This window comes from Musca domestica, unplaced genomic scaffold, assembly GCF_030504385.1.
Source record: "Musca domestica strain aabys unplaced genomic scaffold, Musca_domestica.polishedcontigs.V.1.1 535, whole genome shotgun sequence".
In the NCBI taxonomy this organism is placed as follows: Eukaryota; Metazoa; Arthropoda; class Insecta; order Diptera; family Muscidae; genus Musca; species Musca domestica.
In genome coordinates this window covers 60,222-132,310 of record NW_026712353.1, presented here as the reverse complement: position 1 = coordinate 132,310, position 72,089 = coordinate 60,222, and the positions used below count along the sequence as shown (strand labels likewise).

The window sequence follows — 72,089 nt, the reverse complement described above, 5'->3', positions numbered from 1 at the left end:
CAACCGATATTGCGCATTTCCGAGCTCGATCTTAGTTTGATAATAATATTATGATGTACCAAGTTTGGACCAAATCGGATACTCCCTTCGAGAGTTATCGTGCGCACCAGCCAGCAGATAGACAGATAGGGAGACGGACGGACGGTCATCACTAGATCGACTCCAAATGCCCCGAAACAGATTTAGTCCAAAGAGACCTAGGGTCGATGAGACACGTTTTGGCCGTATCAAATGATATATACCCTCTGTAGCCATATGACCGAGGGTATAAACGTACCTTCCAACAATCGCCGACAATATAGTTTCCGAAAGAATATCCTTTTTTTATGAGGGGTAAAAGACGTTTTTCGTTTTCTCTTCCTCCGGGACAAGAAAACCTTCATTGGAGCCTCTCTCCACTCATTCAAAAACCTAATGAGCCAATGTCCTCTGTTGAGTTTTCTTCTTCCAATTTTACTCTCGTCTATTTTTACGATTTTTCCAAAATATTTCAAATTCCTTCACCAATAATCCGAAATTTCCGGGATAAGAAAACCTTTATTGGGGCCTCTCTCCACTCATTCAAACACCTACTGACCCAATGTCCTCTGTTGGGGTTTCTTCTTCTAATTTTACTCTCGTCTATTTTTACAATTTTTCTAAAATATTTCAAATTCCTTGACCAATAATCCGATATTTCCGTATAAACATACCTTCCAACAATCGGCGACAATAATAGTTCCCGAAAGAATATACTTTTTGTTTGATGAGGGGTAAAAGACTTTTTTTCGTCCTCTCTTCCTCTGGGACAAGAAAACCTTTATTGGAACCTCTCTCCACTCATTCAAAAACTTACTGTTGCGGAGCAGCGAAAATGAAAAAAGGAAAATAAAACACAAATAATTAAAATTTTGAAATAATAAAAATTGGCGGTTTTATTGAATATTATATTAGTCGAAAAACTAATATAACTTTACCTTTTTACAATGGGTGTTGTTAAACGATGTTGATTGGACGAAGATCCGAAAAACAAGTAAGTTAAAAAGTAGCGAGCAAGCCTAGATGTCACAAGAGAGGCGCGAATTGATCATCTTTGCTCGTTACAATTTGTCATCACTAACTTTGAACGAAAGTTCAAAGTTGAATAAAATGGTATTTGACAAATTGAAGAAAAAGAGCAAAGGGTTGCATTTTTAAAGAAATTAAATTAAATTGAAGTTAAACATTACCGCCACCCTTGAAACATCTAGCGATGTTACAACAAAAAAATCTTAACTTACAATAAATAGGAAATACAATTATAATAAATAAGAGGCGTAACCGTCAATTTTGAGCATAAAAATTCATTTTATTTTTTTTTTTTTTCTTAATTTTTTCAAAAAACAATTGATGGTAGTAGAACCATCGAGACAATTGAAGATTGTCTCCAAAAATCAGCTTGACCATAGAGACAGATGTTGGCTGATCATCTCTGGCGATCCTACAGTGGACAAGGACCCGATATCACCCAACCAAAAATGGTTAATTGAGCCCAGGGGAACCCGGGACTCGAATAAGTCTGTGACTTTATTACCTTCGGGTACACATCAGGCCCAAGAATGAGCCCCACGTGAGCGGACTTATGGAATTCGGGATCTGCCAATTGCATCCCGGCATAATGGTCCTTGAAATAGTCGGGGGCTGATTGCGACGGCGTGACCACATGCCTCAAGGACATACTTCTGGCGGAAACGCGCAGAAGTTGGGACGAATCATGAAATGATTGCAAAGTAAGTTGGCAATAAAGCTCTTGGCCAACGGTTAGAGAATTGAGCTGAAGCTTACTAACCAGCGTGGAGCATATACGGCTATGTCCAGCACAGGGGTCCAACAGCGCTCTGACTGGTACTTTTCTATCCGGAAGGATAATATTAACCACCATTGTCGGCCCCAGCGTAACAATGGGCTGGATGGACTGTATAGTCGAAACAACAAAGCTCGACGGCTTGGACGAGACCGGACAAGGGGGAGCGGACAAACTAGGTTTAGAGGACTTCTTTGGAACGGACTTTTTCGAAGTGGGTATATGCGACGAGGTGGATGGACGAGACGTGGAATCTTTTTTACCCGAAGGTCGGACTTTTCCCTTGGATAGGGGCTTTTTGCTGAGGTGAAGAAGTGTATGGTGGTCGCCTTTACACTTCTGACATCGATGTGGACTCAAACATTTTCGGAGGGTATGTGACCTGCCTAAACAATTGGAGCAGAAATGCTCCTGAACCACAAATCGAATCCTTTTTTCGCAGGTCAATTTGATGAACTCGGGACATTCCCGAAGGACGTGCCTCTGTGTGCATAAAACACATTTAGGTCCCTGTTGTCGAATGGATCTTGCCACTGTGCATTTGCCTTGAGGAGTTTCGGCGGAAGTGGGAGTTTTAGTCTCCCGTAGAGGAGCAACCACTCCGCCTGTAGTAGCCACATCTGTCGATTGAGTTTCGTGTACGACGGATGCAAGCTCCCGTAGAGGAGACGCCGTACCGACGGTCCAGGCAGAGCCTTGTGGAGATGCAGACCTCGCTGGTGCAATCTCCCGTAGAGGAACAGCGGTGTCTGCACCTGCGGTCGAAAGACCACTGGTTGAGCCCAGGAGCACCTGAGGGGTATCTCCTGCCGTTTGGGACGAAGATCCCGGATTAGGTGTAAGCTCTGCGGTGCTATTCTCCCGTAGAGGAGACGCAGGAGCTTTTAGATCGGCCGTAGAGCCGTTTGATTTGGCTGGCAGTGCCGGTGCAGGTTCCCGTAGAGAAGCGGCAGCATTGCTGACCCCGCGTATGTCGGAGTCTTGGGAGCCCAGAGGAATAATGGCATCCTCGACACCTCTCTCTTCATCCGACATTGGGATGTCCTCATCGTAATAAGGAAGGGAAGCGGCCATCTGACTCAAATTTTCCATCTGTGAAAAAAGTGGAGATGGCATGGTAGAGAGGTGAACATTTTAATCGTCGTCGGTCAAAATGACCAGCTTAACTACAGGTCGTCTTACGATACCGTTTTCCGTTTTTATATCAGCGACGCGAACGTGACCGTCAATTCCCGGATAAACTTCGACAACGCGACCTAATTTCCACGCTGTGGGAGGTAAATGTTCCTGTCGAAGGACAACTAAATCATCCGGTTGAATATCGCGTTGCGGAAATTTCCACTTGTAACGATGGTGGAGGCTCTTTAAGTATTCTTCTTTCCACCGAAGGCAGAATTGTTGTGAGAGAGCTTTTAATTTTCTATATCGATTAACGATATCCAATGGAGGTTCATTTATTATGGGATCCGGAGGAGCGAGGATCGGAGATCCTATAAGGAAATGCCCAGGTGTAAGGGCTAGCGTAGTGTCAAGACTATCATTCATGGGACAGAGCGGACGAGAATTTAAGCATGCCTCAATTCTTGTTAACAATGTAGAAAACTCTTCAAACGTATATTTGAAATTTTTAGCCATTTTCCTAAAATGAGTTTTAAAGCTTTTAACCGCAGCTTCCCAAAGTCCACCCATATGTGGAGCTCCAGCTGGGTTAAATCTCCATGAAAGCTCTTGATAGGAAAACTTTGATCGGAGTTTATCGCGAATTTCATTTAATGCTTGCTTAAATTCCCGTTCTATCTCTCGAGATGCACCAACGAAGTTAGTGCCGTTGTCCGAGAAGATAGTCTTTGGACATCCACGACGAGATATAAATCTATTAAATGCAGCCAGGAAGGTAGTGGTAGATAAATCCGAGGCTAGCACTAAATGTATTGCTTTCGTAGAAAAGCACACGAAGACACAGACATACCCCTTTGTAATTTTACAACCTCTACCTGTAAAGGATTTAATGTCGAATGGGCCAGCGAAATCGATACCTGTAGAGGTGAAAGGCCTAACCAAAACCGTTCTTTCTGGAGGCAGAGATGCCATAATTTGGGTACAAGTACGCTTCTTTGCTAAAACGCACAATTTGCAATGGCTTATGGTTGACCTAATCAGTGAAGTAGCGCGAGGAATCCAGTACTCCATGCGAAGCATACGGAGCATTAATTGATTTCCTCCATGAAGCGAATCTACATGAATTTGTTCCAACAACAGTCTTGCGAATTTACTATGATAAGGTAAGAGAATAGGATGCCGTTCAGAATAGGAGAGAGTCGGAGACTGCGATAGGCGTCCATTCAATCTCATTACCCCTTCTTTGTCCAGAAATGGATTTAGAGATAAAATAGCACTTTTAGGATTAAGTGGTCGTTTATGAAGTAAGGCATAATATTCCTCTGAATAGTATGCCTTTTGAGCAAGCGTAGCAAGACGTAATTTTACTGCTAGGATCTCTGAATTGTTAGGAGCGGAACTCTTATAATGATGTTTACTTCTATGAAAAGAATGCGTATTGTGGAAAAATCGAAAGATATATGCAATGGCGCGAAATGCTCTATCTATTGAAGAAAATCTATTTAAAACATCATCATAGTCTTTGATAAAAGTGACATGACTTTTAACAGGACGAAGTTCGACCTCAGTGTCAACAGAAACATTTTGAATTTCCCAGTTAGAACTATTAAGGCTTAGCCAATGAGGACCGTGCCACCAAATTTGAGAAGAGGCCAACTCCAAAGGAGAAAGCCCCCTACTACCTAAATCAGCAGGATTGTCCTCAGATCGAACATGAAACCATTTATTTTGCCCAACATTCTCTTGAATGCGACATACCCTATTGGCAACGAAAGTAGACCATGTAGATGGCGTTTTTTTGAAGCCAGGAAAGGACGATCGTAGAATCGGTCCAACAAAAGATATTATTAAAAGATATGTCAATTTCACTCAAAATACCCTTGACAAGTTCTGATGCTAATACAGCACCGCATAATTCTAAACGAGGTAGGGAAATGGACTTAAGCGGAGCTACTTTTGTTTTGCAAGTCAGCAAATTTGTGAAAATTTTCCCATTTGAAGCAACGACACGAATGTACGCTACCCCCGCGTATGCCTTTTCCGAGGCATCGGAAAAGACATGAAGTTCGACATGACAAAGAGGTGAATATTGGACCCAACGAGGAATGGATATGGAATTAACACCCTGATAGGAAATCACAAATTTTTCCCATTCGCGTTCTGTCGAAGACGGAAGCGAATCGTCCCAACCAATTTTGTCTAGCCAAATACGCTGCATGATGATTTTTGCTACAACAATTACTGGTCCTAACCATCCTACTGGATCGAAGAGCCTGGCGATGGTTGACAAAACTTCCCGTTTAGTATATTTGGACCGGTGTTCCAGAGGGTTAACACTGATATAGAAATGGTCCAACTGTGCATTCCAGCGAATGCCCAGCGGTTTTGAACTACTAGCTTCCACGAAAGTGAGAAGCTTAGCATCATATAGGTGATCTAAGGGAAGACAATCTAAAATTTCTCGATTATTGGCTGTCCATTTACGAAGTTCAAACTTCGCGGAAGAAAGAGCACCAATGAGTTGGTATCTTGATTTTTGCGCTGTCTCCAAATCGTGATAACGAAGGATATGTGCAGCTAGCGGAAATTCATTTTCTGTATCATCGGCCAATTGAAGTAAAGTCCGAATCGCAAGATAAGGAGCACAGTTTACTCCGAAGGTTACCGTTTGAAGTTCAAAGTCTTGAACCGGTTTGTTGGGAGAATCCCGAAATAAAATTCGTTGGAGAGGCGTATGAGCAGAATCGACACGAATTTGCCTGTACATTTGCGTTATGTCGCAATTGAATACAAATTGGAAAAGTCTCCATCTTAGAATAAGAAGGACTAGGTCCAACTGAAGAGTTGGGCCGACATAGAGAATATCGTTAAGACTATTCCCGTTGGAAGTCTTGTTCGAGGCATTGAAAACCACTCGCAATTTTGTTGTTTGTTTATCCGGATTAATAACCGGATGGTGAGGAAGATAGCAAACTGTAGAGCTTGCTGACGAAGTTGAAACCCGTCTCATGTGGTCTAATTCTAAATATTCCCGGACCACCCCATCGTAAATTATTTTAATTTGCGGTTTTCTTAGGAGTGAAGCCTCATTTCGAAAGAATTGTCGTAAGCAATTGGTCCTAGAATGACCAAGCTGGCCTGCGAATTCAGGAATGATAGGAAGTGTGACAATATATCTGCCTTCTGAGTCCCGTCGAGTCGTCTTTTTGAAATTTTCCTCACAGAATTTGTCCGAAGGAGACAAGATAGCGCGTTTTGGAGGTTTTTCCAATTCCCAGAATCGAAGAAGAGTATTGTTAAGATCTTCTTCCGGAAAGTTGATAGTGGTTGTTAAAACCGTAATTGTAGAATTGGGAATGGGACCAGTAATGATCCAGCCGAAAACAGTTCTCTGTGCCATTAAAGAACCTAAGATGTTCGATTGAATTCCCTGTAAAAGGATTCTAGGATATAAATCAGCGCCTAGTAGAAGGTCAACTGGTCTAGAATCGCAGAAGTTTCTATCTGCCAAACGAATATTTGGCAAACGGGAAATTATGTCACCACCTATGGAAATGGAGGGTAAATTACCAGAAATAGCGGGAACCACTAGAGCTGGGATTTCAAAGAAAATTGATGAGTCGATAGGAGAACCTATGCATATTGAGCACAATTTTCTGGATGTAGTGGAAACACTTTGATTAACGCCAGAAATCGTAGCTTGGGTCGACGTAGTAGAAATACCAAGACGACGTTGCAAATTTTCAGTGATGAAAGACGCTTCAGAAGCTGGGTCGATTAGGGCACGAGCAGGGTATGTGATGCCTTGGTGAATTAGATTCACCATTGCGGTACCCAAAACAACATTTTTGTTTTGCGAAATATGATACACTTGCCTATTGACAGAGTGGGATATACCTGACGAAGTCGAGGGAATATTTGGATTCGCATTGATGGATTGGTTAGAAGTTGTTGGCGACGGAGTCGCTGCTGGTGTAGAATTTGCGTGATTTGACATCTCACGATGTAAAAGTGTGTGATGTCGCTTATTGCATTTCCCACAATTGTGTTTACTTACACATTTTTTAACTTCATGACCAACGGTCAGACAGTTCAGACAACAATTGAAGCGTTTGAGCACTGAAAAACGACCTTCTATGGATAATTTTTTGAACTCTGGACAAAAACGCAATGGATGAACCAATTTAGGACAGAGAACGCAAGATTTAAAGGAAGAAGCGCTAGAAGACACAGAAGGTACGGACTTTGTTAGGTGAGTCCGCACTTTTTTCTCAATCTTTTTTGATGAGTCAATACCTCGAATATCTCGGAGACAAGTAAGGGTCTGGATCCTTTCCGTAAGAAAACGATCCAAATCCTTCCAATCAGACAAAGCCGACTTGTCTTTGACCGTCTGCTCCCAAAGCAAGACCGTGTGCTTAGGCAATCTTTGAATGCATATGAAGACTAATATGGGATCCCAGTCGTTCGTAGAAACGTCATAGATCGCCATAGCCGAAATGCATCCATTGATTGCTCGTTGTAGATTTTTCAAACTTGCACTGGACTCATTATCGAGAACTGGAAGATCAAAGAGCAATTTCAATTGGTTGTTAACCAAGATTCGGACATTGTCATATGTCTCCTTTAAGGCCTGCCACGCTAAAGCGAAACTTTTGTGTGTCAGCGGAAACTTTGAAATTATGTCTTTGGCTTCCCCACTGGTTTTCTTAAGTAAATAACATAATTTTTCAATGTTACTAAGTCGACTGTTGTTGATGTATACTGCAGAAAACAGATCCCTAAAGGTAGGCCAGGAAAGGAAATCGCCATTGAAAACATCTATATCGCATGGCGGTAGATTCAGACTATGCATTACATTGTCATTTGAAGCGAAAACTTCAACTGACGGTTCCGTATGGCGCGAAACGCCAGACAGAGGCAAACTTTCTGAATGAGGAGGAGAAACAACTCTTGGAGTGCTAGTTACATGTGAAACATGTGAATCGAGCGATGAGACTGCTGGGTACTATTCAAACTTTGAATAAGGGAGGGGTTAGAATTATTTTGTATGGTACGTAATTGGTCCAATTTACGATTTATTGAAGCAATGACGTTTACATATGCCCTATACGCAACGTCATATTTACTTTCTGCAGATGTGATGTCTTCGCTTTCAGCATCTTCAGAAGTTTGGAGATATGTAAGACATTGGTCAAACATTTCCTTCACTTTACTCCACAATTCCCTTGCCTCAGCGGCCTGAACATCAAGGGAATATATGTCCAACTCTTCCTCTCGAAGAGAAGTAAAGTTGGCTTCAAATTTTACCAGAGCATCAGTTGCTCTGATAAAGAAATCAAGTGGAGATAGTGGCATTGTGAATTAGAAAGCTCTATGAATTTGGCCAAAGAGAACAAGAACTGAATTTAAAAATCGCAAATCTGAAAATATCAGTGTAAACAAACTTTAAATTGTTAAAACTCAACGAAAATTGAGTGAAATTGTTCAAATTTATATTGAAACAGCACGAAAATGCTTTTATCTGTTAGTGAATGCTAACAAATACAACACCCAACTAGATAAAGAAACTCTTTTTTTTTTTAATTTAAAAAGAAGTGATGAGAAAATGTAAATAAATTTTCTCGGTAATGAAAATCAAAAAGATTTTCACTGTGTATCGAATAATACACTCTTGTTTTTATGAGTATTTAAAAAAAATACCAAAAACTTGAAGAAGTATTTGCAAATTTGACAAACTTTGTTTCGTTAGGTGTAGAAAACTACACGATTTTTTTTTCTCAGTGTATCGAAAAATACAGAGAATTTGATTTGTGTATCGAAATATACACAACAAAATTATTTCCGAAAAGAAATAATTAAAAAACCAAAACAAATCGCCAAAAATTGCAAAAAATCAATAAAAAATAAATTTTGTTCAATATTTATTACTGAAGGTAGGGTGCACGGACTGTAAGATGCACGCTACAGTTCAAAATAATAAATATTTTTTTCCAAAAAGAGCAACAAAATTCAAAGAAATATTTAAAAAATTAAAAATATTAAATATATTTAATAATAATATATATAATAATAACGAAAATTATTATTAAATAACGAAACGACCGAATGTAGGGTGCACTCTATACGGACCCGAACAATTTCCAACAGAACCGTAGGATTCCAAAAAATTTAATTAAAATTTTGGCCCGAACAGACCTAATAAACAAATTTTCCAATTTTTGCCCGAACAGACCTATTACACCCTGTAGTTGGTTACTGATTACCTATTACAAATCAACCAACCACAGAGTACACAGCACTATTATGTGATTGTATTGTTGTTGTGATATCCAACAGTAATGTTGTTAGTGTTTATTTTGTTCTTCTTTATGCCAAAGATCACAAAATAAACAAACACAACCACAATAAAATCACTGATCACTGCTTATGTATTGCAATAAACACTTTTTGCTTATATTTTTTTTTTTCACGTATAACACAACAAAGAGCGGGTATTAAGAGTGTAATATTCTTGAAGAGAATTATTACACGAAATAAAAACCGGCACTGTTGGAAATGTATGAACAAACGAATTACCGACGGACGGACACTTGTAAAAACGACCGTAGTTAAGCACTTTGTTTTTTTGTTTTTGTAATTTAATTTTTATTTCAAAACGAAACACTCGCGGCTTATGCTCAATAAATGGACGGTACGTACCTTTTTAGTGATGTAGTGATTGTTTCAATAAAAATAAATGAAGAGATGGATGATTAGGCTGCAAGTGTGGGATTGTAGGCACTGGTAACTGCTGTTTTTTGACGAAGTCAAACCTTTTTCAAAAAGGGAAAGAAGAAGCAGATTAGTTTTTTTTTTGTTGCTGGAAGCACGTATCTCGGCTCGAAGAGACCAAAAATGTTGCGGAGCAGCGAAAATGAAAAAAGGAAAATAAAACACAAATAATTAAAATTTTGAAATAATAAAAATTGGCGGTTTTATTGAATATTATATTAGTCGAAAAACTAATATAACTTTACCTTTTTACAATGGGTGTTGTTAAACGATGTTGATTGGACGAAGATCCGAAAAACAAGTAAGTTAAAAAGTAGCGAGCAAGCCTAGATGTCACAAGAGAGGCCCGAATTGATCATCTTTGCTCGTTACAATTTGTCATCACTAACTTTGAACGAAAGTTCAAAGTTGAATAAAATGGTATTTGACAAATTGAAGAAAAAGAGCAAAGGGTTGCATTTTTAAAGAAATTAAATTAAATTGAAGTTAAACATTACCGCCACCCTTGAAACATCTAGCGATGTTACAACAAAAAAATCTTAACTTACAATAAATAGGAAATACAATTATAATAAATAAGAGGCGTAACCGTCAATTTTGAGCATAAAAATTCATTTTATTTTTTTTTTTTTTTCTTAATTTTTTCAAAAAACAATTGATGGTAGTAGAACCATCGAGACAATTGAAGATTGTCTCCAAAAATCAGCTTGACCATAGAGACAGATGTTGGCTGATCATCTCTGGCGATCCTACAGTGGACAAGGACCCGATATCACCCAACCAAAAATGGTTAATTGAGCCCAGGGGAACCCGGGACTCGAATAAGTCTGTGACTTTATTACCTTCGGGTACACATCAGGCCCAAGAATGAGCCCCACGTGAGCGGACTTATGGAATTCGGGATCTGCCAATTGCATCCCGGCATAATGGTCCTTGAAATAGTCGGGGGCTGATTGCGACGGCGTGACCACATGCCTCAAGGACATACTTCTGGCGGAAACGCGCAGAAGTTGGGACGAATCATGAAATGATTGCAAAGTAAGTTGGCAATAAAGCTCTTGGCCAACGGTTAGAGAATTGAGCTGAAGCTTACTAACCAGCGTGGAGCATATACGGCTATGTCCAGCACAGGGGTCCAACAACGCTCTAACTGGTACTTTTCTATCCGGAAGGATAATATTAACCACCATTGTCGGCCCCAGCGTAACAATGGGCTGGATGGACTGTATAGTCGGAACAACAAAGCTCGACGGCTTGGACGAGACCGGACAAGGGGGAGCGGACAAACTAGGTTTAGAGGACTTCTTTGGAACGGACTTTTTCGAAGTGGGTATATGCGACGAGGTGGATGGACGAGACGTGGAATCTTTTTTACCCGAAGGTCGGACTTTTCCCTTGGATAGGGGCTTTTTGCTGAGGTGAAGAAGTGTATGGTGGTCGCCTTTACACTTCTGACATCGATGTGGACTCAAACATTTTCGGAGGGTATGTGACCTGCCTAAACAATTGGAGCAGAAATGCTCCTGAACCACAAATCGAATCCTTTTTTCGCAGGTCAATTTGATGAACTCGGGACATTCCCGAAGGACGTGCCTCTGTGTGCATAAAACACATTTAGGTCCCTGTTGTCGAATGGATCTTGCCACTGTGCATTTGCCTTGAGGAGTTTCGGCGGAAGTGGGAGTTTTAGTCTCCCGTAGAGGAGCAACCACTCCGCCTGTAGTAGCCACATCTGTCGATTGAGTTTCGTGTACGACGGATGCAAGCTCCCGTAGAGGAGACGCCGTACCGACTGTCCAGGCAGAGCCTTGGGGAGATGCAGACCTCGCTGGTGCAATCTCCCGTAGAGGAACAGCGGTGTCTGCACCTGCGGTCGAAAGACCACTGGTTGAGCCCAGGAGCACCTGAGGGGTATCTCCTGCCGTTTGGGACGAAGATCCCGGATTAGGTGTAAGCTCTGCGGTGCTATTCTCCCGTAGAGGAGACGCAGGAGCTTTTAGATCGGCCGTAGAGCCGTTTGATTTGGCTGGCAGTGCCGGTGCAGGTTCCCGTAGAGAAGCGGCAGCATTGCTGACCCCGCGTATGTCGGAGTCTTGGGAGCCCAGAGGAATAATGGCATCCTCGACACCTCTCTCTTCATCCGACATTGGGATGTCCTCATCGTAATAAGGAAGGGAAGCGGCCATCTGACTCAAATTTTCCATCTGTGAAAAAAGTGGTGATGGCATGGTAGAGAGGTGAACATTTTAATCGTCGTCGGTCAAAATGACCAGCTTAACTACAGGTCGTCTTACGATACCGTTTTCCGTTTTTATATCAGCGACGCGAACGTGACCGTCAATTCCCGGATAAACTTCGACAACGCGACCTAATTTCCACGCTGTGGGAGGTAAATGTTCCTGTCGAAGGACAACTAAATCATCCGGTTGAATATCGCGTTGCGGAAATTTCCACTTGTAACGATGGTGGAGGCTCTTTAAGTATTCTTCTTTCCACCGAAGGCAGAATTGTTGTGAGAGAGCTTTTAATTTTCTATATCGATTAACGATATCCAATGGAGGTTCATTTATTATGGGATCCGGAGGAGCGAGGATCGGAGATCCTATAAGGAAATGCCCAGGTGTAAGGGCTAGCGTAGTGTCAAGACTATCATTCATGGGACAGAGCGGACGAGAATTTAAGCATGCCTCAATTCTTGTTAACAATGTAGAAAACTCTTCAAACGTATATTTGAAATTTTTAGCCATTTTCCTAAAATGAGTTTTAAAGCTTTTAACCGCAGCTTCCCAAAGTCCACCCATATGTGGAGCTCCAGCTGGGTTAAATCTCCATGAAAGCTCTTGATAGGAAAACTTTGATCGGAGTTTATCGCGAATTTCATTTAATGCTTGCTTAAATTCCCGTTCTATCTCTCGAGATGCACCAACGAAGTTAGTGCCGTTGTCCGAGAAGATAGTCTTTGGACATCCACGACGAGATATAAATCTATTAAATGCAGCCAGGAAGGTAGTGGTAGATAAATCCGAGGCTAGCACTAAATGTATTGCTTTCGTAGAAAAGCACACGAAGACACAGACATACCCCTTTGTAATTTTACAACCTCTACCTGTAAAGGATTTAATGTCGAATGGGCCAGCGAAATCGATACCTGTAGAGGTGAAAGGCCTAACCAAAACCGTTCTTTCTGGAGGCAGAGATGCCATAATTTGGGTACAAGTACGCTTCTTTGCTAAAACGCACAATTTGCAATGGCTTATGGTTGACCTAATCAGTGAAGTAGCGCGAGGAATCCAGTACTCCATGCGAAGCATACGGAGCATTAATTGATTTCCTCCATGAAGCGAATCTACATGAATTTGTTCCAACAACAGTCTTGCGAATTTACTATGATAAGGTAAGAGAATAGGATGCCGTTCAGAATAGGAGAGAGTCGGAGACTGCGATAGGCGTCCATTCAATCTCATTACCCCTTCTTTGTCCAGAAATGGATTTAGAGATAAAATAGCACTTTTAGGATTAAGTGGTCGTTTATGAAGTAAGGCATAATATTCCTCTGAATAGTATGCCTTTTGAGCAAGCGTAGCAAGACGTAATTTTACTGCTAGGATCTCTGAATTGTTAGGAGCGGAACTCTTATAATGATGTTTACTTCTATGAAAAGAATGCGTATTGTGGAAAAATCGAAAGATATATGCAATGGCGCGAAATGCTCTATCTATTGAAGAAAATCTATTTAAAACATCATCATAGTCTTTGATAAAAGTGACATGACTTTTAACAGGACGAAGTTCGACCTCAGTGTCAACAGAAACATTTTGAATTTCCCAGTTAGAACTATTAAGGCTTAGCCAATGAGGACCGTGCCACCAAATTTGAGAAGAGGCCAACTCCAAAGGAGAAAGCCCCCTACTACCTAAATCAGCAGGATTGTCCTCAGATCGAACATGAAACCATTTATTTTGCCCAACATTCTCTTGAATGCGACATACCCTATTGGCAACGAAAGTAGACCATGTAGATGGCGTTTTTTTGAAGCCAGGAAAGGACGATCGTAGAATCGGTCCAACAAAAGATATTATTAAAAGATATGTCAATTTCACTCAAAATACCCTTGACAAGTTCTGATGCTAATACAGCACCGCATAATTCTAAACGAGGTAGGGAAATGGACTTAAGCGGAGCTACTTTTGTTTTGCAAGTCAGCAAATTTGTGAAAATTTTCCCATTTGAAGCAACGACACGAATGTACGCTACCCCCGCGTATGCCTTTTCCGAGGCATCGGAAAAGACATGAAGTTCGACATGACAAAGAGGTGAATATTGGACCCAACGAGGAATGGATATGGAATTAACACCCTGATAGGAAATCACAAATTTTTCCCATTCGCGTTCTGTCGAAGACGGAAGCGAATCGTCCCAACCAATTTTGTCTAGCCAAATACGCTGCATGATGATTTTTGCTACAACAATTACTGGTCCTAACCATCCTACTGGATCGAAGAGCCTGGCGATGGTTGACAAAACTTCCCGTTTAGTATATTTGGACCGGTGTTCCAGAGGGTTAACACTGATATAGAAATGGTCCAACTGTGCATTCCAGCGAATGCCCAGCGGTTTTGAACTACTAGCTTCCACGAAAGTGAGAAGCTTAGCATCATATAGGTGATCTAAGGGAAGACAATCTAAAATTTCTCGATTATTGGCTGTCCATTTACGAAGTTCAAACTTCGCGGAAGAAAGAGCACCAATGAGTTGGTCTCTTGATTTTTGCGCTGTCTCCAAATCGTGATAACGAAGGATATGTGCAGCTAGCGGAAATTCATTTTCTGTATCATCGGCCAATTGAAGTAAAGTCCGAATCGCAAGATAAGGAGCACAGTTTACTCCGAAGGTTACCGTTTGAAGTTCAAAGTCTTGAACCGGTTTGTTGGGAGAATCCCGAAATAAAATTCGTTGGAGAGGCGTATGAGCAGAATCGACACGAATTTGCCTGTACATTTGCGTTATGTCGCAATTGAATACAAATTGGAAAAGTCTCCATCTTAGAATAAGAAGGACTAGGTCCAACTGAAGAGTTGGGCCGACATAGAGAATATCGTTAAGACTATTCCCGTTGGAAGTCTTGTTCGAGGCATTGAAAACCACTCGCAATTTTGTTGTTTGTTTATCCGGATTAATAACCGGATGGTGAGGAAGATAGCAAACTGTAGAGCTTGCTGACGAAGTTGAAACCCGTCTCATGTGGTCTAATTCTAAATATTCCCGGACCACCCCATCGTAAATTATTTTAATTTGCGGTTTTCTTAGGAGTGAAGCCTCATTTCGAAAGAATTGTCGTAAGCAATTGGTCCTAGAATGACCAAGCTGGCCTGCGAATTCAGGAATGATAGGAAGTGTGACAATATATCTGCCTTCTGAGTCCCGTCGAGTCGTCTTTTTGAAATTTTCCTCACAGAATTTGTCCGAAGGAGACAAGATAGCGCGTTTTGGAGGTTCTTCCAATTCCCAGAATCGAAGAAGAGTATTGTTAAGATCTTCTTCCGGAAAGTTGATAGTGGTTGTTAAAACCGTAATTGTAGAATTGGGAATGGGACCAGTAATGATCCAGCCGAAAACAGTTCTCTGTGCCATTAAAGAACCTAAGATGTTCGATTGAATTCCCTGTAAAAGGATTCTAGGATATAAATCAGCGCCTAGTAGAAGGTCAACTGGTCTAGAATCGCAGAAGTTTCTATCTGCCAAACGAATATTTGGCAAACGGGAAATTATGTCACCACCTATGGAAATGGAGGGTAAATTACCAGAAATAGCGGGAACCACTAGAGCTGGGATTTCAAAGAAAATTGATGAGTCGATAGGAGAACCTATGCATATTGAGCACAATTTTCTGGATGTAGTGGAAACACTTTGATTAACGCCAGAAATCGTAGCTTGGGTCGACGTAGTAGAAATACCAAGACGACGTTGCAAATTTTCAGTGATGAAAGACGCTTCAGAAGCTGGGTCGATTAGGGCACGAGCAGGGTATGTGATGCCTTGGTGAATTAGATTCACCATTGCGGTACCCAAAACAACATTTTTGTTTTGCGAAATATGATACACTTGCCTATTGACAGAGTGGGATATACCTGACGAAGTCGAGGGAATATTTGGATTCGCATTGATGGATTGGTTAGAAGTTGTTGGCGACGGAGTCGCTGCTGGTGTAGAATTTGCGTGATTTGACATCTCACGATGTAAAAGTGTGTGATGTCGCTTATTGCATTTCCCACAATTGTGTTTACTTACACATTTTTTAACTTCATGACCAACGGTCAGACAGTTCAGACAACAATTGAAGCGTTTGAGCACTGAAAAACGACCTTCTATGGATAATTTTTTGAACTCTGGACAAAAACGCAATGGATGAACCAATTTAGGACAGAGAACGCAAGATTTAAAGGAAGAAGCGCTAGAAGACACAGAAGGTACGGACTTTGTTAGGTGAGTCCGCACTTTTTTCTCAATCTTTTTTGATGAGTCAATACCTCGAATATCTCGGAGACAAGTAAGGGTCTGGATCCTTTCCGTAAGAAAACGATCCAAATCCTTCCAATCAGACAAAGCCGACTTGTCTTTGACCGTCTGCTCCCAAAGCGAGACCGTGTGCTTAGGCAATCTTTGAATGCATATGAAGACTAATATGGGATCCCAGTCGTTCGTAGAAACGTCATAGATCGCCATAGCCGAAATGCATCCATTGATTGCTCGTTGTAGATTTTTCAAACTTGCACTGGACTCATTATCGAGAACTGGAAGATCAAAGAGCAATTTCAATTGGTTGTTAACCAAGATTCGGACATTGTCATATGTCTCCTTTAAGGCCTGCCACGCTAAAGCGAAACTTTTGTGTGTCAGCGGAAACTTTGAAATTATGTCTTTGGCTTCCCCACTGGTTTTCTTAAGTAAATAACATAATTTTTCAATGTTACTAAGTCGACTGTTGTTGATGTATACTGCAGAAAACAGATCCCTAAAGGTAGGCCAGGAAAGGAAATCGCCATTGAAAACATCTATATCGCATGGCGGTAGATTCAGACTATGCATTACATTGTCATTTGAAGCGAAAACTTCAACTGACGGTTCCGTATGGCGCGAAACGCCAGACAGAGGCAAACTTTCTGAATGAGGAGGAGAAACAACTCTTGGAGTGCTAGTTACATGTGAAACATGTGAATCGAGCGATGAGACTGCTGGGTACTATTCAAACTTTGAATAAGGGAGGGGTTAGAATTATTTTGTATGGTACGTAATTGGTCCAATTTACGATTTATTGAAGCAATGACGTTTACATATGCCCTATACGCAACGTCATATTTACTTTCTGCAGATGTGATGTCTTCGCTTTCAGCATCTTCAGAAGTTTGGAGATATGTAAGACATTGGTCAAACATTTCCTTCACTTTACTCCACAATTCCCTTGCCTCAGCGGCCTGAACATCAAGGGAATATATGTCCAACTCTTCCTCTCGAAGAGAAGTAAAGTTGGCTTCAAATTTTACCAGAGCATCAGTTGCTCTGATAAAGAAATCAAGTGGAGATAGTGGCATTGTGAATTAGAAAGCTCTATGAATTTGGCCAAAGAGAACAAGAACTGAATTTAAAAATCGCAAATCTGAAAATATCAGTGTAAACAAACTTTAAATTGTTAAAACTCAACGAAAATTGAGTGAAATTGTTCAAATTTATATTGAAACAGCACGAAAATGCTTTTATCTGTTAGTGAATGCTAACAAATACAACACCCAACTAGATAAAGAAACTCTTTTTTTTTTTAATTTAAAAAGAAGTGATGAGAAAATGTAAATAAATTTTCTCGGTAATGAAAATCAAAAAGATTTTCACTGTGTATCGAATAATACACTCTTGTTTTTATGAGTATTTAAAAAAAATACCAAAAACTTGAAGAAGTATTTGCAAATTTGACAAACTTTGTTTCGTTAGGTGTAGAAAACTACACGATTTTTTTTTCTCAGTGTATCGAAAAATACAGAGAATTTGATTTGTGTATCGAAATATACACAACAAAATTATTTCCGAAAAGAAATAATTAAAAAACCAAAACAAATCGCCAAAAATTGCAAAAAATCAATAAAAAATAAATTTTGTTCAATATTTATTACTGAAGGTAGGGTGCACGGACTGTAAGATGCACGCTACAGTTCAAAATAATAAATATTTTTTTCCAAAAAGAGCAACAAAATTCAAAGAAATATTTAAAAAATTAAAAATATTAAATATATTTAATAATAATATATATAATAATAACGAAAATTATTATTAAATAACGAAACGACCGAATGTAGGGTGCACTCTATACGGACCCGAACAATTTCCAACAGAACCGTAGGATTCCAAAAAATTTAATTAAAATTTTGGCCCGAACAGACCTAATAAACAAATTTTCCAATTTTTGCCCGAACAGACCTATTACACCCTGTAGTTGGTTACTGATTACCTATTACAAATCAACCAACCACAGAGTACACAGCACTATTATGTGATTGTATTGTTGTTGTGATATCCAACAGTAATGTTGTTAGTGTTTATTTTGTTCTTCTTTATGCCAAAGATCACAAAATAAACAAACACAACCACAATAAAATCACTGATCACTGCTTATGTATTGCAATAAACACTTTTTGCTTATATTTTTTTTTTTCACGTATAACACAACAAAGAGCGGGTATTAAGAGTGTAATATTCTTGAAGAGAATTATTACACGAAATAAAAACCGGCACTGTTGGAAATGTATGAACAAACGAATTACCGACGGACGGACACTTGTAAAAACGACCGTAGTTAAGCACTTTGTTTTTTTGTTTTTGTAATTTAATTTTTATTTCAAAACGAAACACTCGCGGCTTATGCTCACTAAATGGACGGTACGTACCTTTTTAGTGATGTAGTGATTGTTTCAATAAAAATAAATGAAGAGATGGATGATTAGGCTGCAAGTGTGGGATTGTAGGCACTGGTAACTGCTGTTTTTTGACGAAGTCAAACCTTTTTCAAAAAGGGAAAGAAGAAGCAGATTAGTTTTTTTTTTTTGTTGCTGGAAGCACGTATCTCGGCTCGAAGAGACCAAAAATGTTGCGGAGCAGCGAAAATGAAAAAAGGAAAATAAAACACAAATAATTAAAATTTTGAAATAATAAAAATTGGCGGTTTTATTGAATATTATATTAGTCGAAAAACTAATATAACTTTACCTTTTTACAATGGGTGTTGTTAAACGATGTTGATTGGACGAAGATCCGAAAAACAAGTAAGTTAAAAAGTAGCGAGCAAGCCTAGATGTCACAAGAGAGGCGCGAATTGATCATCTTTGCTCGTTACAATTTGTCATCACTAACTTTGAACGAAAGTTCAAAGTTGAATAAAATGGTATTTGACAAATTGAAGAAAAAGAGCAAAGGGTTGCATTTTTAAAGAAATTAAATTAAATTGAAGTTAAACACTTACTGACCCAATGTCCTCTGTTGAGTTTTCTTCTTCCAATTTTACTCTCGTCTATTTTTACGAGTTTTCCAAAATATTTCAAATGCCTTGACCAATAATCCCAAATTTCGGTATAAACATACCTTCCAACAATCTGCGACAATAATAGTTCCCAATTTTACTCTCGTCTATTTTTACGATTTTTCCAAAATATTTCAAATTTCTTGACCAATAATCCGAAATTTCCGTATAAACATACCTTCCAACAATCTGCGACAATAATAGTTCCCGAAAGAATATCCTTTTTTTTTGATGAGGGGTAAAATACTTTTTTTCGTCCTCTCTTCCTCCGGTACAAGAAAAGATTTATTGGAGCCCCTCTCCACTCATTCAAAAACCTGCTGACCCAATGTCCTCTGTTGATTTTTCTTCTTCCAATTTTACTCTCGTCTATTTCTACATTTTTTCCAAAATATTTCAAATTCCTTGACCAATAATCCGAAATTTCCGTATAAATATACCTTCCAACATTAAAAATGGTTATCTCTCTCAAAGGAAGGACGAATGCCACAAGTTTCTTATAATTTATTAAAAAAAACCATCCACCAATGGCATAACGGAATGACAGGGGCGTTGCCAGTTTATTTTGCTCTCTCTTTACAAAATACGTAAAGTAGCAAAAAAGTCGTCCTTGTAACAAAAATCCAAAACCGTAACGTAACGTAAAATCCAAAACCACTAAAAGCTACATGATTTCCTTTCCCATTATCCTCAATTTTTTTCCTGAGCATGCGCATTATAACACAACACAAAGCATCCAAGGGAGTTACGGCCATCGAAAACTGTAACATTTTGTCAAGTGAGTTTCCGTTCAATTCAGTTACGTGTTAACTTTAAAACCGTTACAAACGTTTTCCGGGGACGAAACATTTTCAAAATTTACGCAAAAATGGAAAAGACCATTGATTTCGATATGTCGGCCAGCATTTCTAGTTCTACATCGTTGGCGGCAGAAAATGTTACAGAAATTGAGACATCATCATCATCACCACCAGCAGCTGTGGTTGGAACCGCGACGGTCATGAGTAAAAAATCACGCAAATCTTTGAAATCATTGTTGGCGGATGGCGGCAGTGGCCCATTTAAAGTGGCGGCTGGTGTCAGTGCCAGCAATCGTGTACCCAAATGTGCTCGCTGTCGTAACCATGGCTGGATTTCGGAATTACGCGGCCACAAGAAACATTGCACCTATAAAAATTGCCGTTGTGCCAAATGTGTTTTGATATTCGAACGACAGCGTATTATGGCGGCTCAGGTGAGTTGCGCGAGATTTATATAACATAAATTGTGGAGTAAATGTCGGAAGTGTTCAATATTTCACATTTCAAAAAAATTATGGAGAATCAAAATTAAAGGTGAGAATACATAAAACTCTTTTTTGGCTGGCTTAAGTCATCGGCTGGCTTTTATGGAAAAGAGAAAGAAGCATAGGGCCAAAATCGAACTAAGTCAACCTAATGCTCTTTTGTTCTTTTACGAAGAAGGCAGCCGATGGGTTAAGGCAATCATAAAAGCGTTTATGTATTCTCACCTTACGATACGTAAAATGAAGCAATATGCTGCTTATGGGTCCTTTCTGAGAATAAAAGTTCGGAGGGTGATGATACGATATTAGGTTGCAAGTCATGGCTAGGCATATTAATGTCAAATTAGAGTGGAAAACGATGGCAGGATTTTAGTGCGGCTCTGGATTCACTTTATGAAATGTCACAAAATATGCCTAGCCATGACTTCAAGCTTCTTATGTACTTTCACCCTTAGGTCCCACCAATTGAAATTTCAGTACGGGAAAAGGCTGTTTTCTCTAAAACACTAGACTTTCAGGAGAAACAAAAAATTCTGAAAGAAAAACTTTGGAAGGCGGGAAGCCGGTGTTGGAGATAAGGTGAGAATACATAAAATGATTTTCTGACTAGCTTAAGTCATCGACTGACTTCTTCGGAAAAGTACAAAAGAGCCTAGGGCAGAAATCGAACTAAGTCGACCTAAAACTTCTTTGTTTCTCTACGAAAAAGCCAGCTAGTCAAAAAAATCGTTTATGTACTCTCCCATACTCAGGGGAGAAATTATCAAGCCTCGGCCGAAACTACTTCCGACGTCCATAAAATGCAATAAATAATTAAACTCATGGTGGGTATAGCCCTCCTCCGAAAAATATAACTTGTATTTTAATGGGTCTTATATAAACATACCTTACAACAATCAGAGACTATAATATTTCCCGGAGGAACCAATTTTTTTTATTTCTCCCCTTCTTTCTTTCACCGGAATAAAAAAACATTCATTGTAGCCTCCCCACTCATCCAAAGACCTACTGACTCTCAACCAGCCTTCTCAAGACTCGGCTGAAACCGAGTCCATAAAATGCAAGGAGTGAGAGTCCACAAAATACAATGAATGATAGCCCTTATGCCGGTTCATGTGAAAAGCAGCGTTGCCATTTAGAATTTTATCTGGAGAGCAAAATACAACCCTGGAGTAGAGAGTGGTAGGGATATGTAAATGAGCGTAAAGAGTACGGAAAGATACTAAACGAATTATCAAATTTAGAAAATCTTTGGTTCGCGTAGCCGGTGTTGGAGATATTCTGAGGAGAATTTTTCAAGACTCGGTCGAAACAGCTTCCGATGTCCATAAAATGAAATGAATGATTCCCCTTATGGGTGATATAGCCCACCTCCGACAAATATTATTACTTGTATTTTAATGGGTCTTATAAAAACATACCTTCCAACAATCTGAGACTATAATTGTTCCCGGAGGAATATATTTTTTATTTTTCTCCTCTTCTCTTTCACCGGGACAATAAAACATTCATTGAAGCCTCTCTCCACTCATCCAAAAACCTACTGATTCTCTACCAGCATTCTCAAGCCTCGGCCGAAACACCTTTTGACGTCCCTAAAATGCAATAAATAATTAAACTTATAGTGGGTATAGCTCTCCTCCGACAAATATTTTAATAGGTCTTATAAAAACATATCTTCCAACAATCTGAGACTATAATAGTTTCCGGAGGAATATATTTTTCAAACCCTCCATTATACATAGTATTTTGCATTTTGCACCGATCTGTCTTTTGTCCACAGGCAGGTCAAATTCGAAGATGGGCTAAATCGGTCTACGATATCGTATATCGACATTCGACATTTTGATGATTTTAGCCACATTTTTTAATGGAATTATCTGAAATTCAAATTTTGTATTTGAAGTTCGCAATGGGTACTAAAACCTGTGACGCAAAATTGTCTATGCAGGTCCACGTCTTAGTTTAGTCTCCATACAACGGTACCTCCCTTTATTCGGTATTTTGATGATATTAGCGACATTATTCACCGGAATTGTGTCGAACTTCGTATTTGAAGTTCTGAATCGTTACTACAGCCTATCACAAAAAAATGCTTATGCAGCACCACGTCTTCGTATAGCCCTCATATAAAAATTTTCATTTGAGCGGTATTTTCCGAACTGAGCTGCTTTTTTACTTGTTTATTTCTCTTCTCCTCTCTTTCACCGTAATATTAAACATTTATTGGATCCTCTCTCCACTCATCCAAAAACCTACTGGCCCTCTATTCAATGTCCTCTAATGAATTTTCTTCTTCCAATTTTACTCTCGTCTATTTCCACAATTTTTCCTATGCCACCTAGTTTCACTGTGTCCTGGAACAAACTGAAAACAACCACTTTCCTGCAGAAGTTGTTCCAGTCCGTTCTAGATTGTGCTCCAATAATATTGGTGGTTTTCATTATGTCATTTGTAGGTAAATTACAGCACCAATAAAAATGTGAACGTCAATATTTGGTAGAACGACAAGTGAGAACGGTCCAGGAAGATGTCTTTCCTTATGGACTGGCTGAAGGTACTCCCTCCAGCTCTTTTATGGTCCTTTAAATAACCTTGGGTACATAAAAAAAAAACAAGTTAAAAAGTATCGATCGGTTTTACAGACAGATATACGGGTGAGATGAAAAAAACTGCAATCAACTTCAGACTGCTGTCATTTCTAAGCCACTCGCCCGACCGCTGTTAAAATTATTCCAGTGATAGCTCATTATATTGTTTACAAGCGTACAATAGCATTTTGTTGAGAATTTTCCAGAAAAAAAGTTATTCGTGATGGAATTCAAGCGTGATAGTGTGACTTCTTTATATTTTTGGCTGGAAAACCACTAGTGGCTATCGTTAGAGAACTCCAGCATTTAAATGTGAATAAATATTTTGTGTCTCTGGTAGCGTAGCCCGACGTCAAGGAAGTGGACGGAAGAAAACAGCAACATCAGCAGAAATGGTTTGAAAAGTAAAGAAGCGACTTGATCGAAACTCGTGTCGCAGTGAAAATGGCGAAAAATGGCTCGTGAGCCGAACATATCTCATTATTCGGCAAACATTGAGAAATGAGCTCTGGGTAAAGCCATTGAAATTCCAAAAAGTGTAAGAACTTACACCGCAACAGAGAGTCTCAAAAGAGCTAAAGAGTTGCTTCACTTGACCGAAGGTTGTGAACTGCCGAATTTGGTTTTCTCCGATGAGAAAACATTCGTTGTCCAGCAGTTTGTAAAAAAAACAAAATGATGTGCACCTTCGGTTGGCCACCAGATAAAAAAGAACTCAAGCGCCGGCCATGGTGATGGTGTGGGCCGCCATAACAGCCGATGGTCGCTCTCCGCTCGTATTAATAGACTGTGACATCAGAATAAAAGCCGAATATTATCACGAAAAAATTCTGGTGGGTGTTTCAAAAGCCTTGGGCACGCAAACATTTTGGCCGCAGACCTAGGATATTCCAACAGGACTCTGCACTATCGCACTCAGCACACGCGCCACCCAAGAATGGTTACAAAATGCGGTACCTCGCATCATTTCCAGCGCACAATGGCCACCACCAAATCTCCGGATACCAAACCGTTGGACTATTGTGTCTGGAGTACTTTGGAAAGCAAGGTTGGCACTTAAAAATACCAAAGTGTCAATCACCTCAACAAAGCACTTCGCCGGGAATGGGCCAAAATACCGCAGAGCACCATTTGGGCAGCTTGTGACAGTTTCATCCATCCGTTTGAAGGCCATAATTCGTGCCAAACATGACCAATTCGACCAAATCTAAACTTATTCTAAAATTTGATGGTATTTCCGACACTTTTGGATTTCATTCAATAAAATTTAAAAAAAATATATATAAAAACTAGCTGGCCCGGTCCGCGTTGCCGGCCCGTAGTTTTTGTCTATTATGCATATTTGTCAAAGCATAATTATTCAAAGATATGAATGTTATAAATGTTCACGTACTGGTCGATTAGTTTTTAATTTTTAGTCAAATGAGCAGTAATTTGGAATTTACTGTACTTTGTACACCTCATAATTGAGGGCTAATTGATTTAAGAATAGGCAAAGTTTATTACTTTTTTAAACCCATTAGCACCTCAGATTGTGCACTCATAAGTCCCCCTAACCATGTCGGTCTGTTTGTCCGCCAAAAGGTGGACTTGAGGGGGTACTATTACATGGAGAAAATTCTAAAATTTGTAGATATGTTGAAATTTTTGTGTAAGACTTTCACCCCCAAAAACACATTTTTAGCCAAATCCTTTGAAATATGGTAAAATGCGAAACATCGACCTACATTGAAAACTTTCTTTACCCCTTACAATCCAAGACGACAAATAGAGGCCAAATCGAAAATATAGCAGAACAACATAGCATGTCAAAGTGAAAAAAATCACATGATTTAAATAAGTAAAAATAGTTTTATCCACCTCATAATTGAGGTCAGACTGATTCAGAATAGTAAAATATAAATACTATTTTACACCCATTACCGTAATAAGGGAACTAATTTTATTTGTCATTTAAATTGTAAGTTGGAGACCCCATAAAGTCCATATTTTTCATCATAGTATAATTTAATGACGATTCGACAAAAATTCGGTCCCGTCCTACTTTCTTATATTTGTAATTTATTCATGTTTTCACAATTTATTTCATATAGATGTATATCCCAAATCTACTTTCCCAACCAATATTCTCTTGGGGGTTACAAATTCAATAGAATACACATTTTTCTTTTCTGACCACACATTAGATGTGAAAGTGGACTTGGGGATACTCCAATGTGGGGACTTTACATGAATAAATTTCTATGTGGCAATTATCTGTACGATGGTTCCTTACCCCAGGGTAGGATAAATACAATTTTTTAGTGGTCAAGACCAATATGGGCCTTACTCCGAAAATTTTATGCGAAGAGGTTCTCTAAACCCTTAGAAACAAAGATGCCAAATAAGGGCCAAAAATAGAAGAAAGTGGCCAAGACTCCAAAAATGGCTTAAATCATACGATGGTTATTTATGATCGATATCATGACCTGCAAAAGCAATTTAAGGTATCTTAAATGTTCAGGAAGAATTTCTGGAAGGATAGAAATCCTTTTCTTAGTAAAAGTCCCATTCGCTCTACTATTTTGCACCCTTTATATTTGGTATTTTACTGATTGCACTCCCAAAAATTTTTGCATTTTGGGCTCTCATTGGACGGATTATTGTCACATGAAAGAAGTAGGGCCACACTTTGAAATAAGACCCATTAGTCTTTTTCGGTCATTTTTGTTTGTTTAAATGTCTTCGCATCTTCAAGATGAAGCACGATGTAGGCCCTGGAGTTGAAAGGTAGATGTCAGTTACCATCGTATTTCGCAATTATTTCATTTTTTTGGTGAAAAATTTTATATACTGAAAAATTATTATTTATTTTGTTCACAAAAAATCCACTGAATTCAATATGATAATACAAATTAAAAAAAAAATGACAAAAGAAGAATAACAAATTGAAAATATCTTCAACTTGTTCGCTGATTTTTTACAGCAAATGTTTAAAGATCCTTACAAAGTTTGTCTATAGAATGTACTATTATTTTAAAATTCGATTCCATTAACATTTTTTTATCGATTTTTTCCGATTTGAGAATTTTTGCAATGAGATCTCTTTTTTCGTGATTTTTTTAAAGATTTTGGAAAAGTAATTATCTTTTAACTTTGGTGTGACAGTTTTAAATTATTTCGATATCATCTATTCCGTTTCGCCACCCATAATTCGGTAATACACTTTCATGTAACCCGACACCAATTTCAGTTCTCAAGAAATCAAGTCAATTAAATAAATTGGTATTAATATTCGAATTCAAAAACAAAATATAAAAAACACTACAAATGTACATTCGAAAAAAGTAAGTCAAAATGAAAAAAAAAATCATGAAAAATAAAACATTACTATTGTACACAAAAAGTCAAAATGAAAATATCACATTTTTACGCGATTTTTTTGGATATTATCCTTTTCGGATAAGAGACAATTCCGAATTTGTATGAATCATTAAAATCAGTTCAGCGGTTCTTAAGTTATAAGCGTAGTAACTAACACAACTTTCATTTATATATATAGATGTATAGATAGATTATAAAGTATGCGTGGTCAGTTCCTCAGCCCCCAAACAAATACTTAGGGTTGGAGGGAAAGTCAACAGTTTCTCGTGTAATAATTTTTAAACTAATATCTTGTTTATTTGGGAAATATAAGGATTTTAGATAAATCGAAATAGTGGGCGTCAAAGGAGGCGTGGTCAATATTTTTTTCTTTAAAAACCTAAATCAGAGTATGACAAACGTTTGTACAAAAAATTATGCAAATCGGTCCAGTCGTTTTCAACTGATTCCGTTACCAACAAACAACAATTGATTTTTATATATATAGATTATGGGGTTTGACTTTGTTGCAGTTTTTATACCCTCCACCATAGTAAGTTTGTCATTCCGTTTGTAACACCTCGAAATACACATTTTAGACCCCACAAAGTATATATATTCTTGATCAGCGTAAAATTCTAAGTGGATTTAGCGATGTCCGTCCGTCTGTTCGTCTGTAGAAATCACTCTAGCTTCCGAACGAAATGAAGTAGGTTGATAAAATTGTACTCAAATGTGTATTATGTCTGCAGGACTTTTGGTATTGAAAATGGACCATGTAGGTCCACGTTTTGGTATAGTCCCCATATAAAGGCGCCTCCCGATATTCGATATTTTGATGATTTTAGCGACATTATTTACCGGAATTGTTTCAAAATTAATATTTAAAGTTCATAATAAACACTACGGCTTAAGACAGAAAATGGGCCATGTAGGTCCACGTCTTCGTATAGCCCCCATATGACGATACCTCCCGATATGCGGTATTTTGATGATTTTAGCGACATTATTTACCGGAATTGTTCCAAATTTCGCATTTGAAGTTCGTAATGGATACTACAGCCTATGAAAGAAAATTGTCTGTGCAGGTCCGTATAGCCCTTATATAACGGAAGCCCCGATATTTGGTATTTTGATGATTTTAGCGACATTATTTACCGGAATTGTTTCAATTTTGGTATTTGAAGTTCGTAATGGATACTATATCCTAAGACAGAAAATGGGCCATGTAGGTCCACGTCTTTGTATAGCCCTCATATAATGGTACCTCCCGATATTGGGTGTTTAGATGATTTTAGAGACATTATTCCCCGGAATTGTTTCAAATTACTTAATTAGAGTTCGTAACTGGAATTACAGTCTGTGACAGAAAATTGTCTATGCAGGTCCAGAACTTCGTTTAGGCCCCATATATCAGTACCTCCCTATATTCAGTATTTTGATGATTTTAGAGTCATTATTCACCGGAATTGTTTTAAAATTTGGTATTTGAAGTTCGAAATGGATGCTACAGCCTGTGACAGAAACTTGTCTATGCTGGTCCAGGTCTTCGCACAGCTCCGAACAGTACCTCCCTATATACGATATATACGACATTTTGATGATTTTAGTTATATTATTCACCGTTTATTTCAAGTTTCGAATTTGAATATGGAAATGACTCAAGACAAACAATGCCTATGTATGTTGGGGTCCACGTCGTATAGACCCCAATATAACGGCTACATTCGGTATTTTTAAATTTTAACAAAATTTTTTAAGGATTTTATTTTTTGAAAATTTCCAAATTCGTTGCAAAAGGTGGAGGGTATTCAAAGTTCGGCCAGGCCTAACTTACAGTTTTTATACTTGTTTTTGCTTTCATTTAATAAAATTTAAAAAAAATGTAAAAATTATGGCGTTTGACTTTGTTGCAGTTTTTTTCTCACCCTGTACATATGTAAAACCCACATCGTCTGATATGATATCCATATCTTATTTGCAATGAGGTTAACTCCCGGAATCTACTCTAGAACATAAAATTACAAATACCCCTCTACATATTAATTTCAATTACCTTTACAAATGAGAAGAAAACAAAGAACACATCCTTCATCATGGGTTGATGTTAATTTTATCAGTTTTTTTTCCAAAAAAGAAAAAAAATACTAGTAGTCGACTTTCTTTGACTTCTGTTTCGAAATGCAGCGAACGTAATTGATTAAGTAAATATACCCCAAGGGGAAAAGACACAAAATTTCCTTTTCCTTTGGCAAGATATCTTATCAAGTTTATGTGAGGAAATGTCGAAAACTTCTTGAAAATGGAGGTGAGTGTCAGGCATTTTACCCCTCTCCAGATTTTCCTAATATGAATTGATGATATTAAATCAAAACAAATGTAAATATAAATGTTTCATCATGTTGGAGAGATGAGTTCATGTCAATCTATATCTCTCTGTGGGTGGAGAGAGGGAAATGAAGAAGAAGTAGAAAAAGTTGACACCATAACCGGCGGCATTATGTTTCCCAAAAACAAAATGCATTGGAACCAACAAGTTTTTCACCACAACAACAATAGCAACAGCAACACAAACAAAAGTGCAAACAACATTTCTGAGCAACAAACTTAACAAATAAACCATAGTTTCTAGTTCACCCCCTCTCCCACCGTTTTTGTCGTCTCCACTGACGCTGTTTGCACAAGTGTTCTTTGGGGAATGCAAGGATTTTTTTTGACGAAAGGTCACGTTACAAATACAACAAAACTACACTATATTTTTATTTGTCTCCCCCCCGCCCCCAACACAGCCTTGAGGATAATCATTTGAATTAAAGGCAATGTTGTGGTGGATTAGGGTATTTAGGCGGGGGTTGGGGGTAAGGGGAAGGAGTGGAGATATTATGTTTTAACACCCGGTTAAAGATAAACTCCTCATGTTTGGCATATTAATTTCAATTGTCTCCAGTGATTGTTTAAATACGGGTCGGGGGATAAACACAGGGGGCTAGTAGTGTGTAATTGATTGGATTTGGCAGCTTTGCGTTTACACGGAAACCACATATCTTGACAGATGTTTTTCTACTATTTATGGAACTCTTTTTTTGAAGGATTTTTTTAAAAAAAGGATTTTTTTCCAAAAAAAAGATTTTTTTTTCAAAAAAAAGGTTTTTTTTAATTTTTCAAAGAAAGAATTGAAAAATTTAATTTATAATGCCTTTCTGTTTAAAAAAAAATATTTTAATATAAAAATATATATTTTTTTCAAAAGAAAAAGATTTTTTTTTTAAATTTTTAAAAAAAGGAATTTTTTTTCAAAAAAAGTTTTTTTTTTTAATTTTTCAAAAAAAAAACGATGGTAAGAATCGGAAATTTAATTTTTAATACCTTCCAGTTTAAAAAAACTACATTTATATAAAAATATATTTATGTTTTTTTTTTCCAAAAAAAAAAAGATTTTTTTTTTAATTTTTAAAAGATTCTTTTTTAAATATTATTAAAATGTCCTTGCCAAGAGTCGGGAATTTAATTTTTAATAACTTCCTGACCGATTTATTTTTAATTTTTCAAAAAAATGATTTTATTTTAATTTTTCAAAAAAAGATTTTTTAAATATTTTTGTAATTTCCTTGCGAATTATCGGATTTTTTTAATTTAAGAAAAGAATTTGAAATTTAATTTTCAATTCCTTCCTGTTTAAAAAAATTATTTTATTGCATTTTTTTAAGAAATTCCGGGAAGAAACCGTAGGGTGTTAAATATTTTTTTTTTTCACAAAAATTGTGAAATTGAAATTGAAAAATTGAGAAAAATCTTGTAAGGAATCCTGGCAAAAAATTTACGAATTTTTAGTTTTTTTTTTGTATAGAAAATCCTGGCGAAAATTTGTGAACAGTTTCAAAATATATTTTCAAAATTTTCTAGGAAAAAATTGTATATATTTTAAAATTATATTCAAGAAATTCCTAGCCAAGAATAAAGGATTATTTAATAGCTTCCTGGCCAAAAATCTAGGATCTTTTATAAAACTTCCATGGCCAGAATAATGAAATTTTTAAAAATAATTTCTAATCCAAGAATCGTGAGTTTTCTCTAAGATTTACCTGTTAAATAGTCGCGGATTTAAAAAGTTTTCAAGGACTTCCAGAAAATTAATATTTCCTAAATACATTTCAACTACTTCCTGCTCAAGAATAATGAGCAATATTTTTCAATATATTTTTGACCAAAAGACGTGGATTTTAAAATAATATTTTCCGAATCGTGTTGGCTTTGTTTGTTCGGGATACCATAGTATTTTGTTGTTGCAAAATGGTCAGGCTTAATCCCTTTATTGTTGTTTTTATAAAAACAACGTTTGTTTATTAGTGGAGAACGATGGTAATGTTTACCAGGGGGTAATGCATTCCAAAATACTCCACGTCTCGATTTTTTTTTCAAGAACTTCCTGGAAAACTGGATTTTTAAAGATATGCATTTCCTTGGTTAGGAATTGTTGATTTTATAAAAAATATGTTTCAAGAAGTCCTCGAATCGTGGTATTTTGAAAAACTTCTGACCAAGAATTATGGATTTTTGTACCCTCAGCCACATGGCTAGAGAGATTATATACAGAGTGTGATAAATAAACTGCAACAAAGTCAAACGCCATAATTTTTACATTTTTTTTTCAATTTTATTCATTGAAAGCAAAAAAAGTCGCAAATTGCATCAAATTTTAGAATAAGTTTAGATTTGTTCGAATTGGTCATTTTTGGCATGAATTACGGCCTGCAAACGGCCAATGAAACCGTCAGAAGCTGCCCGAATGTTGCTCTGTGGTCTTGGCCCTGTGATCTTGGCCCATACTCGGCGAAGCACTTGCTTGAAGTGATCGACACTTTGATATTTTTAGTGCCAACCTTGCTTTCCAAAATTCTCCAGACACAATAGTCCAACGGATTGGTATCCGGAGATTTTGATGGCCATTGTGCGGTGGAAATGTAGCGAGGAAACTCTTTTTGTAACCATTCTGAAATGGTGCTGAGCCCTGTTGAAATGTCCAAAGTCTTCGGCCAAAATGTTTGCGTGCCCAAGGCTTTAATACACCCTTCAGAATATTTTCGAGATAATATTTGGAATTTATTCTGATGCCACGGTCGATTAATAGGAGCGGAGAGCGACCATCGGCTGTTATGGCTGCCCACACCATCACCATGGCCGGCGCTTGAATTCTGGTGGCCAACCGAAGGTGCACATTTTCAGCTGACCTCTTTGGCAAGTAAAACTGCTGGACAACGAATATTTTCTCATCGGAGAAAACCAAATTCGGCAGTTCACCACTTTCGGCCAAGCGAAGCAACTCTTTAGCTCTTTGAGTCTCTTTTCTTTCCATTCACATAAGATCTGTTATTAAGATGTTAGAGATTGGATCATTTGTTCTGGTACCTCCTCCACAAAGGGTCAAAATCTTGAATAATCGAAACAATCATAAAATCCGAAATAAGCATACGGTTCTCTTCAAATTACACACATCACAATAGTTTTACTAACTCAAGGTCTGGTGTGAAAATTGAATATATCGGTCCACTCCTTCCGGTACCTCCCCCACAAATGATCAAAAATTTTGAATATTCATGAAGCTTTTAAAACACGAAATTAACATCCGATTCCATTTAGACTTGGCGTATCTGAATATTTCCATCAACACAAGATCTACATCTTATACAGATGGTAGATATCGGACCATTCCCAACCCCCCACAAAGGGTCCAAATTTTGGATAACTAAAACGATTTTAAAATCCGAAATAAGCAATCGGTTTACTTCATATTTCATACATCCCATTTTTTCTACTAGCACAAGTTCTGCTGCGAAGAGGGGATATATCGGTCCACTCATTCTGGTACCTCCCCCACAAAGGGTTAAAATTTTGAATGTCCATGAAGCTTATAAAACACGAAATTAACATCCGATTCCATTCAGACTTGGTACAACTCAATATTTCCATCATCACAAGATCTGTTATAAAGATAGTAGAGATCGGACCATTACTTCTGGTACCTCCCCCGCATAGGGTCAGAGTTTTGAATAACCAAAACGATCATAAAATTCGAAATGAGCATACGGTTTTCTGCAAAATTTTGCACATCCCATTATTTCTACTAAGGCAAGATCTGCTGTGAAGATGGGATATATCGGCGCACTCCTTCTGGTACCTCCCCCACATATGGTTCAAGATTTTAAAAAACAAAACGCTCAAAGAAAGCGAAATAAGCATCTGAACTCTCTACAAATTTTACATATCCAAATATTTTTGGTAACGCAAGATCTGTTGTGAAGATGATACACATTTGCCAACCCCTTCTGATACCTCACCCACAAAGGATGACAATTTTCAATACTTTTATCTACCGGAAGACTTTGAAAACAATTCTGAAAATACCCACATTTCTTGGTTGAAAATCCTTGAATAATCCGCTTGTCTGAAAATCCTTTTTCACATGTAAATCCTTGAAAATCCACGATATTTTATTAGGAAATCTCATCATAGTAGATTTCAAAAATCTTTTTCTTAGAACTTATATAATTTATTCAATATCCTGAAGAAGGCATTACTTCGAAGAATTTATAAAACTAACTCACATTTCTTTGTCTTCAACATGTCCTGTGTTATGAATTCCTGATTGAACAGGTTGCCCTGAAGCGTCAGCAAGCTGTCGAAGATGCCATTGCTTTGCGGTTGGTAGCAACAAAGACCGGACAACAATTGGATGCATTGCCTCCGGGTAGTATTTTTGGTCTGAACGGTGAACAACAAAAAACAAGCGACCTAAACTCAACTCTGGAAACTTCAACAGTCGAAGATTTAAGTTTGCCAAATAAACAACAACAACAACAAACCGAAGAAGTGGAAGAAATAACAAAACCGCCAAATGGCCTAAAACCAAAATCAGATAATTCTACAATAAAAACAACAAAAACCAATATTATTTTGACCGCCATGGACAATGCCAACAAACCAAGAGAGGATAATACAACCCCCATTGCTATGGCCAGTGAAGGCCAACACCAGGTCTCACAAAATGCCATTGAAATGTTGATGCAAATATTTCCCCAAAGAAAACGTTCGGTGTTGGAATTAATTCTCAAACGTTGCGATTCGGATTTGATTAAGGCAATTGAAAATATTTCCAGTAATTTTCGTGAACATAAGGATATAAGGGAGATGGATGCGGGACTGCTGAATCGCAGTGAGCCGGGCATGAAGAGTGCCTTTAAGCCGGTTTATTCGTCGGCGGGAAATGTGGTAAGTTTAAGACTGGATTATCATTCGATTTTAAGATCTAATTTAAATTTTTTGCAGCACTACCAGCCCCCTTTGAATTTATCCAATAATCTTTGTGGCACTGCCACATCGCCGCCAACTGCCTATCCGAAGTGGTTTGTTCCTCTCACCTTTCCCATAACATTTCAGGGTCATTTGGCCCCAGCTCTACCACCACCAACGCTACCATCTGTGGGTACCCGTTGTACCCTACCTAATTGTTCCTGCTTGGACATGGGCTATCAGTTTAGTTGTTCTTAAGATGTTTGTATGTTTTTTTTTGTTGTAATAATAAATATATTAAAATAAATTATTTAAAAAATTATTTGAGTATTTTTTTTTTGTTTTGTTTTGGAAGTATAAATTTCTAATTGGGGCTAGAGGTTCGGCCTTAGAATGAACTATAGTAGGAAGTAATTAGGTTTTTCTTCTTAAAACCAGTAAAGAAAGTCTTAAAGTCGGGCGGGGCCGACTTTATGATACCTACACCAATTTGCTAATTTAGTAGAGCTCCACATAACAATTAAGAGTTTTTATGGGAAAATTCCATCATACACTCTATGATTATAATTATAATTTAAAGTTCAAAGGACTAAATATGCCGAAGCATTTGTATCTTTTAAATTCGGACTTGTATTGCCCACAATTAAAATCGGATAAAGATATATATGGGAGCTATATCCAAATCGGAACCGATCTCGATAAAATTTGGCAAAGATATTTCTGAGCTGTATTTGATATATTTCCCCGAATATCGTTGTTACGGAGTGCATGTTACGGCTGTGGGTAAAAAATATAACAAATCGGATGAACAGTATATATGGGAGCTATAGCTATATCTGAACCGATCTTCACCAAATTTGGCATACTAGCTTCTAGACTCAATTCGGTCCAATGCCAAGTGCCAAATTTTATTCCATTTGGGCAAATATTAGACGTTTGGTGCACAATAAAAGGTAAATCGGACGAAGTTATATATGGGAGATATATCCAAATCTGAACCGATCTCGATTAAATTTAAAAAAGTGTATTTCTGAGCTGTATTTGATAAATTTCCCCAAATATTGTTGTTACAGAGTGCATATTACGGCCGCGGAGGACAAAAATAACAAAACGGATGAACAATATATATGGGAGCTATAGCTATATCTGAAACGATTCTGATCAATAATATGTAAACTGTGCATGGAAAAAATCAAGTTCAAAGGGTTGTAAATATTTGTAGATGAATGCTTCCGATGGCGCTAAAAATTAATGGATAATAATAATTTTGATAAAAATTAATTTTAAAAATTAAAATTAAAAATCGTTGGGCGCCATTCTATGAAGTTGCATAAAATATAAAATAATTTAAGCCAATACTACGAATTCTAAAAAAATTGACCTAATATAATCTGAATTAAATATTTTTAAGAAATTTAATTTCATAAACCCAAATCACAAATTTGGCATACTTATTTTCAGGCCTAGTTTGGTTGTATGTGCAAAATACTATACTATTCGGACTTATATTACACGTTTGGTGCACAATAAAAGGGAAATCGGACGAAGATATATATGGGAGCTATATCTAAATTTTCACCGATTATCTCCAATTTCAATAGGGTTCATCCTTGGGCCAAACAAATGATTTTTGCAAAATTTTATCCGGATAGGGCAATAAATGCGAATTGTACTTTGTTTACAAAAATACATGTACAGAGGGACGGACATGCATAAATCGACTCAAAATGTGATTCTATGCAGATCATCAAAGGAACTATGGGTCTATCTCGTTTCCTTTTGCCTGTTACAAAAAAAAGCACAAAGACATAATACCCTGACCACCTTGTGGTGTAGGGTATAAAAATTATTCAAACTATTGACTCTCTGCGAAGTAGGTTCCGAATAAGTGGACCTAATTTGTATATTTCATATTGGAGGTAATAAATATATTGCGACGTGCCAGGTCTGGACTAAATTGACTGGTATGGGCACAATTTAGTCCAGACTTGGCACGTCGCAATATTTTTATTACCTCCAATATGAAATATACTTGCAGGATGATATAAAAAAACTGCAACAAAATCAAACGCAATAATTTTCACATTTTTTCTTAAATTTTATTGAATGAAACCAAAAATCTCGGAAATAGCATCAAATTTCAAAGTAAGTTTAGATTTGTTCGAAATGGTCACCGAATTATGGCCTTAAAACGGACAATGCAACCGTCACACGCTGCCCGAATGTTGCTCTGCGGTATTTTGGTCTATTTCCGGCGAAGCGCTTGCTTGAGGTGATCGAAACTTTGGTACTTTTTAGTGACAACCTTGCTTTCCAAAATACTCCAGACACATTAGTCCAACGGATTGGTATTCGGAGATTTCGTAGAGGCCATTGTGCGCTGGAAATTAAGCGAGGAACTTTATTTTGTAACCATTCTTGGGTGGCGCGTGCTGCGACCAAGGTCTGCGGCCAAAATGTTTGCGTGCCCAAGGCTTTAACACTACCTCCAGAATATTTTTGCGATAATATTCGGCATTTATTCTGATGCCACGGTCGATTAATACGAGCGGAGTGCAATCATCGACTGTTATGGCGGCCCACACCATCACCATGGCCGGCGCTTGAGTTCTGGTGGCCAACCGAAGGTGCACATTTTCAGCTGACCTCTTTGGCAAGTAAACACGAGCGGATCATTTTGTTTGTTTACAAACTGCTGGACAACGAATGTTTTCTCATCGGAGAAAACCAAATTCGGCATTTCACCACTTTCCGCCAAGCGAAGCAACTCTTTGGTTCTTTTGAGCCTATTTTTGTTCTTTCTGTTGCGGTGTAAGTTCTTGCACTTTTTAGAATTTCAATGGCATTACCCCGAGATAATTTTTTAATATTTGCCGAATGGAATAATGCGCTATGTTCAGCTCACGAACCATTTTTCGGCCACTGCGACACGGGTTTCGATCAAGTCTCTTCTTTACTTTTCGAACCATTTCTGCTGATGTTGCTGTTTTTTTCCGTCCACTTCCTTGACGTCGGGCTACGCTACCGGTACCAGAATCCCGGTAACGAGCGATGGTACGAGACACAAAAGATTTATTCATATGTAAATGCTGGAGTGCTCTAACGATAGCCACTTGTGGTTTTCCCGCAAAATATAATAAAATTACACTACCACGCTTGAATTCCAACGCGAATAACTTTTTTTCTGGAAAATTCTCACCAAAATGCTTTTGTTCGCTTGTAATAGATATAATGAGATGTCACTGGGATACTTTTAACAACTGTCGGACGAGTGGCTTAAAAATAACAGCAGTCTGAAGGTGGTTGCAGTTTTTTCATCTCACCCTGTATAAGTATTGAAAATTGTGACTCTTTGTGGTAAGGTACCAGAAGGGGTTCAAAAATATCTAGCATCTTCATAACAGATCTTGCGTTAACAAACATGTTTGGATGTGCGAAATTTGAATGGAACCGGTTGCTTATTACGGATTTTATGATCGTTTTGTTTATTCAAAATTTTGACCCTTTTTGGGGTAGGTACCAAAAGAAATGGTTCGATATCTACCATCTTTATAACAGATCATGTGTTGATAGAAATATTGAGATGTGCCAAGTCTAAATGGAATCGGATGTTAATTTCGTGTTTTATGCACTTCATTGATATTTAAAATTTGGACCCTTTGTGGGGGAGGTACCAGAAGGAGTGAACCGACATATTCCATCTTCATAGCAGATCTTGTGTTAGTATAAATAATGGGATGTGTGAAATATAAAGAGATCTGATGCTCATTTCGAATTTTATAAACGTTTTGGTTATTCAAAACTTTGACCCTTTGTGGGGGAGGTACCTGAAGAAATGGCTCGATCTCTACCGTTTTTATAACAGATCCTGTGTTGATAGAAATATTCACAGATGTGCCAAGTCTTACTGGAATCAGATATTAATATCGCGTTTTATGAGCTCAATGTTTATTCCAAATTTCGACCTTTTGTGGGGTAGGTACCAGAAGGAGTGGGCCGATATACTCCATCTTGGCACCAGACCTTGGGTTAATAAAAGTATTGTGCTGTGTGAAATTTGAAGACAATCGGACTTTTACATCACATTTTATAAGGGTTGTAATTATTCAAAATTTTAACCCCTTTTGGGGAAGGTACCTGATGGAGTGCACCGATATTGTCCTTTTTCGTACCTGACCTAGCAGTGGCGGAAATATTAGGATTTGCAAAGTTGGAGCAAATTCGGATCATCTTTTCTCTTTCTATTTATTTTCATTGAAATTACCTTTTGTGGAGGAGGTACCAGAAGGAGTTGGCCGATATGTGAAGTGAAATAACAGACTGACTGACTGAAAATCATCGCCCAAACTAAACGGATAAAGCTAGAATCTTGAAGTTTTGCATGAGGGTCAGTTTTGATGCGTATGTGATAAGACTGGGTTTTTGATAATTCGTTCTTAAAGGAAATTTTAAGTGAGAGTCACTGATAGAGAGCAGGATAGATGTACAAAAGAGTTCTTGGAAATTCCAACTTTAAGGTTAAGAAAAGTTCTAGAATTTTAATAAACTTCTAAAATGTTGCCATTTGGTATTATGTGAACGAATTGAGAAACTTAACATTCCCGAAATTTGATATTGAGGTCTCTGTTGGTATCTAGGATTGAGACATACATATAAGTGCTCTTGGAAAATTGAACTATAATTGTACGAAAAGTACAAAATAGTACTAAATTTGGTATTTGTTGAAGTAATAAAGCTGAAATCCGGAAATTTGATATAAATGCCGCTGTTGGTGTCTGTGGTTGCGAGAAGGAGCCTGATTTTGGATATGTGTATTATAATTGTACTAAATGGTACTAAATCTGGTAATGGTGAATATTACTGCAATCCTGAAATTTGATATTAAGATCACTGTTGACATCTGAGATATGGAGATAGTTTTAGAAATGTGTACTATCATTGTACGAAAAGTACCAAATAGTATTAAATGTGATATTGGGTGAAGGAGTAGAGCTGAAATCCTGAAATTTGATATAGATGTCATTGTTTGTGTCTGTGGTTGGTGGTGGAAAATGAGCTGGTTTCGGATATGTGTACTTTAATTGTAGGTACTGGTACTAAATTTGGTAAAGGTGGAAACTAAAGGCTGAATCCTAAAATTTCACATTAAATTTTCCGTTTTAAAAATTTTTACTATAATTGTACGAAAAGTACTAAATAGTGCAAACATTGGTATTGGGTGAAGCAATAAAGCTTAAATCCGGAAATTTGATATGAATGTCGCTGTTCGTCTCTGGGACTGAGATATGGAAATTTTTTTGAAAATGCGTACTATAATTGTTCGATTAAGAGGTTAAGATATGACGATTTTTTTTTGGAAAATGCATGCTATAATTGTTCGGAAAGTTCTAAGAGGTATTAAATGGGGCATTGGGTGAAGGGATAGAGCTGGAATCCCGAAATTTGATAAGTTTTTGCTGGTGAATTAGTTGAATTAGATCGTTTTAGATATGCGTACTAAATGTTACTAAATTTGGTATTGGGTGAAGGAATAGAACTGAAATTCTTAATTGAGGTTACTGTTGGTTTATAGGGTTTACATATGGAGATGGTGAAATAATTTAGGACAGGAAAATTGGTTGTGGGTCCAACGGTTGTACTAATATTCTCCTTGGTAAATTTCAAAATGAAAGATTTGGAACTTTTTGGTGTAAAAGTTTAACAATTTCCTAGCATTCTTTCCGAAAATGGAAAGACTTGAAAAATATTTAAACATTTAAAGTTTAATAATTTAGTACGATGTATGAAGTTTTGATTAAAAATATCGTCAAACTGAACAAATTGTGCTTTTTGAGTACTAAAATAGTCTAACACGAGTTGTTAAAACAAATCCAAAATTTTAAGGTGGACTTTTCGCTAACGAAGTAGCAGGCACTTGCTAGTTCCCAATAAACTCCAAATTAAAAATTTGCAAAAGAGTATGGGAAATTTGGGTAGTATTGGAGGTTTTTATGCCAACGATTTGTCGTCGGACTTAAATATGAAAAATCTTCTTCCATCAAATATAAAATTGTCCCTTGTTGGGCGCCATACAATAATATATATTTTTTTTGGTATAATACTCAAAACTCTGTGTGAAAAATTCAATGTTCTTCTTAGACGATATTCTGGACGTGAAAAGTTCAATACTCTAGACTTAAGTCGTCTGACTTAAATAGATTTTAGAGAAATATGTTTTCTACTCTCCTTGTAATTTCAAATCCTTTTGTTGGGAGCTATTCAATTATATAATATAATATTTAAACTGTGCGTGGAAAATTCCAAGATAACATCTAGTTCGATTACAGAAGTGTACTTGGCTTCAAAACTCATCTCGTTGGGCGCCAATAATAAAATGTATAACATTAAAAATTTGCATGGAAAAATTCAAGTTCAAAGGGATGTTTTAGTAGAAAAATTGTTTGAATGGCGGATATGGATAACAATTTTAATAAGAATTAATTTTAAAATTAAAAATCGTTGGGCGCCATTTCATAAATTTCTATCGTACATAATATAATTCTAAATTAGTAAAACTTTTTAATACATTTAAGTATTTCTATGTAAAGCTAACTAACGTTTGCGGCTTATTTAATATAAAATGTCGTCATTCATCTGGTTCGTTGCGTATTCAAGGCATGTGATCGTTCATAATTATTTTCTAATAAATAAATAAATATATGAACAACAAAAACAATATCTCACGAATAACTGCCATAAATATATTTGAAAAACTGTGATTTTCAAAAGTGGAAAAAAAGAATTTTCAATTGTCATAAAATATCTAACAAATCACTCATTGTGTCTTAGAATGTTTATAAATTGTTCGGCCTAGGCAAAAAACAAAACATATACATATATATATTTGTAGGCGGCAATATTGCACAAAAATTTGAAATAATATAATTTTAGCAAATCATTCGACACCAAGACAATAAAAAACGAAATACACACTTATATTACCAAAGTCTTCTGCTATATTTTTCTATACATAAGAGCTTAATTAGATAGCATTCTCTATGGGCTATCACTTCACTCCACTGAAAGACATACATACACAGATATGAACACTTTGAAAAAAACGGGGGGCTGGTTACCCCGAGTCAAGTACAATCGAACAATACAAAAACACTTTACGAGACCAATACTGATATCCACACTCAAAGCTACACTAATTTGTTGCTGTTTTTCCCTTAATTCTTGTTTTTGTAGACATTGCCCCCACCCAAAAAAAAAAAAAATATTTTATCGCTTTGCAACAACAACTCGAATCGGATTCCACACCATATCGATTTGAAAACAATAGTTATCATTATACACGAATTGTAGGTGTTGTCCCTACGTACATTTACACCTATCTCTCCCTCTTTGTTGACCACCTTACCCCCCTCTTACACCCTCAACTTGAAATCAATCAATCATTGGCTAGGCTTTAACCTGTTAGATAATGTTTGCCTGTTATTGGTGTTTTGTGGGAAATAAAACGGAATATATTTTCAAATTAAAGATATTAAGTAAAATTTATTAATAGTTATCTTGCTTCGCTTATGAAAAATAGAGAATAAACAATGAATGGTATTTTTTTATATAATAACTTCATTGTGGAATTTTATTTAGTAAAGGTTAAAATTTACCCTTTAAATAATGTTTTTTTTTACAGAGGGTTAATTTTTTTTTTGGTCTTCAATCTTGATAGGCAAGTCGAATAAAGTTAATTTTTGAAGTTCTTCTTAACATTTTGATGATTTTTGTGAAAGGAAAGAATTGAGTGTGGTTCTCATTTACTTGGGAATGTTCGACACTTAAAGAACTTGCCTTTCACCAAAGTCGTTTATTACGAATATTTGGTCAGGAGGTGCTTCCAAAAAATATTCTGCAATTATTTTTTGTTAACAGATCCTTACAAAAATATCTTTAAAATCCACCAATTTTTTGTCAGAATGTCTTTCGAAAGGTCCTTCAAACAGTTTTCAAAAAAACACGAATTTTGAATCGAGGTATTTCCAAGAATACACAGTTTTTGGACATCCTGACCAAAAATGTTGTATCCGCTTAAAATACGCACAATGTTTATCAGGACATAATTTCTTAGACAAGGGGTCCTTTAAAAATATTTTTAAAAATTCACGGTTTATGGACAGGTTGTTGTTCAAGAAATTTATCAAATATTCGTCATTTGTGGTAAGTCTAGCTTTTCATATCAAAAATCGGGAAAACAACAAGTGGCCATTCCCTTCGCCGGGCTGAAGTCATGATATTTGCAGCGATTAGCAAAATGATCTTGAAAATCAGAATGTCTTTCTAAACTATTTTCAAAAGTCCGATTTTTGATTTATATGTCCTTCAAACAGTTCTGAATTGAGGTACTTTAAAGAATTCTGAATTGAGGTACTTTAAAGAATATATATTTTTGTCAGTAGGTCCTTCCAAATATATAGAAAATGTCCAATTTTTGGCCAGAACGTAATTCCTTAGCGAAGAGGTCCTTTAAAAATGTTCTTAAAAATCCAATAGTTCCGACAGAATGTCCTTTAAAGTATTTCTCGAATATATTCGCCTAAAGTCGACATATGAAAAATCTTAAAAAATCAAATGACCATTCCCTTCGCCGGGGTGAAGTCATGATATTTATAGCGATCAGCTAATATTGCAAAGTTGTCTGTTTAAAAAAGATTGCCTTTTAATAGAAAGCAATACGAAAAAAAACCAATGGTGGAATATTCCAGACTTTAGCAGTCACTCTACGGTTCTTGGTCAGGATGTCCTTCAAAAAATTGTCTTTAAATTTTTTTGCGAGAAGATCCTTAAGAAGATCTTTAAAATTCACCACATTCGGTCGGAATGTGCTTCATTTTTTTTAAATCCACGATTGTTGATCTGTATGGGCTCACATTTTTTTGATTTTATTTTAAGAATGAGGTACGTTGAAGAATACTTATTTTTTCAGGAGATCCTTCCAAATATATATAAAAAATGTCCACAATTTTTGGTAAGAATGCGGTTCTTAAAAAATATTCTTAAAAATCAGCGATTTTGGGATAGTATGTCCTTCAAAGAATTTCTCAAATATTCGTCATTTGTGGTAAGGCCTGCTTTTCACCAAAGTCAACATATTAAAAATCGAAAAAAAAAACCAAGCGGGATGAGATCATAATATTCGTATCGATCAAGAAATACTGTAATGCTGTCTGTTTCGTTTTAAAAATTAAATCTTGAGAATCCTCCATTCTTGGTCAGAATGCCCTTCCAAATTATTTTTAAAAATCCACGAATTTTGATCTGTATGTCCTTACATTTTCTTTTTAATTTCTGGAATGAGGTACTTCGAAGAATTCATAATTTTTGGTCAAGAGGCCATTCCGAATATATTGAAGATATATTGAAGAAGATCAAGCGGTTCTCAAAAACTATTCTTAAAAATCTACGACTTTGGCCATGATGTCCTTGTTGAATATAATTTTGAGGTGAGGCAATTCTTTAAAAAAAAAATTAAATACAAAGATTTTTTTACAAAAGGTCCTTCAAAAAATATTCATAAAGTTACTGATTTTAATGCCGTAGATACTTAAAAACAACTTTGTAACAATTCACGTTCTTATAAAAAAAATATACTGTAAATCCACGATTATCATAGCCGGAAAGTCCCTAAAAATAGTAAAAAAATACGAGTTTTGTATCGGAAATTTTGTGACAGATTCTTCAAAAAATTCGATTCTTGAAGTTGATTTTTTCACAAATATTAAGAAAAAACACGATCTCTAAGCCCAGTAGTTTCTGACAAAAATTTACAAAAATACGAACTTTTTTTTTAAAAAAAATTCACGATTTTTGAGACCGTAATTTTTGACAAATATTAAAAAAATGAACGACTAAATTTAGCAAATATTAAAAAAAATATATGAATCTTAGGCCGATTTCTTCAAACAATCCACGATTTTTGAATTTAAAGTTTTTCACAAATATTAAAAAATACACGATTTCTACATTCAGAAATTTTTCAAATATTAAAAAATGAATGGTTTATGTCCTAGACGCCTTTGAAAAATTTAAAAGTCCAAAAACCGGCAGACCTTGAAAAATAATTCAAAAACTATGATGTTTAACGAAAGTTCTTGACAAAAATTAAAAAATACAATTCTTGTGAATGAAGTTTTTCACAAATATTCTTGAAAGAATTCAATGTTTAAATAAAGCCGAGAAGATAAAAAAATTGACAAACCAAATATTTAAAAAACCAAATGCTTGAAACACAACATTTTCAAAAAAATCTGCCTTTATTGACCCTCATGTTTTTGACAAACGCGATTCTCGTTGGGTGCCATTCCATAATATTTTATAATATTTAAACTATCCGTGGGAAATTCCATGTTCCAAGTGTTGTGTTTGTAGATCCTCGTTGGGCGCCATTCAATAACATTGTGTGGCTGTTAAATTGTTCGTAAACAATTGAAAAAATTAAAAATTCAAAATTCCAAAAGTTCTATTTGTAGTCAATTTGTTGCGTTGTCTGGTTAAAATTTTATTTCCCTGAAAAAATAGGGTCTCTATTTTTCTTGTCATTTCACAGCGTCTTGGTGACTGTCATTCTATAATATTGTAACTATTTTAACTACGGTTGGAAAATTGGCCAGGAAGTTCCTAAAAATGTATTCTTAATAATTGAAGCACTTGAAAATCGCACAACAGTAATGGTAGAAGAAATGGCTAAGATATTTCGTTTTTATCAAAATGTCAAATAAATTTGAACAAAAAATTACGATAATCGAAATTTGAATCATCTTGGATTATCTATGTGCCATTTTCTTCAAATTTAGATCATTAATTCTCTGCAACATTCAGATATGGGCTAAGTTTTGTCGTATCTCAAAATCGGAAAATAAAGTTTGATGTTATGGAGATTCTGTCTGGATTCTGGATTCTAGGCTAAGTTTTCTCCATTGCTCAGATGAGTCACGTTCTAAATCTAATGCATTGAAAGTGCATTAAGTCATTATACCTTCAGCCATATGGCTAGAAAGGGTATATGTCTTTTGACACGGCCAAAACGTGCCTCATCGTAATAACAGTTTTAGACCCTAGGTCTCTTTGAAAGAAATCCGTTTCAGGACATTTGGAGTCGATCTAGAGATGTCCGTCTGTATGACTGGCTGGTGCGTACTATAACTCTCGAAGGGAGTATTCGATTTGATACCAACTTGGTACATCGTAATATTATTGCTAAACTTAGATCGAGTTCGGAGTATCGAGTATCGATCAACTCCTTCCACACAAAAAATAGACATATTCAAAAAAAAAAAAAAAATCTAACACAGAAAAAATAATACGATTTTACTATAACTTTGCAAATCCTAATATTTGCATCAGTGATAGGTCAGGTGCGTGATGCACACCATCAAGTACTTCCCCCACAAAGGATCAAAATTTCGAATAATTGTATCTCTTACAAAATGTGATGTAAGAGTCCGATAGTCTTCAAATTACACACATCACAAAATATTTATTAATCCAAGGTCTGTTTTGAATATGGAATAAATCGGTCCACCTCTTTGATACCTTCCCCACAAATTATCAACATTTTGAAAAACTATGAAGCCCATAAAATGCGAAATTAACATCTGATTGCATTCAGACTTGGCACATCTCAATATTTCTATCAACATAGGATCTGTTATAAAGATGGTACAGATCGGACCATTCCTTCTGGTAACTCCCCCACAAAGGGTCAAAGTTTTTAGTACCCAAAACGATCATAAAATAAGCTATAAGCATCCGGTTCTCTTCATATCACACATATCCCATTACTTCTACTACCCCAAGATCTGCTGTGAAGATGGGATATATCGATTCACTCCTTCTGGTACCTCCACCACAAAGGACCAACATTTTGAAAATCCACAAAGCTCATTTAACCCGAACTTAACATCCGATTCTATTCGGACTTGGCCCATCTCAATATTTTTGTTAACACAAGATATGTTATAAAGATGGTAGAGATCTGAACATTTCCTATGGTACCTCCCCCACAAAGGGTTCAAGATTTGAAAAACAAAACGCTCAAAGAAAGCTAAATGAGCATCCAACTCTCTTTAAATTTCGACTATATCTGGTACCTCAGGCATATTTCAACATTTTCTAAAAAATATCTCGTATCTCATATAAAGTGAAGGAAGTAGTCCATATAGGATAAATCGGGCACATTGTTATACTTCGGTATATGTCAGTAGAAGCCAGGAAAAATGAAAAACACCGATTTTAAAAAGAAAATTCTACGATGCTACCTATGAAAAATTACCCGACAAAGGCATAAGGCTTACCAATTAACTTAAAAATCTGGCAAAATTTGTAACTTCATTTTCAAAGCTATTACATTTTCTTCCTATCAAAATTGGATAAATCCCATCAACATTTTTCATTTCATAACCGCCATAAATTATTACACAAATTCGATTATTCTGTCCCTATCTGGTCTGTAACCTGTCGAAATGGAAAATATATGAAATCACTTCGAGCCGACATTACTTTTTTTGGTAGCAGATAACACCCCAGTAATGATTAACAATTAGTGGTTTTTTGATCAAAGGCAAAGAGGCGGCAAAAATTCGATGGCAATGACGGTGATGGCGGTGAAAAGCTTTGCACTCAAAGAGGAAGTCAATAGGAAATTTAAGAGGGTCATATATCAGTTCGATTGGACGGTTGGTGGACGGTAGACTGTTACATAGATAAACGACAAAGTTGAAATCGAAATAATATTCAGATACCTAGCAGGCTTTCCGATGGTCATAAGTTTACAACGAGGAACAAAAAAAAATCAAATTGTCGAAAAAATTATTGTCAGTCTTTCAATTATTAGGTGTAGCGGTATAGAGGAAATTTTCAATGGGAAGTCATTGTAAGAATGTGTATAGATTTTTTCGGAGAGATACGTATTCAGATCAGCTTCATTCACAGAGCAAACTATGGATTCAATTTATACCGCTTTTATACACTACATTGTTAAAATTCCACCAAAAATGTTTAAATCAAGACCCCTTTGAGACTTGAAAAATCTCGCCAGGCATCCCTATTTCCTACCCATAACTATGTGTCTCTGTGTGTTTCGGAGGGCGTTATCAAAACTAATTCCACAATATTTAAAACAACGAATGCGGACAACGCCATTGCACCAAAGAATGAAAAAACCCAACCCCGCAAATCGTGCGCAATGATTGAGAACCAGCCGACATTATCTATGGCAATATACGCTATTGCTATCATTGGCAATGGTCGAATTTGTCCCCTCTCACCGCTCACCACGTTCATAAACGTATGCTCGCTCTCTTCTACTGCCATGAGGAGAACGATGAGTATATTATCGAGATTGGAAAAAAAATATACTGTTAGCTAATTACCGATCGTTCGGGTAAATTGTATTGGAATTCTAATCAATTAATGGTGAGCTATTATTAACCCCTTGGTTGGCAAGGGGGTTCACGAAGTTTTCTAGCCGTAAAGTAAAGGAAGGTGTTTTTTTAAACAAAGTGCAAAGGCGATTTTCTATCAATAGAAGAGCAGAGGCGCTCTTCTATCAATAGGAGAGCAGAAGTGCTCTTTTCTTAATAGAAGAGCAGAAGTGCTTTTCTCTCTGTAGAAGAGCAGAAGTAATCTTCTCTCAATAGAAGAACAGAAGTGTTTTTCTCTCAATAGAAGAGCAGAAGTGTTCTTCTCTCAATAGAAGAGCAGAAGTGCTCTTCTCTCAATAGAAGAGCAGAAGTGCTCTTCTCTCAATAGAAGAGCAGAAGCGTCCTTCTACCGATAGAAAATCATAGGCGCTCTCCTTTTAATAGAATGTCAAAGAGACTCTCTTCTCACAATAGAAAAGCAGAGGAGGTCTTCTATGAATAGAAGAGCAGAAGTGCTCTTCTCTGAATAGAAGAGCAGAAGTGCTCTCCTCTGAATAGAAGAGCAGAAGTGCTCTTCTCTGAATAGAAGAGCAGAAGTGCTTTTCTCTCAATAGAAGAGCAAGGGCGCTCTTCTGTCAATAAAAGAGCAGAAGTGCTCTTTTCTTAATAGAAGAGCAGAAGTGCTCTTTTCTTAATAGAAGAGCAGAAGTGCTTTTATCTCTATAGAAGAGCAGAAGTAATCTTCTCTCAATAGAAGAACAGAAGTGTTTTTATCTCAATAGAAGAGCAGAAATGCTCTTCTCTCAATAGAAGAGCAGAAATGCTCTTCTCTCAATAGAAGAGCAGAAATGCTCTTCTCTCAATAGAAGAGCAGAAATGCTCTTCTCTCAATAGAAGAGCAGAAATGCTCTTCTCTCAATAGAAGAGCAGAAATGCTCTTCTCTCAATAGAAGAGCAGAAATGCTCTTCTCTCAATAGAAGAGCAGAAATGCTCTTCTCTCAATAGAAGAGCAGAAATGCTCTTCTCTCAATAGAAGAGCAGAAGTGCTCTTCTCTCAATAGAGGAGCAGTGACGTGCTCTTCTCTGAATAGAAGAGCAGAAGTGCTCTTTTCTCAATAGAAGAGCAGACGGACGCTCTTCTCTCAACAGAAGAGCAGAAGTGCTCTTCTCTCAACAGAAGAGCAGACGGACGCTCTTCTCTCAACAGAAGAGCAGACGGACGCTCTTCTCTCAACAGAAGAGCAGACGGACGCTCTTCTCTCAATAGAAGAGCAGACGGACGCTCTTCTCTCAATAGAAGAGCAGACGGACGCTCTTCTCTCAATAGAAGAGCAAAAGTGCTCTTCTCTCAATAGAAGAGCAAAAGTGCTCTTCTCTCAACAGAAGAGCAGAAGTGCTCTTCTCTCAACAGAAGAGCAGAAGTGCTCTTCTCTCAATAGAAGAAGACCAGAATTGCTCTTCTCTCAATAGAAGAAGACCAGAATTGCTCTTCTCTCAATAGAAGAAGACCAGAATTGCTCTTCTCTTAATAGAAGAAGAGCAGAGGTGCTCTCCTCTCAACAGAAGAGCAGACGGACGCTCTTCTCCCAATAGAAGAGCAGACGGACGCTCTTCTGCCAATAGAAGAGCAGACGGACGCTCTTCTCCCAATAGAAGAGCAGACGGACGCTCTTCTCCCAATAGAAGAGCAGACAGACGCTCTAGAAGAGCTGGAGAACTCTTACGTCCATAGAAGTGCTTGAGAGTTATTGGCACTCTTGTTCCGATATCCCCCTCCCTCTTCTCCTGCCTCCCTCCCAAAGGGTTAACTACGGACATTGTCTTATCTCAACAAATACCTACCAACCACCAAAAACAAAACTACTGTCAACGGCTTATACAGCGTACATAGAGTTGTGTGTGTGTGTGCCGCGCTCACAAGTCGCTACTTCATAATGCTATTAATAAAGATATCAATTACCTGCAAACATTCTATTTTGATTTGATTAATTGTCCGAAATACCAAAAAAAAAGAAACAATAATAATTTCATTATTATTGTTGGCGGGGTAGAAGAAATCTCAAATTTAGTATCAATTAGACCATTCAACGGTTTGGTGTTAAGACAAGAGAGCCCCCAACAATTGCCCGTGCGCAAGTGAATCGAAATTGAAATATCAATTGATCGGTTTCTGTTTTGTGTTCAATATTCGTACGACAAATTGGCTTTAACACAACGAATCCTTGAATACCGCCATACCCGATGGATGCAACCAAATCGATAAATACCAAATCTTCGGCATTTTCAATAGAAAATATTTTAGAGCAAAAATCGGAAAAGAAAACTGCCCCCGTCAAGCTGTCGTCGTTAAATGTGATCACAAAACCCATAGCTACCACTGCATCTGCGGCGGGAGAAATCCATCCGGTGCCGCCCTCAGTTTCACCCACCAACAGCAGTTTATCTCAAAAAACTCCCGACCTAGAACAATACACCGCCTTTAAAAATCTCACTTTAAAAATGCCTGAATCCCCGTCTCAGCTACCCACCTCTCCCAACACAATGCTGCCACATTTGCCAGCAAATCAATTGCTGACATCCCTCCATCCCGCCGCCACTATGTCACCTTCATCACCATCGGGTCCTGCCAATCTCCACTTCGAAGCGCTGTACGACCCCACCGCTTCGCTGTTCTATCAACAAATTTTAAATTTGCAAAAGAATTCGGCCTTTTTAATGCCCCACCTTCAGGCGGCAGCTGCGGCGGCTGCCATGGCCAATGCAGCCGCTGTCAATGGAGTACGCAGCCCGACCGCCACTACACCGTCGGTATATTGTGATCCAGCCTATGGCCAGTTTTTGGATTGTGAAGGTGAGTCATGAGTGAATTTGGAACATATGAAATATGATTTACACAAATTGCAAGGTTATGGATGATTCATCGATCAGGAAGTGAATTAGGTGGGGGACAAGCCCTCCGAATTCTTTCGTTATCAAACGAAAAAATTACTTGAATTCATTCATTTACAGTTTAAAAATAAACGAATAAAAAAGCAGTTAACTTCGGCCGGGCCGTACTTTTCAATATCCTTTACTATGTAACAAGTAAAAAAGCTGTAAGCACGGCCGCGCCGAACTGTGAACACCCGCCACCCTTTGGAAAGAATTTGGCAATTTTCAAAAAAAAGAAAAATAAATAAATAAATAAAACCGTTGAAAATTCTGTTAAAATCTTAAAAAAAAATGCGAGTGTAGCCGTTATATTAGGGTCTATGCGACGACGTGGACCTGCATAGGCTGTAATATCCATTACGAACTTCAAATACGAAATTTGAAATAATTCCGGTGAATAATGTCTCTAAAATCATCAAAATACCGAATATCGGGAGGTGCCGTTATATGGGGGCTATATGAAGGCGTGGACCTGCACGAACAATTTTCTGTTATAGGCTGAACTATGAATTTCAAATACCAAATTTGAAAAAATTCCGGTGATAAATGTCGCTAAAATCATCAAAATACCGAATATCGGGAGGTACCGTTATATGAGGGCCATACGAAGACGTGGATCTGTACAAATAATTTTCTGTCTCAGGCTGTAGTATCCATTACGAACTTCAAATACTAAACTTGAAACAATTCTGATGAACAATGTCGCTAATATCATCAACATACCGAATATCGGGAGGTACCGTTATATGGGGGCTATACCAAAACAGGGACCTACATGGTCCATGTACCAAAACCAAAAGTCCTGCAGGCATAATATACATTTGAGTAAAATGTTATCAACCTACTTCATTTCGTTCGGACGGACGGACGGACAGACGGACGGAGGGACATCGCTAAATCGACATAGAATTTTATGCTGATCAAGAATTCATATACTTTGTGGGGTCTTAAATGTATATCAATAGGTATTAGAAACGGAATGACAAACTTAATATACCCTCCATACAATGCTATAGATGGCATAAAAATAGTCTGTTAATGACGAATGTCGAGAAGTATCGTTATATGAAGCTATAGTGTAATAAAACCTTTATAGACAATGTTCTGTCACAGTATATGGAACCCTTTTTTTAACTGGGACTACCAAATTGTATACCATTACATTAGACACTGAGGTTAATACGATAAAAATACCGAATATGGGAATGTAACGTTATATGCGGGCTATTGGAAAACGTGGACCTATATGGACAATTTATGAACATTATTTATAGAAAATTATGAACTTCAAATGTAGAATTTTAAACAATTCCGATAGAAACCGTCGCTAAAATATTCAAAATACTAAGTAAGGGAAGGTACAATTATATGGGGTCCATATGAAAAAGTTGACCGATATAGGTCATATTCGAACTTGCCCTGCAGACAAAATACAACTCTATCCTAAATATTATCTTTCTATCACATATAATTTAGACTCTAGCGTGATTACAACAGACGGTCATAGGTAGGCGATTTACGAGAGAATTTTACAATTTAAATGATAATTTTTTTGATGAAATATATGCGAATACTGAGCCTACGATTATCAGGCAGAATTTTAAAGCTTTATTCGCAGATTTTTTATATGAAATGTTGTTCGCAAGGGAGTATCCGATTTGATCCAAACTACAAACTCCAAACTACATCGAAATATGATTTTCAAACTTATATCGAGTTCGGAGATGGGTAATATCGGTTCACTCCTTCTGGCACCTCCACTACAGTGCACAGAAAGATAAAGGATAATCCGATTTTGTTCCAACTTTGCAAATCGTAACATTTGCATCAGGATAAGGTGTGAAAATGTACAACATCGCTCCACTCCATTAATAACCCCCTTGCTAAGGGTCAAAATTTTGAATAACTATAACTCTTTATAAGACTCTGTCGGGAAAACCGACTGATATTTTTAACTTGTTTTCTTGTTTCTTTAGACGTCAAAAAATATCCTGACGAAGACATTTCAACTTACATTTCCATAAATATGGGAATTTCTTCTTATTTCGCGTAGTTGGTCAATATATTTCCGCCACCTGTTGACCGGAGTTTTCCTCTTTGCTTTTCTCTACAATGAAGAATCGTTAAAAAAAAAAATACCGCCAGTTATTTGGTATTTTGATGATTTGTGTCATACTTCTCACAGGAATTGTTTCAAATTTGGTATTTGAAGTTTGTAATGGGTAATACCTCCTATGAGCGAAAATTGCTTATAGTCCGCGAATATTGTTCGACTTTATGTATTTTTAATGTTGTGGCCATATTTTAATACTGATTTGGATATAACATTGTCCATTTTTGTATGAAATTAATATTAATCTTCTTGGCAGGAAATAATCATTCCTAACACATTTACTCTTCTAGACTTAGTCCTTAAAAAAATATTCTCAAAGAATTCACGTTTCTAGATTTGGTCCTTGAAAAAAATATTCTTAAAAGTCCACATTTTTTTTTGAAATATTCATATAAAATCCACTTTTCTGTCTATGATTATCCTTCAAATAAATACCTTAACTTTTCACGTTTTCTAATTTTAAAGGTCATTTGAAGAATATGAAGAATACCACAAATGGTTATAACTGAGCAAATATATATTTTAAATAAAACCGCAGTTCTTCTTAATATTTATTTTAAAAACCCATGTTATGTTAAAAAAAAAACATGTGTATATTTAAAAAAAAAATTATTTTTTTGGAATAACTACTTATTTTACTTTATTAAAAAATATCGAATTTTTTTTAAATTTTTTTCCAGTGGTAGGTATTTGTACCCTGATTCCGGGAAAATATTTTTTCTTGGGGTTCGGACCCGGACATTTGAGTCAAAAGTCCGGGTCTAAGACCCAAATCCAAAAATGGCGCCTTTGACGACTTTTGGGGAAATAAAAATAATCCGTGTCCAAAAAATCAATAATTTAGATTTAACTTCCGAACCGTTTCAAATAACCCCTTGTTGGATAGGTATTTTCATTAGCTTTCAAAAAATATATGTGTTGTCCATATCGGTTTAGTAGGACAGGGCTTTGGACCCGGATGTTGGGGTCAAATATTCGGGTATCCGGGTCCGACCCAAAAAAAAAACCTAACTCTGCAAAAAAAAATTTTTAAAAGATCCGACAGTTTTTAATAAACTTGAGTTAAGTCATTTTTTAAAAAACCAATTTGGCCCTTAAACTAAACATTTTAAAAAATCCACTTTGATCCTTACTTCATATTATTGTAATAAAATGATGCTGGTGCTAGAATATAAAGAAAGATGTTTAAAAGTATCAATCGGTTTTGACGACAGATGTATACCCTCAGCCAATGTCCATTTATTCTTACATATTTTGGCCAGCGTTATGATTATTCAACATGTTGACTTTTTAGGTGGGAGGTGCCAAAGGCATGGGCCAATATTGTTCATTTCATATTAGAATTAAGTCTGATATAAATATTACGATTATATCGACTACTTTCTCCATGGGTTTTTAAGTTTAAAATGGTTGTGAGCGCCTAAAAGTATGCTATAGAAATGTAAAGTATAAAAAATGAAAGATTTACTTTACAGTTTCCACATCGTGCTAGAGGCATATTAAAGGTGATTTTGCAACATTTACAATTAACATTTTGTAGCAGACTTTAACCACGTCCAATAAGAAACTGAGATTACATTTTTAAAATTAAAAAAAAATAAATTATTGAATTTATTTTTTCTTTACATTTTTTAACATATAATTCTGTCACTAACATTACTGCCATCATCCGTTATTTTCGCAAGTCAATGTACCAAAAAATCTACATCCTATCTCAATTTAAACATTTTAATTATAAAATTAAAATGGAAGTCGACAAAAAATCTATAAACTTAAAATCGAAAACCTATTAGGAAAAATCGAAAGTCCACTTAAGTATCCCTAGTAATCAAGGACAATACAGTGGACTTTTGACTGGTAACTAAATTGGGATTTTTTTTAATTATTTATAATTTTTTTTTCTAAAAATCCAATTCATTCATATTCAACCCCAGTTAATATGGTTACAGAAGTTTGTTCTCTTTTTTTTTTTTTTTTTTTTTTTTTTTTAATGACGGACACTTCACAAAACCATGTAAACAAACAAAATCAGGAGTTGAAATCAAGTGTTGGCGCCAATGCATAACACAAAACAAACATCGTCAAACAACAAAGGTGGCAAGCAAATACTAATCCACAACCCTTTTATTTTCAAACAAACCCAAATACGACTAAGACTGTTTCGAAAATCTGAGGGGGAATACAAATAAAATAGGCGCACCTGAACGATACCTCGGTAGGTTACAACATTGAAACGTCACAAACACCTTTTGATCGTGTTGGGAGATATATAAATCAGGGAATTTGTCAAAATACTGGCGGCGCTGCTTATCATTTGGACAAGGTTCATCATGCTCGTAATATGTACTTACTACCTGGCGTAGAGTATCGATTTCGACTGTGATTTTGTTTTGTTTTCATTTTTTTTTTTTTCAAAATAAACACCGGAGCGCGGAAAGGTGTGAACTGAAAAAGAAGGGGACGATTTTGAGTACTTTCTAGGTTGCCTAGAATGTCAATTGGCGTTTTTAAATCGTTCGATGGATGGATGTTATCTGAGAATGATTTTCGTTTTGAATTGAACTATCCGAAAAATGCTATTAACAACGATTAATCGTTATGTCCATTATTAATGTGATAATGATGATAACGCCAACCACAAAAAACTGGTATGAACAGTAAAGACAAGATAAGCCACGGCAGTGAGGGGATTTTCGAAATGACTACGTAAAACATTTGTGCAATCTACGTAGGTACAGATGTCGTAAAATCACACCTCTCTTAACTACTTCAGTTCACAATCAATAAATGGTAATAGCTTAAATTATGTTAAATTTAATTTTGATAATTTCGACATTTTTCTCCCCTTTCTGGGTTCTTTCACAAAAACACATAAACATACACACACACACAATTCCTTAATTTATACAAAAAAAAAACTTATGTTCACCTCATTAACTCAGTCTTATCAAAATTTGAAAAAAAAATTGGTGATAGCACTCAAAACAAATAACTGTTAATAACGTATTTCGAAGGCATTTATAATTATTGTGTTGTTGTTACCGTCGATTATTTGTATCATTCGCCCGTTGCTTTGCTAATCTATTTTGTCATTTGTCATTTATTTTTTGTCGGCTACGTAGATAGCTAAGGTATATCGCCTTCAACTAAATTGCATTTATCATTTAATGCCATTTAGTATAGAAATTTATTGCCGACGAACGATACCAAATAAAAAATATATTTATATATTTAAAAAAAGAATCAACGGAATATTTATTCTGGGAGAAGTCATGTGGTCTGTTTACGGGGTTTTTTCATCAAATTATTTCTTTTTATTCTGTTTTGTTATTCCCTAAATATTTCTTCTTGTTGTCTTTATAGAGCAAATAATGATCAAATTCCATTGCGGTCTCTTCTCAATGAATATGTTGGGATGTGTGTGTAGTTGCTTGTCTATGACATTAGAAACTCACTCCCACACATTCTCCCCCGCACACTACTTTACAATAAGTGTAATACAATAGAGAGAAAGAGAGGGAGTATTACTTAGTTCATTACTTCCTCTGCCATTGGTTGATGGTTATGGTTGATGTTTGTGTTCTCTCTCTCACTTCCTCTATGCTACTCTTGAGAGCCATAAAGGTAACAGCTTAATCATTAGCCAATCAGAGTAGAGAATTCCTCCATTACACTTTTAATCCGTTGTTATGCATATGAATGGCGCAATAAGGGATAACATGGTTGGATATTTTAGTACTTTTCAACGTTGTAACTTCAACAGTGATTTAGAGGCCTTAAAATATTATATTAATATATAATAATATGAAATTTCCATGGTATAAACAAGGAAAACATGTTTTCCAAGGTATCTTTGTTATGTAAAACATTTATTTATTATTATATTAAGTGTAAAAAAAGTAGTTGTGTTGTAAAAATGTGGGGGGTAATATGTTGGATTTTTTGAGACTTATTCTAACCCATCGTTTACACAAGACAAATATGTGATATTTTTTTGAAAATGTTAAAATGTGCGCGAGGTACCAGATATAGCATGGTAGAAAAATACAGGTAGATGCGTCACGGCTTGGGAACATTCAAAAAATTTTAAATGTCTTTTCAAATATAAGTAGATTTTTATCTGTTTTCTTATACGACGGTATTCGGAGGTTATTATAATAGGTGTTTCTCAAAAATTTTTACAAATTTAAATAGTTTTTCATTAAATATTTTTAATTCCCAAATTGGTCTTCTACTATGAGATATAGCCGACGGAAGTAATCCATTTTCATACTTTATCTAATACAGATAAAAATATTGGTAGGGCAAAATTACAAGAAAATCGAACTTTTATATTCAGTTTTATGCGAAATCATAAATTCCATATTCACCTGAGTAGTGCGATTCTCTATTACATTTTTCGAGTTACCGACAAAAATTGGTAAAATCAAAATGCTTATAATTTCGGTAATTAACGAAATTTTTCATAGAGTTACCGACCAAAATTAAGTAGTAGTTAAGTCCTACCGTTGGCAACAGTGTTGCCAACTTTAATTTGGACTTTCCATTCATAATTTTTGGGTTTTTAATTTTACCGATTTTTGTCGGTAACTCGAAAAATGAGTTAGAGAACCGCACTATAGGTTACTGGTTGAGAGAAATATTTAGATAAAGAATCGCTGACTTGTTTCATAAGTTATGACAAATAAAAGTATTGAAAACTGTGACCTTTTGTGTGTGAGGTACCAGAAGGGGTTCGGAGATATCTATAATCTTCACAACAGATCCTGCGTTATTAAAATTATTTGGATGTGTGAAATTTGAAGAAAGTTGAATGCTTATTTTGGCTTCATTGAGCGTTTTGTTTTTCAAAATCTTGGGGGAGGTACCAGAAAAAATTGTCCGATCTCTACCATCTTTATAGCAGATCTTGTGTTGATGGAAATATTGAGATGTGCCAAATCTGAATGGAATCAGATGTTAATCTGGCGTTTTATGAGCTTCATGGTTTTTCAAAATTTTGACCCTCTATGAGAGAGGTACCAAAAGGAGTGGACCGATATATCCCATTTTCACATAGGATCTTGTGTTAGTAGAAATAATGGGATGTGTGAGATATGAAGAGAACCGGATACTTATTTCGGATTTTATAATCGTTTTGGTTATTCAAAACTTTGACCCTTTGTGGGGGAGGTACCAGAAGGAATGGCCCGATTACTACCTTCTTTATAACAGATCTTATGATGATAGAAATATTGACATGTACCAAGTCTGAATGGAATCGGATGTTTATTTCGCGTTTTATGAGCTTCAAGGATATTCAAAATTTTGACCCTTTGTGGGAGAGATACCAGAAGAAGTGCACCGATATATTCCATCTTCACACCAGATCTTGTGTTAGTAGAAATAATAGGATGTGTGAAATATGAAGAGAATCGGATGCTTATTTCGGATTTTCAACCGTTTTGGTTATTCAAAACTTTGACTCTTTGTGGGGGAGGTACCAAAAGAAATGTTCCGATCTCTACCATCTTTATAGCAGATCTTGTGTTGACAGAAATACTGAGATGTGCCAAGTCTGAATGGAATCGGATGTCCATTTCGCGTTTGATGAGCTTCAAGGATATTCAAAGTTTTGACCCTTTGTGGGGGAGGTACCAGAAGGATATATCCCAATTTCACACCAGACCTTGCGTTAAAAACGTCCGTCTATATTATTTTCCATTTCCATTAAATTTTCCATTGTTTTTATGGTCTTTCAATGACTTTACTCTTCCATTGACTACTACAAAATTACTAACCTCTCTTTCTCTCTCTCTCTCTCTCTCTCTTCTCTCTCTAGGTTTTCCTGCTGCCGCTCTCTATTGCAATGCAGCTGCCGGCTATCCTGGTTTCTATATGCCCGGTTTTGGTGTCAAACGCAAAGGTGGTCAAATACGTTTCACCTCTCAACAAACGAAAAATCTCGAAAATCGTTTCATCTCATCGAAATATCTGTCGCCCGAAGAGCGCCGCCATTTAGCCATACAACTGAAGTTGACAGATCGTCAAGTGAAGACATGGTTCCAGAATCGACGAGCCAAATGGCGTAGAGCCAATCAAGCGAAACGATCGGCGGCTCATTATGCTTCAATGCAGCAGCATCAGACAACAGGTGCCGCCAATGGGGGATCGACATCGGGACCAGCCAACGGCGCGACAAGTGTTATAAAAACCAATCAAATGATTGCAACATCAACAGCGACGACGACGAATGGAAATAATACCAACCTGCATTTAAGTGTTGACGAACAACAATTTTTGTCCGAAAACAGTGAAAGTGATGTGGATTCCGATGAGGAGGTCTATGTTCAGGATAGGCCGAGATCTGAGTAATTCACTTGAGTAAAGTGAAGAGATTTTGTTTTTTTTTTTGTAATTTATAAGAGACTTTGTGTGAATAGTTAATTTAAGGACAACCAATGTTTAGAATTAAGTAATAATAATATTTAAAATTTAGATTCGCTTGCTATGAGCCTTTAGGTTGGGTCAGGTGGTCAATTACATTAAGAAAGTAAGAAAAAAAAAATTGTAATTTGACGTCCCATTGACTGTTTTGAGGTTGAATAACTGTCCTCTCGTCTTTTTGAGCATTTATTAGATTTTAAGTTAGTAGTTGTAATTTAGTTTTAGAAATGTAAATAATGTTTAAATTATGAAATAAAAATACCAAAGAAATAGTGAGTAGAATTGTAAAATGATTCCGGTGTTTGCAATTTAGTAAAACTTTGTAAGAATCCAAAAAAAAAAAAAAAACAAAAACATTTTCCATCAACACAAGATGTGTTATAAAGATGACAGAGATTGGACGATTTCTTCTGATACCTCCCCCACAAAGGGTTAAAGTTTTGAATAACCGAAACGATCATAAAATCCGAAATAAGCATCCGATTCTCTCCGAATTACACACATCCAAATATTTTTAGTAACTCAAGGTCTGGTGTAAAGATGGAATATATCTGTCCCCTACTTCTGGTATCTCTTCCACAAACGAGAAATTAACTTCAGATTCCACTCAGACTTGGTACGTCTCAATATTTCTACTAACACAAGGTCTGTTATAAATATGGTAGAAATCGGGCATTTCCTACTGATACCTCCCCCACAAACGGTTTACCGTTTTGAATAACCAAAACGATCATAAAATCCAAAATAAGCATCCTGCTCTCTTCAAATTACACACATCACAATATTTTTATTAACCCAAGATCTGGTGGGTAGATGGAATATACCAGTTAACTCCTTCTGGTACCACTCGCACAAGAGGTCAAAATTTTGAATATCCATGAAGCTCATAAAACGGGAAATTAACATCCGATTCCATTTATACTTCGTACATCTCAATATTTCTATCAACGCGAAATCTGTTATAAATATGGCAGAGATCGGGCCACTCCTTCTGGTACCTCCCCCACGAAGGGTCAAAGTTTTGAATAACGAAAATGCTAATAAAATCCGAAATGAGCATCCAGTTCTCTTGATATTTCACACATCCCATACACACAAGATCTACTGTGAAGATGACCTATGTCGGTCTACTCCTTCTAGTACCTCCCCCACAAAGGGTCAAAATTTTGAATATCCATGAAGCTCATAAAACGCGAAATTAACATCCGATTCCATTCAGACTTGGTCCATCTCGATGTTTCCATCAACACAAGATCTGTTATAAAAATGGCAGAGATCGGACCATTTCTTTTGATCTCACCCTCACATAGGGTTCAGAGATCGCACCATTTCTTCTGATCCCTTCCCCACATGAAAAACAAAACGCTCAAAAAATCGAAATAAGCATCCAACCCTTTTTAAATTTCGCACATTCAAACATTTTTAATATTGGCCAACTGCTTCGGAACCTCCCCCATAAAGGGTCAACAATTTGAATAATCATAACTCAAGGCTAGGGGTATATATCAGTCAGCAAACCCGACTGATACTATTTTACTAGTTTTCTTTGAAAATTTCGACTTTTTGTGGGGCAGGTACCAGAAGAAGTGGATCGATATTGCCCATCTCCGAACTCGATCTAAGTTTGACAATAATATTACGATATACCAAGTTTGGTCCAAATCGGATACTCCCTTCGAGAGTTATTGTGCGCACCAAACAGACAGACTGACGGACATCGCTAGATCGACTCCAAATGTCCTGAAACAGATTTGGTCCAAAGAGACCCAGGGTCTAAAACCGTTATTTCTATAAGGCACGTTTTGGTCGTATCAAATGATATATACCCTCTCTAGCAATATGACTGAGGGTATAGAAAACATTTTGATGCCCTCAGAATATCTTCCCATAGAGGACCCCAGATGGGTTTCCATTCAGAGTAGGCCATAGAAGTCATTTTATCCCCCCAAAAAGGCATCAGAGATTATCTATGAAAGAGTCCCTTTAAGATATTCATTACAGAGGTACCTAATGGGTACTCTTTTCCACTTTCACACTAGCTCCAATATAGACAAAAAGATTTAAACGTGAAAAATATTAAGAAAATCGGACATTGTTTTCCACTTAAAACGAGTTATTACATACAACATTTTTGCTTTTGGAGTGGAGTTACTATATGCTGTTTTATGAAAATTTGAACAATATCGGATATTCCCTTCGGTAAATATTTGACGTGAGCGCCAGAATTTAGCAGAGCAATTTTTATTGTGTCTAGGATGTTTGGTATTGAAAATGAGATATATCGGTTCACGTTTTAGTAAAGTCACCATATAACGGTACCTCCCGATATTCGGTATTTTGATGATTTATGCCACATTTCTCACGGATTAGTCTGAAAATTGGTGTTTGTAGGTCATAACGGGTCTTAGTTCGTGCGGCGAGACATTGCATGTATAGGTCCACGCTTTGGTATTGCCCCCATATAAAAGTACCTCCCAAAATTTTTCGGTATTTTGATTATTTTTACCCCATTTTTTTACTGATTTGTCTAAAAATTGGTATTTGTAGGTCATAATAGGTCCTTGTTCGTGTGGCGAAACATTGTATGTATAGGTCCACGTTTTGGTATAGCCCCCATATATAGGTACCTCCCGATATTCGGTATTTTGATGGTTTTTGCCACATTTATTCGCGGATTTGTTTAGAAATTGGTATTGGTGTTGGTCGTATTGGGCTCTAGCTCTTTTGGCGAAATACTGTATGTATAGCTCCACGTTTCTGGATAGCCTCATATAGCCGTATTTCCCGATATTCGGTATTTTGATGATTTTGATGATTGTCTAAAAATTGGTATATGTGGGTCATAATGGGCTCTAATGTTTCCTTCACCCTAAGGTGGAGGGCATAAAAAGTTCGGCAGGGCCTTAATGTTTTTTACTTGTTTCTTTTTGCAATTTTTTATATTTGTAGGAGAGGTATTAGAGGAACCGATATTGCCTCCTCCGAACACGATCTAAGTTTCGCAAAAATATTACAATGTACCAAGATTGAATCAAATCGGACACCCCTCCAACTCCCACCAGCCTTGGTTGATTGATATTTTTATTAAATACATATGCGATCACTTATGGCAAAAAAAAATCAGTTTTTAGTACCAAAATAACGCTTTACATCTGACGAAGGCATCGGAAGCCGTGCTTTTTCTGAAAGCCTTTTTAAGCCCATGATAGTGCTTAGTTAAGATTTGAGATTCATCGATGGTTAGCGCTAATAGCGTTCCTAGAACTAAAGGAGACATGACAGAACATTTTTCATGTACTCGGTACTTCAGATATAGGCGCAGATTGGTGCACTGACAGGGGAAGTAGTTGTGTGAGACATCGAAGGCCTATTGAGCAGAGATGTCATATTAACCACGAACACTTGTGAGATTGATATATTCATCGAAATAAAAGTCGTAAAAGTATGCATAAAGTCGGTGACCTCCACTACTTCGTTTATAAGACCGTATTACTTTCTACAAAAAAAAAAAATAAATAAATAATAATAATAATAATAATAATAATAATAATAATAATAATAATAATAACAATAATAATAATAGTAATAATAATAGTAATAATAATAATAATAATAATAATAATAATAATAATAATAATAATAATAATAATAATAATAATAATAATAATAATAATAATAATAATAATAATAATAATAACAATAATAATAATAACAATAATAATAATAGTAATAATAATAATAATAATAATAATAATAATAATAATAATAATAATAATAATAATAATAATAATAATAATAATAATAATAATTGTAATAATAATAATAATAAAAAATAATAAAATAATGATAGTTTTTTTTTGGTTACCCACTTTGATATGTTTCTTTACAAGGCCCAAACTTTAATAAAATAACACAAAGATAAGCGGTTCGGTTTAAAAAAAAATAGACAATTTCTCAGCAGTTTCTAAATAATTATCTTTTCAAGAACATGCTGTTGGGAGACCATGCTGCTACGTACATAACGGTGATATAAATATCGGAAGTGAGACCACATCCTATAAAAATTTTTTTCAGAATATGTAAGTTAATAAAAAAAGTTTTTGTTTTTTTTTTAATTTTTCATATATTTGTTTTTATTTCATTTCTCATTTAGTTTTCATGAATATATTCATCATTTGTTTAATATTCTTCTTAGTATAACTTTTTTTTGTAATTTTCCACTTTATTTTTGTTAATTTATTTGCTTTTTGGGGGAATAATTATTTTATTTTTCATTAATTATCTTTGATTGGAGTTAAAGTTTTAAATTTATTTATATCATTTAGTTGATTTCTGTATGTATATATAATTTATTTTGTTGTTGATAAATTATTGACTGAAATATGTAAATACATATTGTTATTTAGTTGAATTTAATATATCTTGTAATATTTTCTCTTGTTTGGGGAGGGGGAGGGGAGGCGAGAATTTTATAGTCATCTATAAATAGGTGTTGGTTGGTTTGTAAATAGTTTTTAACTACAAAAGAATTGTATTTTTAGTTTTGAATATATTTTTGTTGTTATGTTTGGAAATCAATGTTTGTTATATTTTTTTTTAATTAAAAATATTTCGAGAGAATGTAAAGTAGGGGGAGGGGGTTTGCAAAAATATAAACCCCTCTATGCATTTGCTTTGGTTGAATAGAAATTCGTTTAAGTCGTAGCTATATGTAACACATGAGCCAAAAAATCCAAGTTATTTATTTTTATTAAATAATCGCATATTTTTGTTTTATTTTAAAATATGGAAAAATTCAATGTTTTTAATTTCTATTTTTAAAAAATTTTAATTTTTTTAATATTAAAATAATAATTCAAATATATACCGAGAATAAAAACACTGTGTGAATGCCTCTAGGCATAAATTTAAAATTTGAAGCATACTTTTAGGCGAACACCAAATAGGCAAATTAATTGGAATTATTGTGTTGCCACAGCAAATTATGTAAAGGCTGAGATGAAAAAACTGCAACCAACTTCAGTCTGCTGTCATTTCTAAGCCACTCGTCCGACAACTGTTAAAATTATTCCAATGACAGCTCATTATATTGTTTACAAGCGTACGAACGCATTTTGGTGAGAATTTTCCAGAAAAAAAGTTATTCGTGATGGAATTCAAGCGTGATAGTGTGATTTCTTAATATTTGGCTGGAAAACCACAAGTGGCTATCGTTAGAGCACTCCAGCATTTAAATGTGAATAAATCTTTTGTGTCTTGTACCATCGCTTGTAACCGTGATACTGGTAGCGTAGCACAGCGTCAAGGAAGTGGGCGGAAGAAAAAAGCAACATCAGCAGAAATGGTGCGAAAAATAAAGAAGCGATTTGATCGAAAACCGCGTCGCAGAGGCCGAAAAATGGCTCGTGAGCTGAACATATTGCAATATTCCATTCGGCAAATATTGAAAAATGAACTCGGGGTAAAGCCATTGAAATTCCAAAAAGTGCAAAAACTTACATCGCAACAGAAAGAACAGAAAATAGTCTCAAAAGAGCTAAAGAGTTGCTTCGCTTGGCCGAAAGTGGTGTTCTGCCGAATTTAGTTTTCTCCGATGAGAAAACATTCGTTGTCCAGCAGTTTGTAAACGAACAAATTGATCGTCTTTACTTGCCAAAGAGGTCAGCTGAAAATGATGACCACCAGAAATCAAGCGCCGGCCATGGTGATGGTGTGGGCCGCCATAACAGCTGATGGTCCATCTCCGCTCGTATTAATCGACCATGGCATCAGAATAAATGCCGAATATTATCGCGAAAATATTCTGGACAGTGTATTAAAGCCTTGAGCACGCAAACACTTTGGTCGCATACCTTGGACATTCCAACAGGACTCAGCACCATCGCATTCAGCACGCGCCACCCAAGAATGGTTACAAAATGAGGTTTCTCGCTTCATTTTCACCGCACAATGGCCACCAAAATCTCCAGATACCAATCTGTGGGACTATTGTGTCTGGAGGTGGCAAGGTTGGCACTAAAAAATACCAAAGTGTCGATCACCTCAAGCAAGCGCTTCGCCAGGAATGGGCCAAAATACCGCAGAGCAACATTCGGGCAGCGTGTGGCCGGTTTTATTGGCCGTTTGAAGGTCATAATTCGTGCCAAAGGTGATCAATTCTGACAAATCTAAACTCATTCTAAAATTTGATGCGATTTCCGTTTTTTTTTTTTCCTTTTTTTTAAAATTAAAAAAAAATTAAGAAAAATATAAAAATTATGCGTTTGACTTTGTTGCAGTTTTTTGTTATCTTATCCTGTATTTCGAGTATAAAAACACGGTGTAAATGCCTCTAGGCATAATTGTAAAATTTGAAGCATATTTTTAGGCGAACATCAAATGGGCAAATTAATTGGAATGATTGTGTTGCCGCAGCAAATTATAAGGCTTGAAAATTGAATTTAAAATAAAACTTGTGGTAATTTGGACTTTTTGACTCATGTATTTTATATGTATTAGTAAATATATTTCATTTTTTCTTATAGATTTCTTTCGAACTTAGAAAAAAACAATTAAAAATAGATAATCTAAAATGTTTGTTTTATTAGCTTTTGTGTTGTTTCTTTTTGTTTGTTTTCATTTTGAGATTTTAATATCAAGCACTTTTTGTGGTACAGTTTTATTCCTCTTTTTTAGTTTTGGATTTGGTTTTTGCCTTTCTTTCCTTGCTTTCTTTCGAGGGAGTTTGTTTGTTTTTCTATTTATTAATTAATTTATTTATTTATATAGAACTAGACTTTTGTTATATAAGTAATAATACCAAATAATAATAGCACTACAAAAATTGTTGGTTTTCATTTCGAAATTTAATTTTAATAAGTATTTGTTCTTTTTTTTGTCGAATAATAATTGTTCCTTGTTGTTCTGGTTGTATATTTATAAATTGTATATAATTTATTGTAACATTTTATTATTATTATTAATAAATTTTTTTATACTTTTATATTATTAATAGTATTAGTTTTAAGCATAAATATATTTATATATAGATAAAAATCAAGTATTTAAATAATATTATGATATAAGCAATAATTACAAAAAAGTATATATGTATATAGTAGTTTAAAAACAAAAAAAAACGTTAATTTTTTATATAGTATATTTATATATATATATGCATGTATATAGCAATAATTTAAGCATTAAAAGTAGTATTTGAAAATTATTTGATAAAGTTTGCTTGCATGCGTTTTGTTTTTTGAAACAATATTTAAAAAAATTATTTTAAATAAAATTTTATAGGGGAAGGGGGAATTTTTGCGGATGGAATTTGGAGGATATACGGAAGAAGTATTATAAATAACGAGTTATAACGAAATTAAGATCATGTAACATCATGAGAAGTGCTTCACATTAAATCTGCCCAAGTTTTGTTTTTCGTGAGCCTCTGTCATTGAGGCCCTGTGTTTTTCATGGAATTAGGAGAATATGTCGGGATCTTCTTTGCACAACCTAAATGATTTGAAATAAATTTAATAGAAGTATTTTTATGCTTTATTTGATTGCATGATACAAAATAGTGGTAATATGGGATCTTCATCCAGATGCTTGGACAGAAAAAAAGTCAACTGCGAAAAAATTCTAATTTGGACAAAAACAAGGACAAATATGGAGATGGAGTTTTATGATCCTGATGCATATTTAAAATTTTGACCCTCTGTGGGAGAGGTACCAGAAGGAGTAGACCAATATATCCCATTTTCACAGCAGATCTTGTGTTAGTAGAAATAATGGGATGTTTGAAATCTGAAGAGAACCGGATGCTTATTTCGATTTATATAATCGTTTGGATATGCAAAACTTTGATCCTTTGTGGGGGAGGTACCAGAAGGAATGGGACGATCTCTGCAATCTTTATAACAGATCTTGTGCTGATGGAAATATTGAGATGTAGCAAGTCTGAATACAATCGGATCTTAACGTCGCGGTTTATGAGCTTCATGACTTTTTAAAATTTTGACCCTCTGTGGGGAAGGTACCAGAAGGATTGGACCAATATATCCCATTTTCACAGCATACTTTGTGTTAGTAGAAATAATACTATGTGTGAAATATAAAGAGAACCAGATGCTTATTTCGGATTTTATGATCATTTTATTTATTCGAAACTCTTACCCTTTGTGGGGGAGGTACCAGAAGAAATGGACCGATCTTTACCATCTTTATAACAGATCTTGTGTTGATGGAAATATTGAAATGTGCCAAGTCTGAATGGAATCGGATGTTAATTTCGTATTTTATGAGCTTAATGGATACTCAAAATGTTGACCCTCTGTGGGGGAGGTACCAGAAGGAATGGTCCGAACTCTACCATCTTTATAACAGATCTAGTGTTGATGGAAATATTGAGATGTAGCAAGTCTGAATGGAATCGGATGTTACATTCGTGTTTTATGAGCTTCGTGGATATTCAAAATGTTGACCCTTTGTGGGGGAGGTACCAGAAGGAGTGGGCCAATATATACCATCTTCACAGCAGATCTTGTGTTAGTAGAAATAATAGGACGTGTGAAATATGAATAGAATCGGAGCCTTACATCACATTTTATAAGAGCTATTATTATTCAAAATGTTAACCCTTTGTGGGGGAGCTATTTGATGGAGTGGACTGATATTGTCCATTTTCACACCTGACCTAGCACTGTTGCAAATATTGGGATTTGCAAAGTTGGGGCAAAATCGGATTATCGTTTCTCTTTCTGTGCAGAAAATATATATTTTTTGAAATATTCCAACATTTGTGGGGGAGGTACCTGAAGGAGTGGACCGATATACTCCATCTTAACACCTAACCTTGAGCCAATAAAATTATTGGTATGTGTGAAAATTGAAGACGATCGGACTCTTTATAAAAATAATTTTTCAAAATATTGATCCTTTGTTGGGGAGGTGGACTTGAACTTGGAGTGGACCGATATTGTCCATTTTTCGCACCTGACCTAGCACTGACGCAAATATTAGGATTTGCAAAGTTGGCGCAAAGTCAGAATATCGTTTCTCTTACTGTGTAGAAAATATATATTTTTGAAAATTTCGAGGTACCAGAAGCAGTTGACCGATATATTCCATCTTCACACCAGATCTTGGGTTAATAAAAATATTTTGATTTGTGTAATTTGAAGACGATCGGAGACTTACATCACATTTTATATGAGTTATAATTATTCAAAATTTTGACCCTTTGTGGGGGAGGTACTAGATGGAGTGGACCGATATGGTCGATTTTCGCACCCGACCTAGCACTGATGCAAATATTAAGATTTGCAAAGTTGCAGCAAAATCGGATTATCCTTTCTGTTTGTGTGGACAATTTTTTTTTTTTTTTTGAAAATTTCGACCTTTTGTTGGTGAGGTACCAGAAGGAGTGGACCGATATTGTTCATCTCCGAACTCGATCTAAGTTTGGTATTAAAATTACGATGTACCTAGTTTGGACAAAATCAGATACCACCTTCTACAGTTATCATGCGCACTAACTAGCCAGCCAATCAGACGGACGGATGGACAGACAGACATCGCTAGATCGACTCCAAATGTCCTGAAACGGATTTGATCCAAAGAGATCTACGGTCTAAAATCATTATTTTGAAGAGGCACGTTTTGGCCGTAGCAAATGATATATACCCTCTCTAGCCATATGCGCGGGGGTATAATAACCAATCTGTTCTTTGATTTGAATATCTAGTATGAAACAATGAATATTTCAAAGGCTTCTAAATGTTTCCATGTCAGATTTAGGAGAGATAGTATAACTGACTTGAGAAGTGTCTCAGAAAAAAATGGTGGCAGGATTTTACACACAAAATGGCTTCAGAATATCCAGTATATAAAACATGATTTGAACTTAAAGCAACTAAAGGACAATTAACAATAAAACCAAAAAAAAAAAAAAAATAATAAAAAATGTTTTTTTTTTTTTTTGGAATTTGAAATGCGTGAACTTAATAACAATGTTGAAACAAACAATAAAAAAGAGCTTAAATAAGTAACAGCTATAAAAAAAAACATTTTAAAACCAAAAAACAAAACAAAATAAAATTCCATCCGCATTAAAAAAAAATCAGTCCCAAATTTCTTTTAAATCAGTTGGCAGCAAAAAAAAAGTGTTTTTTTTTTTTTGGAATATTAGATTAGCAAAATAAGATTCTTAATTTAGTTTTAAATGGGGGGAGGATATTGTAAAAATTACTTTTTGTGTGTAAGTGTTTTGAGTTAAATTTTTCACGGCTGTCTGTTTTTTGTGTTAATAAAATTCCTTTCTCTTTTTCTTCATTTTTAATTGTTCTGCATAAATTTTGTTATTGTTGTTTTCCTTCTTTTTTTCTCAAATAGTTTCTAAACATGCATGTACAACACATTTGGTACAGGATATATCTATCTTTTGCTTGTATCCGAGTATTGTTTCTTTTGTGTGTGTTTTTGTTTTGTTTTTTCTTTTTTGTTGCATTTCTAAATACTTTGGTTTCAATTTTAGCTCAGTTTATAATTTTTTCATGTGATTTTCCCTGTTTTTTTCTCATGAAAAATCATTTTCATTAGTGTTTTTATAAAATTTTAACAGTATTTACACTAAATTGGCCACATGGGACGTATCCATGTGTTGTATTAATGTGCGCATAAATGACATCTCCTTGCGGGCATTCTCCAATATCACCTTCGGATCATCGGATGTACAGCGTAAACAGTTGGGTGCAAAGACCATGGCCAAATTGGAGGAATCCATTTTGGTGGCACTCACCACATCGGGATGGGAAAATTGTTGCAGGAAATGTATTAAATAGGTTAGGACCTGGAAGGAGAGAAAGGAAGAAAAAGTCAAAATATATTAAAATTCAAATCGAAAAGAAGTCTAAAATTTTGAAGCCATATTTTAAAAATTGTTTAATAAATATTTTCAAGTTTATTTAACGGTTTTTTATTTATAGAAATTCAGTCAGAAAATCAGACAAAGAAAGATAATTTTCAAAAGGGGTGAAAACATTTTAAGAGGTTGTCTTTGGATTATCGAACTTTCAATATTCCAGAATGGAAGACGGTTCAACAGATTAAAGATTTCGCTTTTTTTTTAATTTTTTTGAATATCGAATAAACGTGAAAATATGTAAAAAAATATGTTTTCAAGGACCAAATAATAATTTTTTAAGGCACAAAAAACTTGGACTTTTTTACAGAATATTTTTTTAAGGCCCAAAAAACTTGGACTTTTCAAAACATATATTTTTAAGACAATAAAAAATGGGTTTTTTAAGGATTATTTTGTAAGGACGTGGATTTTTAAATATAATATCCTGCAAAATGTCTTCAGGGGATGGAACCTTTAAAATTTTGCCTTGAAAGAAATTTATTCTAGAAAAATCTTTGAGCAGATCCTCTAGAAAAATTTTTCAACAGGTTTCCTATAGAGGCACTTTTTAACAAGCCCTCCATGTAGATGAACTTCAATAGAGGTACTGTGAAAACTAAACCTCTGTTGGTAGAAAAAAACTTTCAGGGGTCTTCTTTGAAAAAAAAAAAAAACATTTTAGTTAATAGTTCTTCCATGGAAAATAACCTTTCGTAGAACTTCAATAGATTGAAAACCTTTCAGAGTTCTATAGATAGAAGACATTTCCAAGTTCTAAAGATAGAAGACAATAAGAAGAGTATACCAGACGGAAGGCATTTCAACTATTTTTATATAGATAGACAACCATTTACAGTTCTCTATGTAGAAGACCTTCTAGAGAGGTTTTGTGAAAACTAGACCTCTATGTATGAAAAATCTTTCATGGGTCTTCTTCGAAAAACATTTCCATAGATAGACGTCCATCTACAGTTTTTTAGACACAAAAAAGGTTTTAGGTTTTCTCCAAGAAAGACCTTATGTTAGTTCTTCTGTAAAAAAAATCTTTATTTTGAACGTTTTCAACAGATTGAAATCTTTCAGCCCTTTTTAAAGTGCTGAAGATGGAGGAAATTTAAACAAGCTTCCAGACGGAAGTCCTTTCAACAGGTCTTTTATAGATAAAATAGATTTTAGAATTATTTAGACATTCAAGGTCGTTGCTGGATAGAAAATCTTTCTTAATGGCTTTTTAGAATAGGATAACTTTAACCAGGTCTTATCTGGATAGAAAAACCATTCAAGGGATCGAAAAAGAAGGAAACATCTTTCAAAGTAGCCTCCATAAATGAAAAGCTTATCAAACCGGGCTTATAAGTAGGAACTCTAACTAATCTTCTAGAGATTTGAGAACTCAAGGTTCTTCTGTGTAGCAAAAGACATTGTTAGAAATCCATTTAAAAAATTTTGTAAGAATTCAATGGGCTTTTAAGAGATACTCTGCAGATAAACATATCAAGACAAAAAATGTTTAAACACAACTTCTATTTTTAATATTTGTTTTTAAGGAGCCACAGAGGCACAAAATTGGTTATTTAATAAATATTTTTAAAAGGATCCATCTAAAAATATTTGTTTATAATTTTTAAGGACCAATGGAAAACCTCACTTCAATTTTTAAAAAATATTTGGAAGAAAGGGACATTTAGGAATTTTTTATGAAAATATTTTCATTTTCCCGTGGATTTTTAAGGAATGTTTTTCGAGAGCCAGAGAGCCACAATCGTGAATTTTTTAAATAATATTTCTTCAAGGACCTACAGAGTCATAAACGTGAAGATATTTGTAAGGGTTCACACAGTTACTGGTACGGATATCTGAAGAAAATTTCTTTAAGGGCCCACAAAGCCACAAAGTTGGATTTATAATAAATATTTTTAAGAGGATCCATCCAAAAATAATTGTTTATAATTTTTAAGGACCAACTGAGCACCACATTTGGATTTTTAGTTAAATATTGAAACTGCAGAAAAAAAATTATGGATTTTTTAACAAAATGTTTTCACTTTCCTGTGGATTTTAATTGAATAGTTTTCATGGCACAACAGAGCCACAAAATGAATTTTTTAAGCAAAATTTTTCAAGGACATAATTTGTAGACCGTACTTCTTAAAGAACAACTAAGCCACAAACATGGATTTTTAATAAATATTGTTAAAATACACTCAGAGCCACAAATGTGGAAATTCTAGGAAATAGAATCTTCCAAAGAAAAGAACATTTTTAAAGTGTCTTCTATGAATTAAATACTATTTAAAATGCCTGTAATAGATAGGATAGAAGTCCTGTTGTAGATAGAAGTCCTCCAGTCCAGTGAAACTCCATTTACTTCATCTTATTCTCTCAACTTACCAACTTATTCAGTTCTGGCAATTTATCAACTATAGCTTTGGCTTTATCTGGATCTTCGGTATTTACACATTCATCGTACAGTTCATCGGGTATAAGGGGATCGTACAATTCGCGATACCACAGCTTCAATAGACTAGCAGGGGCATGAGCATCAACTGATGAG

At 35.8% G+C, this 72,089-nt stretch overlaps 3 protein-coding genes across 3 annotated transcripts in view; 2 read left to right on the top strand and 1 right to left on the bottom strand.

Moving 5' to 3' along the window:
- Window positions 1–20,145: 20,145 nt before the first annotated feature.
- On the top strand, window positions 20,146–34,040 carry LOC131805385 (doublesex- and mab-3-related transcription factor A2-like). Its single transcript, XM_059128487.1, has 4 exons — window positions 20,146–20,511; window positions 33,147–33,408; window positions 33,523–33,761; window positions 33,819–34,040. The coding sequence occupies exons 1-4, from the start codon at window positions 20,146–20,148 to the stop codon at window positions 34,038–34,040; spliced, it is 1,089 nt and encodes a 362-aa protein (XP_058984470.1).
- Window positions 34,041–49,266: 15,226 nt separating this feature from the next.
- Window positions 49,267–58,704, top strand: LOC105261892 (homeobox protein php-3). Its single transcript, XM_059128488.1, has 2 exons — window positions 49,267–50,034; window positions 58,049–58,704. Exons 1-2 carry the CDS (start codon window positions 49,425–49,427, stop codon window positions 58,579–58,581), a joined length of 1,143 nt encoding a protein of 380 aa, XP_058984471.1. The 5' UTR covers window positions 49,267–49,424; the 3' UTR covers window positions 58,582–58,704.
- Window positions 58,705–68,798: 10,094 nt separating this feature from the next.
- LOC131805386 (filaggrin-2-like) overlaps window positions 68,799–72,089 on the bottom strand; it is a gene marked incomplete at its 5' end in the record, with an annotated part of 21,011 nt that continues 17,720 nt past the window's right edge. Inside the window, 2 exons of the mRNA XM_059128489.1 lie at window positions 68,799–69,481; window positions 71,927–72,081. Coding sequence (XP_058984472.1) covers window positions 69,257–69,481; window positions 71,927–72,081 — 380 coding nt within the window. The remainder of the gene's footprint in view (window positions 69,482–71,926; window positions 72,082–72,089) is intronic.

Excerpts from the sequence above, each read along its gene's own strand:
- LOC131805385 (XM_059128487.1), top strand. The coding sequence starts at position 20,146 with ATGGAAAAGACCATTGATTTCGATATGTCGGCCAGCATTTCTAGTTCT. Across the intron at positions 33,409-33,522 it reads TGGCCTAAAACCAAAATCAG|ACCAGGTCTCACAAAATGCC; the intron begins ATAATTCTACAA and ends GTGAAGGCCAAC. Across the intron at positions 33,762-33,818 it reads ATTCGTCGGCGGGAAATGTG|CACTACCAGCCCCCTTTGAA; the intron begins GTAAGTTTAAGA and ends AATTTTTTGCAG.
- LOC105261892 (XM_059128488.1), top strand. The coding sequence starts at position 49,425 with ATGGATGCAACCAAATCGATAAATACCAAATCTTCGGCATTTTCAATA. Across the intron at positions 50,035-58,048 it reads CCAGTTTTTGGATTGTGAAG|GTTTTCCTGCTGCCGCTCTC; the intron begins GTGAGTCATGAG and ends TTCTCTCTCTAG.